The 71,817-nt window shown below is 42.1% G+C and overlaps 4 protein-coding genes across 7 annotated transcripts; all 4 read left to right on the forward strand.

The window, feature by feature from the left end:
* The first annotated feature begins 1,270 nt into the window (after nucleotides 1–1,270).
* On the forward strand, nucleotides 1,271–3,342 carry LOC132521667 (gamma-crystallin B). Of its 3 annotated transcripts, XM_060151327.1 has the most exons (4): nucleotides 1,271–1,279; nucleotides 1,386–1,634; nucleotides 2,571–2,578; nucleotides 3,084–3,342. In XM_060151327.1, the coding sequence occupies exons 1-4, from the start codon at nucleotides 1,271–1,273 to the stop codon at nucleotides 3,340–3,342; spliced, it is 525 nt and encodes a 174-aa protein (XP_060007310.1). The 3 variants fall into 3 exon arrangements, with proteins under 3 accessions (XP_060007310.1, XP_060007308.1, XP_060007309.1); XM_060151325.1 differs by lacking the exon at nucleotides 2,571–2,578 and having other exon boundaries at nucleotides 3,067–3,342; XM_060151326.1 differs by lacking the exon at nucleotides 2,571–2,578 and having other exon boundaries at nucleotides 1,386–1,628; nucleotides 3,067–3,342.
* A 7,720-nt stretch (nucleotides 3,343–11,062) lies between these two features.
* Nucleotides 11,063–12,622, forward strand: LOC132521669 (gamma-crystallin C). Of its 2 annotated transcripts, none has more exons than XM_060151328.1 (3): nucleotides 11,063–11,071; nucleotides 11,178–11,420; nucleotides 12,347–12,622. In XM_060151328.1, the coding sequence occupies exons 1-3, from the start codon at nucleotides 11,063–11,065 to the stop codon at nucleotides 12,620–12,622; spliced, it is 528 nt and encodes a 175-aa protein (XP_060007311.1). The 2 variants fall into 2 exon arrangements, with proteins under 2 accessions (XP_060007311.1, XP_060007312.1); XM_060151329.1 differs by having other exon boundaries at nucleotides 12,350–12,622.
* A 16,396-nt stretch (nucleotides 12,623–29,018) lies between these two features.
* LOC132521670 (gamma-crystallin D) lies at nucleotides 29,019–30,736 on the forward strand. The gene is made up of 3 exons (XM_060151330.1): nucleotides 29,019–29,027; nucleotides 29,108–29,350; nucleotides 30,464–30,736. The coding sequence occupies exons 1-3, from the start codon at nucleotides 29,019–29,021 to the stop codon at nucleotides 30,734–30,736; spliced, it is 525 nt and encodes a 174-aa protein (XP_060007313.1).
* A 7,304-nt stretch (nucleotides 30,737–38,040) lies between these two features.
* Nucleotides 38,041–40,436, forward strand: LOC132521671 (gamma-crystallin F). The gene is made up of 3 exons (XM_060151332.1): nucleotides 38,041–38,049; nucleotides 38,130–38,372; nucleotides 40,164–40,436. Exons 1-3 carry the CDS (start codon nucleotides 38,041–38,043, stop codon nucleotides 40,434–40,436), a joined length of 525 nt encoding a protein of 174 aa, XP_060007315.1.
* Nucleotides 40,437–71,817: the final 31,381 nt, after the last annotated feature.

Consider the following 71,817-nt stretch of genomic DNA (forward strand, 5'->3'; position numbering starts at 1 on the left):
CAAGGATTAAGCTGCAATTGATATAGAAGCAGCAGTTAATCATTTTGGCTGAGAGAGGGCCTGTGTCTGAGGTTCTGTGGGTGGCACATTCGCTTTGTTTTCGCCTATGCTTAGACAAAATTACGAAGTCACCTTATTTTGTCTCATTGCATCATGGTCTCAGGGTAACCTGGCCTCAGTTGGTATTTCGTGAGATTGTTTATGTCTAATAGGGAAATATGGCCTAGCTCTGAGGGCCAGACCAGCTTTCAAATATCAGAGGCTGCAGGCCCCTTCCTTCTTCCTTCCTTCCTTCCTTCCTTCCTTCCTTCCTCCCTCCCTCCCTCTCTCCTTTCTTTCTTTCCTTTCTTTCTTGCCTTCCTTTCTTTCTTTCTTTCTTTCTTTCTCTTTGTCTTTCTTTTCTCTCTCTCTCTCTCTCTTTCTCTCTCTCATTCAACATACTATACCCCATGAGATAAGTATTATGAAATAACTCCTGCTCTGAGAGGTTGTGTGGCTTGCCACGTTCATGTGGCTACTAAGTGGACATTCTGAGTCCACGAGGCTTTACTGCCTTCCCCTGGTAAAGGGAAAGCAATCTATAAAGCCATATACTTCTCAGTCTTGAACCCCGTGGTCATAAAAACCTTTCTTTTGGTTCTTATCACAAGTCGGCTACGATGGGCTGGTTTCCAGTTATATGAAGCGTACTCACCAAAGAGGAAGTTAAAAGCTATGCCTTAAAGCGTTGTCAAAACTAGCAAGAATCAGAATCCAGATTTGTGTCCTGTACTGGATTGACAAGTCCTATGAAGAAAGCAGTTTTAAGATAGAGGGGTCTCCGTGATCCAGGAAAATCAGTGCTTGTGGCATTCTGCTTCACCCACAGCCTCTCTGGAATTCTGGGGCACTTCCATAAAGACATGGATTTTTTCCCCCAAAATACACAGGGCATAAACAAATCATATGTATAGAGACGTGAGTTTCAGGTCAAAAGTTCAGACTGATGTGCTGATAAATTTATAAAACACTAAAAATCCAAATAAAAGCAACTCTAGGGACTCATCCAGAGCCCGAACAGACAGCGTTAGAATATACCAGAGAATGAGGGCAGACTAGACAGGCATTTCCACTGAATGCAGCATGCAAAAGGGATCCATAAAACCCCCTTACGCACCTCCGGGGCCCCTTTTGTGTTGTTCTTGCCAACACAGCAGCCGTCCTGCTATATAGACCCGCTGCGCTGCCGGGGCCCCATCACACTGAACTCACATCATCGTGTCAACCAGCCATGGGGAAGGTAAACGGAACACAAGTGAAATAAAATGGAGCGGGGAAAAATGCCTCTATACAAGATCTATTACGGGGAGCAAATGATTTCATTTTGAATTATACTTCCTTTGCAGATCACCTTCTACGAGGACCGGGGCTTCCAGGGCCGCTGCTACGAGTGCAGCAGCGACTGCCCCAACCTGCAGCCCTACTTCAGCCGCTGCAACTCCATCCGGGTGGACAGCGGCTGCTGGATGCTCTATGAGCGCCCCAACTACCAGGGCCACCAGTACTTCCTGCGGCGCGGCGACTACCCCGACTACCAGCAGTGGATGGGCTTCAACGACTCCGTCCGCTCCTGCCGCCTCATCCCCACAGTGAGTGTGGTTCTGTCTTTGCCTTCGTCTCTTTGGAAATCAAAGCCATTAAAAACTGTCATCTTTCAACCAAATGGTTCCAACTGGAGAGCAGAAAGGGAGAGTGAGCCCAGTGCATGCAGTCCATTCTAGAAGGGTGTCCCAGATAGCAAGCCATTCTTCATGAACTCTGGTGTTTTTTTTAAAATCACATATTCCCAGTTTTTCATGTTTTAAATGGAATCACAAATGAAAAGACTCATTAACAAAAGGCAGAACATAGAAGAGACTGAAGTTATCATCTGTTCGAGGTATAATTTCTTTTTTTTGTATTGAAGTATAGTTGATTTACAATGTTCTGTTAATGTCTGCTGTACAGCAAAGTGATTCAGTCATACATACAGACATTCTTTTTTTAATATTCTTTTCCATTACGGTTTTTCACCCGACAGTGATTATGGTCTCTGGGCTGTACAGTAGGACCTTGTTGTTTAATCCATCCTATATATAACAGTTTGCCTCTGCTAACCCTAAACTCCCACTCCAACATATAATTTCTTAAAGTGGTCATTGCAAGCCATATCAACGCAGAAATCCAATATATCACAACTTATAAATACAATCTGGTTCCGTTTAGTTGATAAAAATACTTTTGCTTGCTTTGGCTTACTTTTCTAATTGATTATCCTCCTAGAGAAGACAGGCATCCTGGCTTCTATTCTGATTTTGTAGGCAGTACCTATTAGCTCACCTAGAGGTAGAAATTAGAGGAAAGGCCACATCCAAAACTACAGTTTGAGATTCAGTCTTTCCTAGAGAGTGATGGCAGAGTTCTTAGAAGAATGTGTAGAAGTGCGGGAGCATGAGATATGGTGTCATCCAAACAGAGCTGCAAGAAGACCATTCCTGCTGCTGAGGGAATGAGGAAGTGAAGGGTAGGAGGCCAGAAAGGAAGCTTAAGAGTCACATAGGTGGAAATTTGAACTGAAAATGAAGTTATGAAAACGGAGGTAGGGAAGATGTGTCATCTTACTTTTTTGCAAGGGCTTAATAATCCATAGTATGCATGAAAACCAAAACATTAGTCCTACAGAAAATAGCTAAACGTTGATTCCTTTATAACAAGGGTAATATATCAAATGAGGCTTCACTTTCCAATGATGCTCACTTTTCTCCTTTGAGAGGGACGTTCTCCAATAAGAAGCACTAAAATGATCAATTTTATTTTAGACAAACCTAAATTCCCAAGGACAGAGACTGGTGCATAGCAGTTGAAGAGCTGCTAAGTTCTGTTCCTAGCTTAGCCCATCCACCGTGAGATTCACGGATGGGCGTTGGGGACCAGGAAGGCTCCTTAACTCTGCGACACGGTTGTGGTGAAAGCAGACTTGGACTAAGGGAACTTTAATTTCTCTCTGTTTGTGTTCACTTACTTTTTCTTCTCTGTCTGCCACCCTAGCACTCCGGCACTTTCAGAATGAGAATCTATGAGAGAGATGACTTCAGAGGACAAATGTCAGAGATCACAGACGATTGTCTCTCTCTTCAGGACCGCTTCCACCTCAATGAGATCCACTCCCTCAATGTGCTGGAGGGCTCCTGGGTCCTTTACGAGCTGCCCAACTACAGGGGAAGGCAGTACCTCCTGAGGCCAGGGGAGTACAGGAGATATCTTGACTGGGGGGCGATGAATGCCAAGGCTGGTTCTCTAAGACGGGTGACAGATTTTTACTGAAGTATTTTCATTCTCCACTTTTCTCCTTTAGAATCTAATAAAAGATTTAGCTTGTGTTTCTGGCACTAACAGAGTCCTGTCTTTCTTTTAATCTATTAGGCCTTCAAAAGCAATAATGGCACTTGACCAGACATGATAACATATGCTTTCAAGATGGGGAACAACCTCTTATAAGGGGAAGTAAGTAGAGGATATTATTGCCAGCATTCTTTTAAAGGCTAGGCCATGTGGGCTCAAAGTTCAGTTCAACTGGGCTCAACCCATTTGTGGTTAATCTTACAAGTTACAATAATAAACAAGTTACATAAATAAACAGTTACAATAATAAACAAGTACTTATTGAAACACCTCAAGTTACCCCTCCAGGTTATCCCCACCATCTTCCCTATATAGTCCAAGTCTTAATTGATAAGGAAAGCAATTCTCATCTAGACTCTTACTTTAGCTCCATAAACAACCAAATAAATGAACCTGTCCTCTCACCTACTGCACTCCTTATCCTTCTAACAGCCTCCATCCCCTTTCTCCCATTTCCAATACCTCATACCGCCATGAGATTTCCCAATAGAATTCACTGTCTCTTTGCTGTATGTGCTTTGTACAAAATTTTCAGGATTTTTACCAAAAACCATATGCACATAGGAAAACTCTGCCTCCTATCATTTTTTCTTTTTCCTGGCCACGCTGTATGCGGGCCTTAGTTCCCCTTCAAGGGATCGAACCCACACCCCCTACAGTGGAAGCCTGGAGTCTTAACGACTGGATGGCCAGGGAAGTCCCTGCCTCCCATCATTTTAATAGCAGTAAAGTACTGTGACCATACATGAAAAATAAGGGACTTTCCTGGTGGCGCAGTGGTTAAGAATCCTCCTGCCAATGCAGGGGATACAGGTTCAATCCCTGGGCTGAGAAGATCACACATGCCACGGAGCAACTAAGCCCGTGCACCATAACTACTGAGCCTGAGCTCTAGTGCCCGCATGCCACAAGTACTGAAGCCCATGTGCCTAGAGCCCATGCTCCGCAACAAGAGAAGCCACCGCAATGAGAAGCCTGGGCACCACAACGAAGAGTAGCCCCTGCTGGCCACAACTAGAGAAAGCCCACGTGCAGCAATGAAGACCAATGCAGCAAAAAGAAAAATAATACTAAAGAAAAATAATACTAAATCAAAAATAGGGCACTAAAATTTTCTGGAGAAGTTTGCTTGTTTGATTCAGTTGTTTTCTTTATTTTAAAAACATAGATTAAGGTCACTAATAAAGAATTACAACATAATAAATTAAAGAAATTAAAAACAGGTGAATGAAAAAATTGGGTCGGAAGAAATACAAGAGTGAATGAGAGGGAGAGATGAAGCCAGGAGTGAAGTTTGAACCCAAACTGGGTGCTATAAAGGCACTTTGGTGGCTGAAGTGAGAACCAGATTTGGATCCAGCAGCCAAGACATAGAAGGAAACATGATCAGTTCCATGACTGACAGAGTCCATAAGACAAATTAATTATTCAAGACTAGTCTAACCATTCCCAGTACTGAAACCTAAAAGAAAATTTTCTTGTGGGTCCTAGTAAAGAAGATACTGAGTAAACAACGTCCTCAATAACATCCTGTGATAATTAAATATGGCTCTTAGGACTGTTTCTTATAAAGTTCCCCAGTGAAGCTGACAGCTTCAGGTCAAAATTCATCTGATGTCCCCCATCCTTTGAGATTCTAATAAATGGCTCAAAGCTCATCTCACAGCAGGTGGGAGACTTATGTACCCACTTCTTCCAACACACATATACCCAATGTTTTTTGGAATTCTGGACAAGTTATTTATGCTTTTCCCAGTTACTCTCCACTCTGAACTCCTGCCTTGTCATTGAGTGGATCCACACTGACCCAAAGTGGAGACATAGTGCCTTTTCCTTGAACTCCTGAACCATTTCTCACATAAAGCATTAATGTGTGCAGCCAGCTTTGTTACAGAGGTTGTGAGGGGAGAGATGCAAGTTTAGATCACAATAGCACAACAATATCAAGTTTAATATTGGATGACCCTGCTCTAGTCTGCAAGCTCCAACCTGCTGCTGGGTGGCCTGTCTTTCCCTTCCTTGCTCCTCTCTTCTCTGTCCTTAGATGTACCCACATGTTTGTTCATTCTCTGTAGAGTCTCCTTCCATCTCACACATCAAGGGCTCCATATCCACCACCCAAGTGGCTTATTACCAGGACAAGCATATAATGTGTTGCTTATCCTGAGTCATTTTTGAGAGTGAGTGTGTTCTATTAAGGATTACACTGGAGCAAGAGGCATGAAGCAGGACCGTTCCAGGCAAACTGGGGCACGTGGTAAGGCTCTTTATAAAGGCTCCTTCCCTGGAAAATAGATTCTTGTATTATTTGATATTAATTGTTCCTAAATCTCAGTTCTTTAACCTTTAAACTCCCAAAACTAGTGTTGGCTTCCTGGAGACATTAGCCAGCATCCTCTGTTTGCCAATAATAATACAGCAAACATGAATGAGAAAGCCAAAAGCTTCTTGGAGTGCCAAGTTTTACATTATTTGCCTAGTAGGCATAAACTCACAGGCATCAGACATGGAAATTATGTGAAACACCTGAACTGAAGGCACATAAAACTAGAGACCCTGGATCTCATTGATCAAGTTTGCAAGTTGCTTCCCTTCCTGGGGCACAGGCAAAGAGAATGCTATCCACCCTCTAATCCCAACTTAAAGAAAAGGTCAACAGTGCGGAGTTGCCAGGGGAATACATTATGCCCAAACTATCTCCTATTCTACCCTTCCTCCTTCTCTCTATCCTCTCTCTAAACACTGGGACCTTGAAGAGATGAGTGTCTGAGGTGAAAGCAGAGAAGGGATACCCTACAGGATCCCACTAAACTTCTCCCCATGAAGATGAACCAACAATTCAATAACCCTGGTATCAGCCTACATACCCTACACACACTAGTATTTCCTATATATCCTAGCTTGTTATAAGTCCAGATTTTAAAGCTTTTTCTTCCCTTTTTTTCCTCTTTTCTCCCTTTGAATCCACAGTGTCTTCTGGACTAACCTTACAAAAGTTCCACCAAGCACAGAAACTGAAGTAGCAGCTATTCCACAAAGGAGTCAAGACCCACTCTATTGAACTACACCCTCAAAGTGTTCTCCTCACTATGGGTCCCCTCTCCAGTTTCCCTTCCCCATTTTCAAGGGGTAGGTCCTGATGTAAGAAGGTGTCTTATTCCATTCCCTCTGGACTTTTGGAGTTCAAATTTTCTTCTTTGTGGGTTTATTAAAGCAAAACTGACAGTCACAACCACCTGTTGCTTAAACAAGAAGGCGTATTGTTTTTGTTTTGTTTTCTTAAAATATTTATTTTATTTTTGTTTATTTATTTTGGGTTGTGCGGGGTCTTAGTTACAGCACGTGGGATGTTTGTTGCAGCATGCAGACTTCTTTGTAGCAGCATGCGAACTCTTAGTTGCAACATGCATGTGGGATCTAGTTCCCCAACGACGGATCAAGCTCTGGCCCCCGACATTGGGAGCGTGGGGTCTTAGCCATTGGACCACCAGGGAAGTCCTGAGATGTATTGTTCTTGTTGACGAAAAATTAATCAGTCAATTTAAGAAAGAATTGGAAAATTTTATTCGAGCCAAATTTGAGGATTATAACCTGGGAAGAGCACCTCAGGAAGCTCTGAGAACTGTTCTGCCTGTTAGAAGTCAAGACACCGTGTATATATAAGTTTTCTGAGACAGAGGGCTGTACATTAAATGACATATTATTGACAGTTTACATAATCCAGATTTAAGCGCCATCGTGGTGGGTCACGTGACCCTTTACAAGCTCTAGAAGGAATGTTGGACTTCTCTGGTGGCACAGTGGTTAAGAATCCACCTGCCAGTGCAGGGGACACAGGTTCGAGCCTTGGTCCAGGAAGATCCCACATGGCACAGAGTAAATAAGCCTGTGTGCTACAACTACTGAGCGTACGCTCTAGAGTCCTCCAGCCACAAATACTGAAGGCCACAAGCCGCAACTACTGAAGCCCGCACGTCTAGAGCCCGTGCTCCACAACAAGAGAGGCCACAGCGATGAGAAGCCCGCACACCGTAATGAAGAGCAGCCCCCGCTCGCCACAACTAGAGAAAGCCTGTGCACAGCAAGGAAGACCCAACACAGCCAAAAATAAATAAATATTTATTTAAAAATGAAAACCAAAAAGTAGGAATGTTATTTTTTAAGGAGTTGCCTTTTTGGTGCTAGGAGAATGTTGCTGTTTATGGTTGAGCAGGCATTCTTGATGATGGGGGAGGTCTGGTTGATGTATAATGCAGATACACAATGCGGGGTGGGGGAGAGGAGAGGCCAAAGGGCAGAAAAGAATTTTTATGTTGATATTTTTCCTGCCTTACCATAAAATATGAATTTTATTTCACATTTTTAACATTCGTTAAAATTCATTCGTTCCAAGAGGAATGCCATAGGAGTTAAGCAGAGGTGGATCAATGACTGCTTCCTGTCTTCACGTCACTTAATGAATGGCCGAGAAAGACAAGACGAGAGACAGAACCAGAGGCTGGTGCTATGATGGTGATCTCCGGGTCCTTACCCAGTCTCCTTGTTTGGGAGAGATTGGTCTACATGGCCGCCAACGAAATGACCTCTTCTCATTTAACCAAGCACGTATATGATACAAATGCTACGTTAATTATTAATACTAGGAAGCAAGCATGTGGGTAGGAAGGTGGACAGTTGATTGGACCTCAGACACTAGCAAAACTCTGGAATTGGACACTGCTGTTGTAACAGTAACTTGGCATCTCAGGAGACATACAATTAGAATTACGAAGGAGCAGAGGGCTTAGGGGACAGCACAGTTCTGTTTTCTCTCTTTTGCTTACTCATCTCGCCTATTATAAATGCCCATTAAATAGATCAAATGCAGGGTGCTTATGTCATCCTACACATTGAAAGTTGCAAATGCTGAACTTTGATGTGAGTGTGTAGGCCTGTTGTGCTGAGCCTTTGAAAGAGGTCCCGTGGACTATTACAACGATGAATTTCAGACGAGGGAATTAACGTTCATATCCCCCAGACATTTATTGAGTAAACTTTACGGGCCAGTTCATTTTTCCAGTTAGTGAGAATACAAATAAAGATGGTGGCAGGGCGGAGGGGCAGGGAGATAAATTAGGAGTTTGGGATTAACATATACACATTACTATACATAAAATAGTAAACAACAAGGACCTCATATATAGCACAGGGGACTATACTCTGAAAAAGAATAGATATAAATATATGTATAACTGAATCGCTACACCTGAAACTAACACTGTAAATCAGCTACACACACACACATACACACACACACACCCGACACACACACACACACACACACACACACACACAAGGAAAAGAATGGAAAAGAAAAGAAGAAGGAATAAATCAGAGTAGTGTTTTTCAAAGTTTGGTCAAGAACAACCTGCTGCTGCCAGTTAAAAATACAGATTCCTAGAGTCCTTTCCAGATCTAATGATGCTGCGTCTCAGAAGAGGCTAGAGCCTGGCAATTAGCATTTTTAATAAGCACAGGTGATTCTTAATGCACCCTGGAGTTTGAAGAACACTAGATGATTTCTAAAGTTCCTTCCAAATCTACATTTTTACCACAAAACAGCTATGTGGTGGAGACATTTTTCAGGCATCTTTGAGAAGATTGAACATTTTTGAGAGAGACAAATGGGCTGAAGTCATCCTTAATAATGTCTCACTATTACTAATATTAAACGTTTATTCAGGGCTTCCCTTGTGGCGCAGTGGTTGAGAGTCCGCCTGCCGATGCGGGGTACACGGGTTCGTGCCCCGGTCCGGGAAGATCCCACATGCCGCGGAGTGGCTGGGCCCGTGAGCCATGGCCGCTGAGCCTGCGCGTCCGGAGCCTGTGCTCCGCAATGGGAGAGGCCACACCAGTGAGAGGCCCGCGTACCGCAAAAAAAAAAAAAAAAAAAAAAAAAAGTTTATTCAATGCTCATTTCTGCCAAGTATGTGCCAAACACATTAAACACATAACCCCATTTATTCAGGTCAATGTCCTGTAGCCAAAAGCCACCAGACACACCTGTTGTGAAACAAAGGGGTTTGTTACTGGTTACAGTGATGGAGAGAACATACACCATGGGGAAGCATGGACTGTCTCCGTAAGAGGGTTAGAAAGAACTATGATAGGACTTGTACTTTAGTTGGGTGACCCGGGGAAGTGCCTAAAAAGGCAGAAGTTGGACTTCCCTAGTGGTACAGGGGTTAGGACTCTGCACTTCCACTGCAGGGGGCACGGGTTCAATCCCTGGTCGGGGAGCTAAGACCCCACATGCTGCGCGGTGCGGCCAAAAAACATAAAATAAACAATAAAATAAAAAGCAGGAGTTCACTAAATTGGATGTTGTCAGACAGCAAGGGTAATTTTATGATTGGATATCTTAATAGTTCTACTCATGGGGAAGGGAGCAAAGAACAAGGATTAAGCTGCAATTGATATAGAAGCAGCAGTTAATCATTTTGGCTGAGAGAGGGCCTGTGTCTGGGGTTCTGTGGGTGGCACCTTTACTTTGTTTTCGCCTATGCTTAGACAAAATTACGAAGTCGCCTTATTTTGTCTCATTTCATCATGGCCTCAGGGTAACCTTGCCTCAGTTGGTATTCTGTGAGATTGTTTATGTCTAATAGGGAAATATGGCCTAGCTCTGAGGGCCAGACCAGCTTTCAAATATCAGAGGCTGCAGGCCCCTTCCTTCTTTCTTTCTTTCTTTCTTTTTTTCTTTCTTTCTTTCTTTCTTTCTCTTTCTTTTCTCTCTCTCTCTCTCTCTCTCTTTCTCTCTCTCATTCAACATACTATATCCCATGAGATAAGTATTATGAAATAACTCCTGCTCTGAGAGGTTGTGTGGCTTGCCACGTTCATGTGGCTACTAAGTGGACATTCTGAGTCCACGAGGCTTTACTGCCTTCCCCTGGTAAAGGGAAAGCAATCTATAAAGCCATATACTTCTCAGTCTTGAACCCCGTGGTCATAAAAACCTTTCTTTTGGTTCTTATCACAAGTCGGCTACGATGGGCTGGTTTCCAGTTATATGAAGCGTACTCACCAAAGAGGAAGTTAAAAGCTATGCCTTAAAGCGTTGTCAAAACTAGCAAGAATCAGAATCCAGATTTGTGTCCTGTACTGGATTGACAAGTCCTATGAAGAAAGCAGTTTTAAGATAGAGGGGTCTCCGTGGTCCAGGAAAATCAGTGCTTGTGGCATTCTGCTTCACCCACAGCCTCCCTGGAATTCTGGGGCACTTCCATAAAGACATGGATTTTTTCCCCCAAAATACACAGGGCATAAACGAATCATATGTATAGAGACGTGAGTTTCAGGTCAAAAGTTCAGACTGATGTGCTGATAAATTTATAAAACACTAAAAATCCAAATAAAAGCAACTCTAGGGACTCATCCAGAGCCCGAACAGACAGCGTTAGAATATACCAGAGAATGAGGGCAGACTAGACAGGCATTTCCACTGAATGCAGCATGCAAAAGGGATCCATAAAACCCCCTTACGCACCTCCGGGGCCCCTTTTGTGTTGTTCTTGCCAACACAGCAGCCGTCCTGCTATATAGACCCGCTGCGCTGCCGGGGCCCCATCACACTGAACTCACATCATCGTGTCAACCAGCCATGGGGAAGGTAAACGGAACACAAGTGAAATAAAATGGAGCGGGGAAAAATGCCTCTATACAAGATCTATTACGGGGAGCAAATGATTTCATTTTGAATTATACTTCCTTTGCAGATCACCTTCTACGAGGACCGGGGCTTCCAGGGCCGCTGCTACGAGTGCAGCAGCGACTGCCCCAACCTGCAGCCCTACTTCAGCCGCTGCAACTCCATCCGGGTGGACAGCGGCTGCTGGATGCTCTATGAGCGCCCCAACTACCAGGGCCACCAGTACTTCCTGCGGCGCGGCGACTACCCTGACTACCAGCAGTGGATGGGCTTCAACGACTCCATCCGCTCCTGCTGTCTCATCCCCCAAGTGAGTTCAGCTTGATTTCAATCATGCCACCTGAGTGTCCTCACTCTGTTAGTGATGGGTGTTAGGGCGAGGGAAGTTTTCCTTTAAATACACCTTAAGGTTAAGTGGGCTTTGGGTATCTGCCAAAGCCCAGGTAGATCCCGGCACAAAAACAGCAGAGAATATAAGGAAGAATTCACTTAGGGAAAGAATTTTATTTTTAATCTTTGCTGCCATTAGGTCAGTCAAAGCTTGTCTGTGACAAATGTAATATCACAATGGGATATAAAACAAACTTGCAAGTGGGAAGGTGTTTAGGCATAAGAAGGCAGTATTTCTAACAAATTAACTTTTACCTATAGTAAAGGAATTGATAATGAACAAATTAGATAGTTTCCACTGCAGACTAGTAAAAATGGAAAAGTCGGTTGTTAATATAGGCTATTCAAAGCTATCTTCCAATTTTGGAAAAGGTAATTTTTCTTAATTTGGAAAATCAGTTGAATTCTCGTTTCAGACTATTTACACAAATTTTCCACCAAAGGATGTGATTTTTTAAAATCCTGTTTTAGTGGTAAATTTATGTGTATATGTATATAACTTTTGGAGATAACAGTCATATTAAAATACAGGCAAAATACTTATCATTTCCCCCCAAAATGTAGGTTTATCACCTAGGAATCAAGAAATTATGGAATTTAGAATTAGGAATCAAGATATTTGAGCTTGCGATGGATTCTAACCCAGACCTTGAACTTCTTAAAAATTCCATCTCTCACACAAGTAGAAAATGAGCATTTGTTAAATGCTAGTAGAACACAGATCCACATGAAGCGTTCACAGCAATTTCAGAGTCTCAGTTTTGACACTGACAACCTCATGCCCCAACCTGCCAAGTTCATCTCTTGTTTGGTTGCTTTTTCTGCTCTTTCTCTTTGTGGACCAAGCAGACAAGCTCCCACAGGCTGCGGCTGTATGAGAGAGAGGATCACAAAGGCCTCATGGTGGAGCTGAGCGAGGACTGCTCCTGTATCCAGGACCGCTTCCACCTGAATGAGGTCCGCTCCCTCCACGTGCTGGAGGGCTGCTGGGTCCTCTATGAGATGCCGAACTACTGCGGCCGGCAGTACCTACTGCGACCCCAAGAGTACAGGCGCTACCACGACTGGGGGGCCATGGATGCTAAGGCCGGCTCTTTGCGGAGGGTGGTGGATTTATACTAAAATAGTTTCACACTACCATTTTCTCATTTGGAACCTAATAAAGTATTTAGTCTGTATTGTTGGCAATCGCTGGCTTCTGTTTTTCTTTCATTGTGTGCCAATTAATTCACCTGTAAATACTCCCTCTTAAAGGTTGAGGAGTGGATAAGAGGAGGTGGGGTCTGTTCTAGAAGAGCATCAAGGTAGAATGAGTTTTGAACAAGGCTCAGAAGTGGGGGTGGAGAAAGGAGAGAGCCTGTCTGAGAAATAAAGGCAGATCAAAGCGAGAGAAATGGGAGAGGGTGACTGGTGAGAAGGGAGGCATTCAGCTGAGGGCCTAAGGAAGAGCATTCCAGGAGTTTCCATCGGACCCAAGAAGTAGCTGTAAGCCACAGAGTCACAGATGAGTGGTGAGGGCAGCTCATTTGGAAAAAGCCTGATTAGACTCTATAAGGAATTATACTTTTGTTTTCTTTCAAGCACGGTAATATATAACTAATGCCAGGGCTGCCATCAGCCATTGCCATACTTTTGGACTCAGCTGAAGACCCTCCTTCTTATTCTAAAACAGCTCCCGACCAGGGTGCACCTCTTGGCCAGTACAGCTGCTGGACCGAACACTGAGTGAATTTTAGAAACTGCACAGCTGTTCACAGTGCTCAGCTAATGCAAATAAATTAATGAGATACACATTAATATTTTAAATAGATTTGCCTGATATAGTGTACCACAAACAATAAAAAGTTCTTTGCTACAAAAAAGCAGGCTCAAATTTAAAGGCACATTGAAGAAAGACATAATTTCTAAAGCCCTCTGATTGAAGTAAAATCTGCTTGCTCACAAGGGAAGCCCTGCATATTAAAAAAAAAAAAGAAAATTCTTTCATCAGTAGAAAATTAGTTTATTTTTAACTTGAAGTGTTCCCTCCAAAGTGATAGTCGCCCATAATCTTACTACTTTACACATCCTATAAAGAAAGAAGTGGAGGGGTCCCTCTGATCCCACACTTCATCGCTAGCCCTTCTGCACATTTGGTGGGTACCCTTCTTGAATTTTCCCTCATTTATATAGATATCTCATGAAACACATATTTTTATTTCTTTACAAAAATGAAATCATGCTGTACATATTAGTCTGCAACTTGCTTTTATCAATAAAATGTAATGTGGTATGGACATCTATCTAGGTCAGTACCTTATTCTGTTAATGGCTGCATTGTGTTCCATTGTTGGAGGTTCCCTAGATTATTTAACCACTTATTCACTGGTGATTGGGCTTTTCCAATTTTGCTTTTCCAAACAAGGCTGCAACGAATATCGTCATACATATACCTTTATCGACACACGCCATAGTTTCTGGAGGATAGAAACCTAGAAGTGAGACTGCCCACTCATAGTGCAAGTTATTTTTTCTTTTAATGGACTGTCCAATTATTAGCCACCAAGGAGCCTACCTTCTTTGAGTTAGGGGCATCACCATTTACTGAGCACCTACCATAGGCTTGCCGTGTACAGCACTGGGGATGAAAAAACAAACAAAACAAACAAACAGAAGGCATTGTCCCTACTGCCACAGAACTATACACAGAAATAATACTAAATACTGACACTAAACAATAAATACATAATCACTTTTTTTGGTCAAGTACTTCCCAAGTGCTAAATAATACATATGTAATCACTTGCTTATCCAGTACTGTTGCTAAGAAGTTTTAAGGCATCCCATGGCGCATTTCTAGGGGGAAAAATGGAGCAATATTTATTTATATATTTCTCGTGAGATGTGTTTTTATTCCTTAACATTTGGGGAGGGAAAGTGTTTTCTTGGCATGACATACACATTTAGAACTTAATTACATACCTTACCTTTCTGTGGCACTTTTTTTTTTCCTGTTTTGGAACAACGCCGCCAATGAAAACAGTTTCCTGTGAATAGGAAAAAAACTGTTTTTGACACAGCAGACAAAATGTTGCATCGCAGGAGTAGCCAGTTCCAGCCTTTGGCCTTTTGGCTGGGGAACGGGAGACCAGGAAGGCACAGGTCACTGTTTCTCTACCATGACCTTCTCCAGCTGACCTCCTTTTTTCTCGCCCCTCCTCCCACCTCACCCCCACCTCCACCCCCTAAATTTCTGCCCCTTTATTCCTTTCTCGAGCCCACTGGTCTTGAGGTACAAGCCTCCATTGGAATCCTCCAACGTCTCTCCTATCCCGCAGGAGAAATTTTAACAATCCAGAACTACAAAATCTGCCTTTGTCTTATGCTAAACACGCTTAAGACGCACATATAGCAATTCTAATAACAATCCAAACATTTTATAAATGTCTTATTTTCTCTCTCTTTTTTTCTCTCACACAAAATCACAGGGAGCTTGCAACCCAAAAAGAAGTGGACTTTTTCTTCTTCAGAATTCCAAAAGAGAAATATTGAGGAACCAGGTTCCAATCACTTTTACAGTCGGTTTTGTGTCTTTACTGGTGAATCATACATCTTTAGTAAAGGATTCTGAGAAGAATAAAGATTCATTATAGTTAATGATAGTGGTAGCAGACAGGGATGAAAATGCTTGAGTAATTCTACTTTATTTAAAATGAAAATGTCATGTGACACAAGAAGAGTATGATAGTTTTCTAGTATAAGCTCCATTTGATGGACATTATCTTGAAGTTGAAAAAAAATTAGCTCAATCACATAAAAAGCTTATATATTGGACAAATTAAGCCTTTTATTTACAACACTTATGAAAAAATGGGGGCTAAATTAAACTTAGTAACACATCCAGGGGGGTGGGATGAATTGGGAGATTGGGATTGACATATATATTTGATACTATGTATAAAATAGATAACCAATGAGAACCTACTGTATAGCTCAGGGAACTCTACTCAATGCTCTGTGGTGACCTAAATGGGAAGGAAATCCAAAAAAAGAGGCACATATGTGTACATATAGCTAATTCACTTTGCTGTATGGTAGAAACTAACACAACCTTGTAAAGCAACTATACTCCAATAAAAATTTATTTTAAAAAAGCCCACATCCAGTGTCCCACAGTAAGAAGCAAGGATGGGACTGTAGCATGTCCTTTACTGCTATGCTTATCCTAATGTGGGGAGTTCTACGCAGGGATAACTTTCTTTCTATCTTTCTTTCTTTCTTCCTTCCTTTCTTTCTTTTTTTGTTAGATCTATTTTACTGAAGAATTGTTGATTTACCATATTAGTTTTAGGTGTACGACATAGTGATTCAGTATTTTTACAGATTATAGTCCTTGAAAACTTATTACAAGATAATGTCTATAATTCCCTGTGTCGTACAATATATCCTTGTTTCTTATCTATTTTATACATAGTAGTTTGTATCTTTTAATCCCATACCCCTAATTTGTCCCTCCTCCCTTGGAGGGATAATTTCTGGAATAACTCTAGGACAAGATTTTGAAGTTTCAATATCTTAAAAAAACAAGACCCCCCCAAAACTTGCTCATTATATTTTCACATTTTTAAAATCGAGGGGTTCTTAATAATTTAGATTTCCCAGACCAATTTTCTTTAAATAGGACTGCCGATTTTTATTTTGCCAAGCAAGGACATTTGAAATTAAAAACAAAACAAAAATTCAAAACTAAGCACTATCCATTATTACATCATTTTATATTTTTAAAAAATACATTTAAAAAAGAATATTTCAATCCTCTCAAATACACAAGTTTCTAATAAAGTGTGGTTCAGAGCAAGAAAGAATGCTTGAGAATATTGCTTTGATTCATAGGCTTTTTTATTTGGCAAAAACTAGTAGAAACTGAGCAGAGTTTGAAGACTCTTGTCTGAGGTTGCAACTCAATACCTTCAAGGGTCAGGGAGATGATGTAAATACAGGCATACCTCACAAACACTGTGGGTTCAGTTCCAGACCATGACAATAATGCAAATATCGCAATAAAATGGGTTACATGAAATTTTGGTTTCCCAGTGCATATAAAAGTTATGTTTAGGGCTTCCCGGGTGGTGCAATGGTTGAGAGTCCGCCTGCCGATGCAGGGGACACGGGTTCGTGCCCCGGTCCGGGAAGATCCCACATGCCGCGGAGCGGCTGGGCCCGTGAGCCATGGCCGCTGAGCCTGCGCGTCCGGAGCCTGTGCTCCGCAACGGGAGAGGCCACAACAGTGAGAGGCCCGCGTACCGAAAAAAAAAAAAAAGTTATGTTTACACTATACTATAATCCATTAAGAGTACAACAGCATTGTGTCTAAAAAAAAAACCAATGTACATATCTTAATTAAAAATACTTTATTGCTGGGCTTCCCTGGTGGCGCAGTGGTTGAGAGTCTGCCTGCCGATGCAGGGGACACGAGTTTGTGCCCCCGTCCGGGAAGATCCCACATGCCGCGGAGCGGCTGGGCCCGTGAGCCATGGCCGCTGAGCCTGCGCGTCCAGAGCCTGTGCTCCGCAACGGGAGAGGCCACAACAGTGAGAGGCCCGCGTACCGCAAAAAAATAAATAAATAAAATGAAAAATACTTTATTGCTAAAAGAGGCTAACCATCATCTGAGCCTTTAGCAAGCCATAATCTTTTTGCCTGTGGAGGGTCTTGCCTCGTGCTGATGGCTGCTGACTGATCAGGGTGATGGTTGCTAAAGGCTGGGCTGGCTGTGGCAGTTTCTTAAAATAAGACAACAATGAAGTTTGTCATATGGATTGACGGCTCCTCCTTTAACAAACAATTTCTCTGTAGCATGCAATGCTCTTTGATAGCATTTTACCTACAGTAGAGCTTCTTTCAAAATTGGAGTCAATCCTCTCAACCCCTACCACTGCTTTATCAAGTTCATGTTACCAAGTTCATGTAATATTCTAAATCCTTTGTTGTCATTTCAACAATCTTCACAGCATTTTCACCAGGAATAGATTCCATCTCAAGAAATCACTTTCTTTGCTCATCCATAGGAAACAACTCCTCATCCATTAAAGTTTTATCATGAGATTGCAGCAATTCAGTCCCATCCTCAGGCCCACTTCTAATTCTAGTTCTTTTGCTATTTCCACCATATCTGTGGTTACTTCCTCCACTTAAGTCTTGAATCCCTCAAAGTCATCCAGGAGGGTTGGAATCAACTTCTTCCAAACTCCTGTTATTGTTGATATTTTGATTTTTTCCCATGGATCATGAATGCTCTTCATGGCATCTAGAATGGTAAATTCTTTCCAGAAGGTTTTTAATTGACTTTGCCCAGATCCATCAGTGGAATCACTATTTATGGTAGCTATAGCCTTATGAAATATATTTCCTAAATAATATGACTTTAAAGTCGAAATTACTCCTTGATCCATGGGCTGCAGAATGGATGTCGTATGAACAGGCATGAGAATAACATTAATTTCATTGTACATCTCTATCAGAGCTCCAGGGTGACCAGGTGCACTGTTATTGACAGTAATATTTTGAAAAGAATCTTTTCATGGAGCAGTAGGTCTCAACTGTGAGCTTAAAGTATTCAGTAAACCATGTTGTAAAAAGATGTTCTGTCACCCAGGCTTTGTTGTTCCATTTATAGAACACAGGCAAAGTAAATTTAGCATAATTATAAAAGACTAGGATTTTCAAAACGGCAAAGGAGAACTGGCTTCAATTTAAAGTCACCAGCTGCATTAGCTCCTATAAAGAAACTCATCCTGTCCTTTGAAGCTTTGAAGCCAGACATTGACTTCTCTTCTCTAGCTATAAAAGTGCTAGATGGCATCTTCTTCCAATATAAGGTTGTTTCATCTACACTGAAAATCTGTTGGTTAGTGTAGCCACCTTCATTAATTATCTGAGCTAGATCTTCTGGATAACTTGCTGCAATTTTTACAACAGCACTTGCTGCTTCACCTTGTACTTTTATGTTATGGAGACAGCTTCTTTCCTTAAGCCTCATGAACCACCTCTGCTAACTTCAAACTCTTCTTCTGCAGTTTCCTCACCTCTCTCAATCTTCATAGCATTGAAGAGAGTTAGGTTTTCCTTGCTCTGGTTTAGGCTTTGGCTTAAGAGAATGTAGTGGTTGGTCTGATCTTCTATCCAGACCACTCAAACTTTATCCATATAGGCAATAAGGCTGTTTCAGTTTCTTCATTAGTGTGTTCACTGGAGTAGCACTTTTAATTTCCTTCAGTAATTTTCCCGCTACATTCACAACTTGGCTAACTGTTTGGGGCAAGAGGCCTAGCTTTCAGCCTGTCTTACCTTTCAACCAGCGTATGCCTTCCTCACTAAGCATAATCATTTCTAGCTTTTGATTAAAAGTGAGATACACGTGACTCTTCCTTTCACTTGAGGACTTAGAGACTATTGTAGGGTTATTAACTGACCTAATTTCAATACTACTGTGTCTCAGGGAATAAGGAGGCCCAAGGCGGGGAGAGAGATGGGGAACAGTCTGTCGGTGGAGCAGTCAGGACACACAACATTTATGGATTAAGTTCTCTGTCTTATATAGGTGCAGTTCATGGTGCCCCCAATTACAATAATAACATCAAAGATCACTGATCACAGTTCACCATAACAAATATAATAATGATGAAAAAGTTTGAAATATTGTGAGAATTACCAAAATGTGATACAGGGACTTTAAATGAACAAATGCCGTTGGACAAATGACCCTGCTAGACTTGCTCAATGCAGGGCTGCCACAAATGTTCAATTTGTAAAAAACACAGTATCTGCATAACTCATCAAAGCAAAGCACAAAAAAATGAGGTATGCCTGTAAGCGAAACACCTTCTTTAAGACAAGGAGTAAGGCTTCCGGGAAGATGGCGGAAGAGTAAGACGCGGAGATCACCTTCCTCCCCACAGATACACCAGAAATACATCTACACGTGGAACAACTCCTACAGAACACCTACTGAACGCTGGCAGAAGACCTCAGACCTCCCAAAAGGCAAGAAACCCCCCACGTACCTGGGTAGGGCAAAAGAAAAAACAGAGACAAAAGAATAGGGACGGGACCTGCACCAGTGGGAGGGAGCCGTGAAGGAGGAAATGTTTCCACACAATAGGAAGCCCCTTCTCGGGCGGAGACTGCGGGTGGCGGAGGCGGAAAGCTTAAGAGCCGCGGGGGAGAGCACAGCAACAGGGGTGCGGGGGGCAAAGCAGAGAGATTCCCGCACAGAGGATCAGGGCCGACCGGCACTCACCAGCGCGAGAGGCTTGTCTGCTCCCCCGCCGGGGCGGGCAAGGCTGCGAGCTGAGGCTCGGGCTTTGGTCGGAGCGCAGGGAGAGGACTGGGGTTGGCGGCGTGAACACAGCCTGAAGGGGCTAGTGCGCCACAGCTGGCCGGGAGGGAGTCCGGGGAAAAGTCTGGACCTGCCGAAGAGGCAAGAGACTTTTTCTTCCCTCTTTGTTTCCTGGTGCGCGAGGGGAGGGGATTAAGAGCGCTGCTTAAAGGAGCTCCAGAGACGGGCGCAAGCCGCGGCTAAAAACGCGGGCCCCAGAGACGGGCATGAGACGCTAAGGCTGCTGCTGCCGCCACCAAGAAGGCTGTGTGTGAGCACAAGTCACTATCCACACCCCGCTTCCGGGGAGCCTGTGCAGCCCGCCACTGCCAGGGTCCCATGCTCCACGGACAACTCCCCGGGGAGAACGCACGGCGCGCCTCAGGCTGGTGCAACGTCACGCCGGCCTCTGCCACCTCAGGCTCCGCCCCGCACTCCGTGCCCCTCCCTCCCCCCAGCCTGAGTGCGCCAGAGCCCCCAAGTGAGCGGCTCCTTTAACTCCGTCCGGTCTGAGCGAAGAACAGACGCCCTCAGGCGACCTACACGCAGAGGTGGGGCCAAATCCAAAGCTGAGCCCCTGGGAGCTGTGAGAACAAAGAAGAGAAAGGGAAATTTCTCCCAGCAGCCTCAGGAGCAGCGGATTAAATCTCCACAATCAACTTGATGTACCCTGCATCTGTGGGATACATGAATAGACAATGAATCATCCCAAATTGAGGTGGACTTTGAGAGCAAGATTTATGATTTTTTCCCCTTTTCCTCTTTTTGTGAGTGTGTAAGAGTATGCTTCTGTATGAGATTATGTCTGTATAGCTTTGCTTCCACCATTTGTCCTAGGGTTCTATCCATCCGTTTTATTTTTTTTTCTTTCTTAATAATTATTTGTTTATTTTAATAACTTTATTATATTTTATCTTACTTTATTTTATTTTACTTTATCCTTTTTCTATTTATCCTTCCTTCCCTCCTTCCTTCCTTCCTCCCTCCCTCCCTCCCTTCTTTCTTTCTTTCTTTCTACTTCTACTAATTCTGTCTACTTTTTCTCCCTTTTATTCTGAGCCGTGTGGATGAAAAGCTCTTGGTGCTGCAGCCAGGAGTCAGTGCTGTGCCTCTGAGGTGGGAGAGCCAACTTCAGGACACTGGTCCACAAGGGACCTCCCAGCTCCAGATAATATCAAACGGCAAAAATCTCCCAGAGATCTCCATCTCAACACCAACACCCAGCTTCACTCAAGCTACAGTGCTGGACATCCTATGCCAAACAACTAGCAAGACAGGAACACAACCCCACCCATTAGCAGAGAGGCTGCCTAAAATCATAATAAGTCCACAGACACCCCAAAACACACCACCAGACGTGGACCTGCCCACCAGAAACACAAGATCCAGCCTCACCCACCAGAACACAGGCACTAGCCCCTCCACCAGGAAGCCTACACAACCCACTGAACTAACCTTAGCCACTGGGGACAGACACCAAAAACAACGGGAACTACGAACCTGCAGCCTGCAAAAAGGAGATCCCAAACACAGTAAGATAAGCAAAATAGGAAGACAGAAAAACACACAGCAGATGAAGGAGCAAGATAAAAACCCACCAGACCAAAAAAAAAAAAAAAAAACCCACCAGACCTAACAAATGAAGAGGAAATAGGCAGTCTACCTGAAAAAGAATTCAGAATAATGATAGTAAAGATGATCCAAAATCTTGGAAAAAGAATAAGACAAAATGCAAGAAACATTTAACAAGGAGCTAGAAGAACTAAAGATGAAACAAGCAACGATGAACAACACAATAAATGAAATTAAAAATACTCTAGATGGGATCAATAGCAGACTAACTGAGGCAGAAGAACGGATAAGTGACCTGGAAGATAAAATAGTGGAAATAACTACTGCAGAGCATAATAAAGAAAAAAGAATGAAAAGAACTGAGGACAGTCTCAGAGACCTCTGGGACAATATTACACGCACCAACATTCGAATTATAGGGATTCCAGAAGAAGAAGAGAAAAAGAAAGGGACTGAGAAAATATTTGAAGAGATTATAGTTGAAAACTTCCCTAATGTGGGAAAGGAAACAGTTAATCAAGTCCAGAAAGCACAGAGAGTCCCATACAGGATAAATGCAAGGAGAAATACGCCAAGACACATATTAATCAAACTGTCAAAAATTAAATACAAAGAAAACATATTAAAAGCAGCAAGGGAAAAACAACAAATAAAACACAAGGGAATCCCCATAAGGTTAACAGCTGATCTTTCAGCAGAAACTCTGCAAGCCAGAAGGGACTGGCAGGACATACTTAAAGTGATGAAGGAGAAAAACCTGCAACCAAGATTACTCTACCCAGCAAGGATCTCATTCAGATTCGATGGAGAAATTAAAACCTTTACAGACAAGCAAAAGCTGAGAGAGTTCAGCACCACCAAACCAGCTTTACAACAACTGCTAAAGGAACTTCTCTAGGCAAGAAACACTAGAGAAGGAAAAGACCTACAATAACAAACCCAAAACAATGAAGAAAATGGGAATAGGAACATACATATCGATAATTACCTTAAATGTAAATGGACTAAATGCTCCCACCAAAAGACACAGATTGGCTGAATGGATACAAAAACAAGACCCATATATTTGCTGTCTAAAAGAGACCCACTTCAGACCTAGAGACACATACAGACTGAAAGTAAGGGGATGGAAAAAGATATTTCATAGAAATGGAAACCAAAAGAAAGCTGGAGTAGCAATTCTCATATCAGACAAAATAGACTTTAAAATAAAGACTATTAGAAGAGACAAAGAAGGACACTACATAATGATCAAGGGATCGATCCAAGAAGAAGATATAACAATTGTAAATATTTTTGCACCCAACATAGGAGCACCTCAATACATAAGGCAAATACTAACAGCCATAAAAGGGGAAATCGACAGTAACACATTCATAGTAGGGGACTTTAACACCCCACTTTCACCAATGGACAGATCATCCAAAATGAAAATAAATAAGGAAACACAAGCTCTAAATGATACCTTAAACAAGATGGACTTAATTGATATTTATAGGACACTCCATCCAAAAACAACAGAATACACATTTTTCTCAAGTGCTCATGGAACATTCTCCAGGATAGATCATATCTTGGGTGACAAATCAAGCCTTGGTAAATTTAAGAAAATTGAAATTGTATCAAGTATCTTTTCCGACCACAATGCTATGAGACTAGATATCAATTACAGGAAAAGATCTGTAAAAAATACAAACCCATGGAGGCTAAACAATATAATACTTAATAACGAAGTAATCACTGAAGAACTCAAAGAGGAAATTAAAAAATACCTAGAAACAAATGACAATGGAGACACAACTACCCAAAATCTATGGGATGCAGCAAAAGCAGTTCTAAGAGGGAAGTTTATAGCAATACAATCCTACCTTAAGAAACAGGAAATATCTCGAATAAAAAACAAAACCTTGCACCTAAAGCAATTAGAGAAAGAAGAACAAAAAAACCCCTAAGTTAGCAGAAGGAAAGAAATCATAAAAATCAGATCAGAAATAAATGAAAAAGAAATGAAGGAAACAATAGCAAAGATCAATAAAAGTTGGTTCTTTGAGAAGATAAACAAAATTGATAAACCATTAGCCAGCCTTATCAAGAAAAAAAGGGAGAAGACTCAAATCAATAGAATTAGAAATGAAAAAGGAGAAGTAACAACTGACACTGCAGAAATACAAAAGATCATGAGAGATTACTACAAGCAACTCTATGCCAATAAAATGGACAACCTGGAAGAAATGGACAAATTCTTAGAAATGCACAAGCTGCCAAGACTGAATCAGGAAGAAATAGAAAATATGAACAGACCAATCATAAGCACTGAAATTGAAACTGTGATTAAAAATCTTCCAACAAACAAAAGCCCAGGCCCAGATGGCTTCACAGGCGAATTCTATCAAATATTTAGAGAAGAGCTAACACCTATCCTTCTCAAACTCTTCCAAAATATAGCAGAGGGAGGAACACTCCCAAACTCATTCTACGAGGCCAACATTACCCTGATACCAACACCAGACAAGGATGTCACAAAGAAAGAAAACTACAGGCCAATATCACTGATGAACATAGATGCAAAAATCCTCAACAAAATACTAGCAAACAGAATCCAACAGCACGTTAAACAGATCATACACCATGATCAAGTGGAGTTTATTCCAGGAATGCAAGGATTCTTCAATATACACAAATCAATGAATGTGATACACCATATTAACAATTGAAGGAGAAAAACCATATGATCATCTCAATAGATGCAGAGAAATCTTTCGACAAAATTCAACACCCATTTATGATAAAAACCCTCCAGAAACTAGGCATAGAGGGAACTTTCCTCAACATAATAAAGGCCATATATGACAAACCCACAGCCAACATCGTCCTCAATGGTGAAAAACTGAAAACATTTCCACTAAGATCAGGAACAAGATGAGGTTGCCCACTCTCACCACTCTTATTCAACATAGTTTTGGAAGTTTTAGCCACAGCAATCAGAGAAGAAAAGGAAATAAAAGGAATCCAAATCGGAAAAGAAGAAGTAAAGCTGTCACTTTGCAGATGACATGATACTATACATAGAGAATCCTAAAGATGCTACCAGAAAACTACTAGAGCTAATCAATGAATTTGGTAAAGTAGCAGGATTCAAAATTAATGCACGGAAATTCCTGGCATTCCTATACACTAATGATGAAAAATCTGAAAGTGAAATCAAGAAAACACTCCATTTACCACTGCAACAAAAAGAATAAAATATCTAGGAATAAACCTACCTAAGGAGACAAAAGACCTGTATGCAGAAAATTATAAGACACTGATGAAAGAAATTAAAGATGATACAAATAGATGGAGAGATATACCATGTTCTTGGATTGGAAGAATCAACATTGTGAAAATGACTCTACTACCCAAAGCAATCTACAGATTCAATGCAATCCCTATGAAACTACCACTGGTATTTTTCACAGAACTAGAACAAACAATTTCACAATTTGTATGGAAACACAAAAGACCCCGAATAGCCAAAGCAATCTTGAGAACGAAAAACGGAGCTGGAGGAATCAGGCTCCCTGACTTCAGACTATACTACAAAGCTACAGTAATCAAGACAGTATGGTACTGGCACAAAAACAGAAAGATAGATCAATGGAACAGGATATAAAGCCCAGAGATAAACCCACGCACATATGGTCACCTTATCTTTGATAAAGGAGGCAGGAATGCACAGTGGAGAAAGGACAGCCTCTTCAATAAGTGGTGCTGGGAAAACTGGACAGGTACATGTAAAAATATGAGATTAGATCACTCCCTAACACCATACACAAAAATAAGCTCAAAATGGATTAAAGACCTAAATGTAAGGCCAGAAACTATCAAACTCTTAGAGGAAAACATAGGCAGAACACTCTATGACATAAATCACAGCAAGATCCTTTTTGACCCACCTCCTAGAGAAATGGAAATAAAAACAAAAATAAACAAATGGGACCTAATGAAACTTCAAAGCTTTCGTACAGCAAAGGAAACCATAAATAAGACCAAAAGACAACCCTCAGAATGGGAGAAAATATTTGCAAATGAAGCAACTGACAAAGGATTAATCTCCAAAATTTATAAGCAGCTCATGCAGCTCAATAACAAAAAAACAAACAACCCAATCCAAAAATGGGCAGAAGACCTAAATAGACATTTCTCCAAAGAAGATATACAGACTGCCAACAAACACATGAAAGAATGCTCAACATCATTAATCATTAGAGAAATGGAAATCAAAACTACAATGAGATATCATCTCACACCAGTCAGATGGCCATCATCAAAAAATCTACAAACAGTAAATGCTGGAGAGGGTGTGGAGAAAAGGGAACCCTCTTGCACTGTTGGTGGGAATGTAAATTGATACAGCCAATCTGGAGAACAGTATGGAGGTTCCTTAAAAAACTACAAATAGAACTACCATATGACCCAGCAATCCCACTACTGGGCATATACCCTGAGAAAACCATAATTCAAAAAGAGTCATGTACCAAAATGTTCATTGCAGCTCTATTTATAATAGCCCGGAGATGGAAACAACCTAAGTGTTCATCATCGGATGAATGGATAAAGAAGATGTGGCACATATATACAATGGAATATTACTCAGCCATAAAAAGAAACGAAATTGAGCTATCTGTAATGAGGTGGATAGACCTAGAGTCTGTCATACAGAGTGAAGTAAGTCAGAAAGAGCAAGACAAATAGCGTATGCTAACACATATATATGGAAGTTAAGAAAAAAAAATGTCATGAAGAACCTAGGGGTAAGACAGACCTACTAGAGACTTGAGGATATGGGGAGGGGGAAGGGTAAGCTGTGACAAAGCGAGAGAGAGGCATGGACATATATACACTACCAAACGTAAGGTAGATAGCTAGTGGGAAGCAGCCGCATAGCACAGGGAGATCAGCTTGGTTCTTTGTGACCGCCTGGAGGGGTGGGATAGGGAGGGTGGGAGGGAGGGAGACGCAAGAGGGAAGAGATATGGGAACATATGTATATGTATAGCTGATTCACTTTGTTATAAAGCAGAAACTAACACACCATTGTAAAGCAATTATACTCCAATAAAGATGGAAAAAACAAGATGACAAGGAGTAATGGGTAGTATGGTGAACTGTGGAAAGAATGAACCAACCTAAAGCATTACCAAAAACATCTAAACACTGTGTCAGCCAAGCGAAATACATCTCCAAGTCCACAGCCCTCAAGGCTGTTCTTATTTCCACATTGGTGTGAAAACTGGGAAGATCCACCAACAATGGACATCACAGTAGTTTCCAGTGAATCCTCCCCCACCATGAAACGCCTTGGTACCATGTAAGCCCTCGAAACCCAACCATAGAGCCTGGGTAAGTGAAGAGAGGAAATCCCAACAATGAGTAAAGTTAAATTTTCTCTCCATCCCAGTGGAATGAGACTTAGATTCATAAAATATTCTGAGTTACAGAAAATAAGGAAAGTGGTATTTCTTATACACTTCATTTTGTAGACTATTTACACTAGCTACACAAATCATTAACCCTGCATGCAGCAAAATCTGAACCTGAACTAGTCTCTTTTTTCTTCACTTTTGTTTGAAACCATGTGAATATTTATAGAGTGACAAAGGGTTACTTCCTGGACCAGAGCTCAGGACAACAGGGTGTTTCTTCTCTCTTGTTCTCCCTGCAAAGACAGTTGCCATCATTCATTCCAGGCAACTGGTGTAGAGCGCTGCTTCTGTGCCACAGGTGCAAGGAGTGTCAGGTCTCAACCTATGTTCACTTAGCACACTAAGTACAATTTGGGACTTAGGTTTTATACACAACTGTCACTCCCAGAATTTTCTGTAGAGCACTGAAATTAAGCCACATTTTGGCCCACAGCATTCACATTTCAATTCTATGAGAAGAGTAGGGGGTTTTCCCGATTTCTTTCCCCAGGCTGAAATAAAGCCTTCCGTCTTCCCAGTTAATGAAAAAGCCAAGCCCAAAGTGCCCTTGTTTTGGTCCTCCAGTTGGATCCTAAATTTCGGCTGTAGCTGCATGTCAGCTGAAGTGGTGGTCCCCACTGACACCCCCATGCTGCTCCTCTAGACGCTCTCTGGGACTCTGCATTAGGGTTCTCATGTTCTACTGCTTTCACCCATGAACACACTCCCCACAGAAACAGCTCTGAGCAAAATGATGGGGTTTTTTTAAATTTATTATTATTTTTCATTCTTATTTTTTTCATTTTTAATTAAAATGATTTTTATTCTTTAGATTCTGGCTGCATATATTCCACTAGGCTAACATAAGTAACTCTGCAAATACATGCCTTTACATACTGGATAACAAGAACTGAAACACCATATTATACATAGTTGGTGTCTAATTGATAAATATCAACTTACAAAGATTTATGACCCAAAGGAAAGACAAAGTATTTCAATGAGTCAACATAGGACTGTGACTAATTCTTTGAACATCAAAGAGGCTAAAGGCATAGGTCATCTTCCCCTCCAGCGCTCTTTCCAGTCCATCAGACTATCCTCTTCCAGGCTGATAAATATTTTCTAAAGCCTTCCTAGAGTCCAACCTTCTAGATGTTTATTCCTCCCTCTCGCTACACCATTCCAGCTATAGCTCCTCTTTGTGTTCGTGCAATTAATTTCCTCTAAGTCAAAAGCTTTGTGTACTCTTGTTCCCCATAGAACAAACGTGTATCTAGATCCTACCAGAAATGGGTTTCTTAGGAATTTGGTTTTCTTTTATAAATAACCTAAGAGGTAATCTGATTTTGTATTTTAAAAGCATTACTTTTTCTTATTTCCTTAAGCTTTTAGAAATTTCCCTTTTCGTTCTTCTTTCTGAGATTAATCATCTTAAAACTATTCTCCCTTTTGAATTACAAGTAACCAAGATAAAACCTCCAATCTTCAGTCTACTTCCACGTATGACTGCAACAAAATCAGACCAAATAATGAAGATCTGCATTTGCTGTTTTTGTTTTTTTTACCACACTGAAAGTTTGAAATTTTGTGAACCTTCTTGGTAAAACATTCCAATTTCTTGCACCCTTTAATGAGGAAGCTCTCTTAAAAGACTAATTTGAAATTTTCAGTATTCAGTGCAGGTCATTTCCTTCTTATTAACCTTCGTATTCAATATTATGGCACATACTTCGTACAGGTCAGTTTATATTTGCCGTATTAAGACTCTGACATTTTTGCTCCACCGCTTTTTGTTTTGTTTTGTTTTTCCCCAACCCATACAAATAAAAGAGTGGACTATATATGAAATGGCTGAAGTTCTACTTCTATTATTAAATAGACAATGTCCCAAATTACTTTTTTTTTTTTCTCCAAACTGTCTCAATAGCATCAGCTAGTGATAGAAACTCCAGAGAGAATGGGACCAAAACCCACAATGAGCCCCATGGATTCTGACAGCAAAGAGAAAAAAGAGTACACGAAAATCCCCTCCTCACCCGGGGGCCCCTTTTGTGTCGTTCCTGCCAACGCAGCAGCCCTCCTGCTATATAGACCCGCGCGCCCGCCCCACCGCACTGAACTCGCATCCCCGCATCCAGCAGCCATGGGGAAGGTGAGCCCCGCGCCGGCGGGAGGGGCCCGCAGCCGGGCTGGAGCCCAGGCCTCTGAGCCCTGTCCTTCCCTTCCCTGCAGATCACCTTCTACGAGGACCGGGGCTTCCAGGGCCACCACTACGAGTGCAGCAGCGACCACGCCAACCTGCAGCCTTACTTGGGCCGCTGCAACTCAGTGCGTGTGGACAGCGGCAGCTGGATGATCTATGAGCAGCCCAACTACCTGGGCTGCCAGTACTTCCTGCGGCGCGGCGACTACCCCGACTACCAGCAGTGGATGGGCCTCAACGACTCCGTCCGCTCCTGCCGCCTCATCCCCCACGTGAGTCCAGTTCCATATCATTCTGGTTCACTTTGGACCCAGAATGGATAGTTTCAAGCAAAGGTTAAACATTTGGAGTAGTGATCATTTAGAATAATTGAGAGTTTGGGGAAAAGGCAAGCTGTGGTATATTAGTTCAATATAATTTGCCTTGAACAGAAGTAAATTGTTGCCCAGGTACCAGTTAATCAACAAATATTTATTGAGTAAGAATGTATCCGCTGCCCCGGGCATGTATAAAATAGAGGTCCTGACCTGGAATCATTTACAATGGAGTTGTAGAAAAAACACTAATATCCAACAGAAAAATAATTAGGTGCTAGTGAGTTTCTGAGCTGACAGGAGTTGAAAAGGAAAATTTTACAAGGGTTCATTCTTGTAAGACTCTTTCCCCTTTTTGCCTCCCAATTGCATGTTTTGGTTTTCCCCACCTGTACAAATAAAAGTACTTTTTCTCAGTAGAGAGCAATGCAGAGATTTTATACACAGGCTACAAATAATTCATATGTGTCTTAAAACACTAAGTTTTTTAAAAATTAGTCCTTGGGCTTACTCATTTTTCTTTCCCATTTTTCCTCATTCTATTCATAAATTACTAAATGAAAATCAAGTATGTAACTGAGAGATTTCAGATGTTTCACTTTGCTTTCCACAGAAACAAAAGCATCTAAGCCCTTGGTGATTTTTCCAAGATTTATTTTAAACTCAATGTAGAGTAATTCATTTCATAAACTGACTTTACTGTTCAAAGACACATGCTTGAAAATTTAAAATAATTCTTCAAAATGGCAAAAATAGTCATAAGCTGTTAAGGATTTGGGTTTCTCTATGGTACAGTGTCCTGAGCGTGATTAACAGTTCATCCTGGGAAATATTTGGATATATTAAAGAGTGAGATTTCCTTCTTAATTTTTAGTCACACTTTATGATCTTGGAAAGGTACTGAATCTCCACTTTTGGAAAATGAAGAGTATACAAAGATTCAGAAATAATTCATTTTTACCATATATTTGAAAATGGCTTGAGCTGGTCCTCACCAAACTGAATGGTATGAATGTGTTGGAATCATTTCATGGTTTGCTTTTCTCCTCTTTCCACCTCCGGATGGGCCAGGCTGGCTCTCACAGGATCAGACTTTATGAGAGGGAAGATTACAGAGGCCAGATGATAGAGATCACTGAGGACTGCTCCTCTCTTCAGGACCGCTTCCACTTCAATGAGATTTACTCTCTCAATGTGCTGGAGGGCTCCTGGGTCCTCTATGAGTTGCCCAGCTACCGGGGAAGGCAGTATCTGCTGAGGCCGGGGGACCACAGGCGCTACCATGACTGGGGGGCTGTGAATGCTAAAGTGGGCTCCTTGAGGAGAGTCATAGATTTCTACTGAAATACGTGCATCATTTCTCAATCTGGAAAGTAATAAAATATTTTCTGTTTTCCTGGCAATGGTTTGCTTGTGTTTTTCCTTTTGTCCTACATTTATTATTTTATTTATACACTCACACACACGCACATACACACGAGATGCACGTGGAAATCAAGGTGTATGATCTACGGGTAACAAAGAAAATTCTCACAATAGAACTATGCTTTCAAATGAAGCAGAGCTTTACAGTTTACAAAACACTTCATAATACATTATCTTACTTGATTCTCTGGCCTTTAAACACGTTGCTTCTTCAAACCAGATAGTGAGATATCTCTTCAGTTTTTCTTTGAGGAGTGAGGATCTGAAAGCTGAGGTTCAGAGATAGTGTGACCCACTTCTTAAATCAGGGATTCTGAAGCTGGCTACAATGGGCTTCAGAAGATTTTTTAATTCCCTAAATTGTATGCAAAATTGAGTTCACAAATCTCTGGAAGGCGGACTCTTTTTTTTTTTTCTCCTTTCATTATTTTGCCTTTTTTTTTTTTTTCTTTCCCGTTTGATTTTGATGCTGAACTGGTCTCATGACACTCTCTGGACATTGAAACATTCAGTGGAGGAATGCTGATGGGGAGAGAGGAGATGGTTCTGGAAAAATGTTTGCCTTCCTAATGAAAGGGAGCAGCTGCCCTGGTGCCACAATTCCCTCTTATTTCAGACATTTACACTCAAGAGCTGACAAGTACGAGGGAAATGTCACAGTTTCAGAAATGCTGGCCTTGATGTGGTCAAGCCCCTGAATCAATGTTTATTAGTCAGGGCTCTCCAGAGAAACAGAACCCATAGGATCTATATAGATATAGATGAGGAGATTTATTATAGGAATTGGCTCATGTGATTATAGAAATTGAGAAGTCCCATTATCTGCAAGCTAGAGAATCAGGAAAGCTGGTGGAATAATTCAGTCTGAGTCCAGAGGCCTGAGAGCCAGGAATGCTGATGTCTGAGGGCAGAAGGAAGAGGGAGTTCATCCTTCCTTCTCCTTTTTGCTCTATTCAGGCCCTCAGCAGATTGGATGGTCTTCTCTACTCAGTATACTGACCCAAATCCTAATCTCTCCCGGAAATACCCTCACAGACACACCTAGAAATAATGTTTTACCAGCTATCTGGGCATCCCTTAGCCCAGTCAAGCTGACATAAAATTAACCATCACACAATGCCAGCAACCCTTTACCTTGAGACTTCTTGTAATGGGAGTAAAATAAACCCACATTTGATTACGGCACCACCATTGGGTGTTCTTTTATTTGTAGTTCAATACACATTTCTAGCTGACACAGAGCACATGTGACTTTTTCCGAGGTGACTGTTTAGAACTTTATTCAGAGTCTCAAAGAAATTCCTAATGGAAAATCCCCCCCGCCAAGAAGAAGGGAGAGAGGGAGGGAGGAAAGCAAGTCACTACAGCACAACGAAGTAATGTGGTGTTTAACATATTTCAGACCTGGAGGTCATCTAACGTAGATCACTCATTCATTTTATGTAAGGTAAACTAAGGTTCAATTCTAATTTCAAACAGTTAATAATAGAAGTGGCATCAGAATTCAGAACTCACAGCTCAGAAAATCAGTGCTTTTCCATTGTGGAATCAGGAAGATGCTTGTCAAAATAACGACAGCACCAGCTTACAGATTCTTACCATGAGGTAAGCAACCAACCAACAAGGAACTGAATTAAATATATAGGATAATCCAAACCTGCATTCTCTGTCCATATAAATGCACACATGATACACACACAGTAATATATATTTATATAACTGTATACATACACTCTCCATATGTGTGTGTATCTGTGTGTGTTAGTATATTGCCTGTGTACGGTTATAGGGAAGTATAGCACTATATTCACTTACATTAGTTCTTCTACTGCTTGTTTTCTTACTTGCACCCTCATTGCTAGAATCTTAGAAAGGAGTGGCGACTACGTTTGTACTCAAAGACTGATCTGATCAAGTCATTTCCCTGATTAAAAACCTTTGATATTGCTCCACTGACCACAGGGAAAAATTCTACCTTTTTCAAGAAACTGGCCCCAACCTACCTACTTCCTCTCTTATTACCTGACCCCAGTTGTCCTTTACTCCATCTCATCCAAGTCATCCAATCACGTTAAGTCACCCAATCACATCCAATCTCTGAGTTTTCTCACATCTTTTCCTCACCCGGATTACTTTTCCCCACCTTCTACCCAGTAAGCTACTCATCTCCAAAGCTTGATCAGAATTCACCCCAATCCCTTGGCCAAAAATGGATCTGAATCAGTTAGCATACATTAGACCGAAAGTAGCCAAAACACCATAGCAATAGATAAACAATGTGGAAATCTATTAGCTCACATGATAGGAAGTCCTAGGGTAGCACGGAATTTAGGAATGGTTAGTTCAGCAGCTCAACAATATCTTCAGGGCCCCAAGTTTTGTCCATCTCCCACCATAGCATCAACCTGAAGCTGGTGTCCCTGGAAACCATAGCTGCTAGCTGCAAGCAGGGCAATACACAAGGAAGGTTGGGTGAAGGAAATCAACCAACAAGCTTTGCCTACAGCACAACTGTGCCCAGAGCACTAATTCCCAAGATTAAAGAGGACCTTGAAATATTATCAGTTCTTGAATGTAAGCTTTGGTGGTGTAAGATAGTCAGAATGGAATGAATAAAGGGAGAAAGAGGAAGAAAGCCCAAGAAGGGAAATGTAAAAAAAATTTTAAGACATTAATTATATTAATTATTCCCTTCTTATAAAGTAAGAGGACTATAAGTAAGTTAAAATAAACTCTGTTTTAAATGCTTTTTAATTCCCTTTCAACCACTAGGAGTTATCCGATTTTAATGTTTTCTTACAACCACAGTAGATTTTGTGTGTGTGTGTGCTGCACTGTGCGGCTTGTGAGATCTTACTTTCCCAACCAGGGATTGAACCTGGGCTCTTGGCAGTGAGAGCGTGGAGTCCTAACCCACAGTAGCATTATTGAAATCAAGAAATTAATATTGAAAAAATTCATATTGATTCCCTTCTTTTCTTGTTGCTCATGGAAGATGCTTTAAATTGTAGTAAAATATACATAACATAAAATTTACCATTATAACCATTTTAAGTGTACAATTCAGTGGCATAAAGCACATTCACATCATTGTGCAACCACCAGCACTATTCATCTTCAGAAATTTTTCATCATCCCAAACTGAAACTCTGTACTCATTAAACAATAACTGCCCATTCCCAGCTTCCCCCAACCCCTAGTAACCACCCTTCTACTTTCTTTCTTTATAAATCTGACTATTCTAGGTATCTCAAATGCATTGAATCATATAATATTTGTCCTGTGTCTGGCTCATTTCACTTAGCATAGTGTTTTCAAGGTTTGTTCACATTGTGGCATTTATCAAAATTTCATTCCTTTTTAATGCTGATTAATATTCCATTCTATGCATATACCACATTTTGTGTACCCATCCGTTCTTAAATGGGCATTTGAATTGTTTCTTCCTTTTGGGTGTAATAAAGAATGCTGCTATGATCATTGGGGTACAAAGAGCTGTTCAAGTCCCTGCTACCAATTCTTTCGGGTATATGCCTAGAAGTGGAATTGCTAAATCATATGGTAATTTGATGTTTAATCTTTAAGGAACTACCATACAGTCTTCCACAGTGGCTGTACCAATTTACATGCTCATCAGCAATGCACAAGCTTTCCAATTTCTCCACATCCTCTCTAAGACTTGTTGTTTTCTGTTTTGATTTTGCTTTTTATACTAGCCATCCTAATGGATGTGGAGTAGTATCTGATTGTAGTTTTGATTGCATATCCCTAATGATTAGTGATGTTGAGCATCTTTCCATGTGCTTATTGGCCATTGTATTATTTTCTTTGGAGAAGTGTCTATTCAAGCCTTGTTTTTCAATTGGGTTTTTTTTTTGGAGGTGGGTGTTTTATTGTTGTTGAGTTACAGCAGTTCTTTATACATTTTGAATATCAATCCTTTATCATATATGATTTGCAAATACTTTCTCACATCCTATTGGTGTCCTCTTCACTCTGTTGATAGTCTCCTTTGATGCACAAAAGTTTTTATTTTGATGAACTCCAATTTATCTATTGCCTATGCTTTGGTGTTATATCCAAGAAATCACTGCCAATTCTAATCTCATGAAGATTTTCCTCTATGTTTTCTTCTAAGAGTTTTATAGTTTTAGTTCTTTAACCCATTTTGAGTCAGTTTTTGTATGTGGTGTAAGGTAAGGGTCCAACATCATTCTTCTGCATGTGGATATCCAGTTTTCCCAGTACCATTGTTGAAAAGACTGTCTTTTCTCCATTGAATGGTCTTGACAACCTTCTCAAAAATCATTTGACCATATGTGTAAGGGTTTGTGTCTGTGTTCTCTATTCTATTCCATTTTTCTGTATGTCTATTTTTATGCCAGTACCACACTGTTTTGATTACTGTAAATTTTGTAGTAAGTTTTGAAATGAGAAAGTGTGAGTTCTCCAGCTTTGTTCTTCTTTTTCAAGATTGTTTTGGGGGAGTCCACTGGTAGTCTAGTGGTTAGGCTTCAGCGCTTTCACTGTGGTGGTCCGGGTTCAATCCCTGGTCCAGGAAATGAGATCCTGCAAACCTCTCGGTGAGGCCAAAATTAAATAAATAAATAAAAATTAAAAATGGCTTCACACACACAAAAATAGATTGTTTGAGGTATTTGGGATCCTTTGAGATTCTATATAAATTTTAGTGTGGGTTTTTCTACTGCCTCAGAAAATAACATTAGAATTTTATGGGGATTGCATTATATCTGTAGACCACTTTGGGAAGTATTCATATCTGAACAATATTAAATCTTCCAATCCATGAACACAAGATGTTTTTCCGTTTATTTATATCTTCTTTGCTTTTTTTTGTTGTTTTTTTTTTTGTTTTTTGTTTTTTGGCGGTACGTGGGCCTCTCACTGTTGTGGCCTCTCCCGTTGCGGAGCACAGGCTACGGACGCACAGGCTCAGCGGCCACGGCTCACGGGCCCAGCCGCTCCGCGGCATGTGGGATCTTCCCAGACCGGGGCACGAACCCGTGTCCCCCGCATCGGCAGGCAGACTCTCAACCACTGCGTCACTAGGGAAGCCCCTATATCTTCTTTTCTTCAGCAATGTTTTGTAGTTTTCAGTGTATAATATACTCATGTTTAAATTTTAACATATGGTGAGCATTTTCCATATCATTAAATAAATTCTTTGAGAACATGATTTTTGGTAGCTGTGTAGCATCTCATCAAAGAGATGTTCTGTAACTTACCTAATTAATGCCTTATGTGGACATTTTATTTGTATCTAATTTTTTATATTATAAACAGTGGTCTGATAAAATGCCACTGTGCATAATATTTTCATGTACCTTTAGCTATTTCCTTTGGACAAATTCTTAGAAATGAAAGTATTAGATCAAAGAAATGAAAATTAAGAAGGTTTTTTTTGCAGGGGAGGAATGAGGTGTCTTTTTTATTGTGACAAAAAACACATAACAGGGCTTCCCTGATGGCGCAGTGGCTGAGAGTCCGCCTGCCGATGCGGGGGACGCGGGTTTGTGCCCCGGTCCGGGAAGATCCCGCATGCCGCGGAGCAGCTGGGCCCGTGGGCCGTGGCCGCTGGGCCTGCGCATCCGGGGCCTGTGCTCCGCAGCGGGAGAGGCCGCAGCAGTGAGAGGCCCACGTACCACAAAACAAAACAAAACAAACAAAAAAACCCACATAACATTAAATTTACCATCTTAACCATTTTTTTAACCACAGTACAGTAGTGTTAACTACATGGATGTCCTTGTGCAAAGATCTCTAGAACTTTTTCATCTTGCAGAACTGAAAGGAGGTTTTAAAATATTCATCCACAGTGATCTTTAAAATACGGTACTATGGTTTGAATTTTTTCCTCCTTTCTACTTCTCTGTAGTTTCCAATTTTCTATAAAATTAGAATTTTTAAAAGAAAAAATGTGAATCAGGCTTATTAAATTTATGTGTTTCAAATAAAATTGTTCAGGGCAAACAATTTATTAGCATTAGACTTAAATAGCAAGAATCCACACTAAGGAATGAGACAGGTGTATCACGGTTACATCTGTTTGAGGACCAGCTCCTTCTAAAGCAGTGGTTTGCAGCCAGGGTTGATTTCACTCCCCCAGGGGACATTTGGCAATGTCTGGAAATATTTTTTGGTTGTCACAACCTTGAGAGTAATGCAAATAGTATGAGGTTGTGAAATCCTGTTCTAAAGAGTGGAGCCCCAGAAGCTGCTGGGGGGATGGGGGGTGGGTGGTAAGGAAGGAAGACTCTAGCGCCTGGAACCAGAGCATTAACTAGGGAGCAACCAGGCTTGTTCAGGGCTGGGGAAGGTACAGAAAGCAGAATCTTCCCAAGATTGTAGGATTTTAAATCTGTTACATTTGCATGTTAACTTGAATTTTCAGCAGCTAGAACTAATTAACTTTAGCACCTGGTTTGCAAAATTATTGGTTAAATAAAAAGTTACAGTGTGAGTAATAACCACCCGTGAGTCCCCTCATGAACTCCAAAGTTGCGGGCTTCCTGCTGGTGGGCCGGAGGCAGCAGCTGAGTCTGGAGGCGGCCCTGGTCCAGTCTCCAGGGAGCAGAGCCGAGCCAGGTGCTTAAAGAGGGCTTCCTCGGGGTCCAACCCCCATCACCTTTCCTCCGGTGTGTTGTCTGCTGCACCCGCTCATCAGCGGGGAGGCTGGTAGGAGGTTCTCTTAGAGGAGAATCCCATCCTCCTTCAGACGTCCTGCGGAGAAGGCAGGTGCATCCACGTCCCACATCCTCACACCAAGGAAACGCTCTCTCATCTAAACGCCTCCCGCTGGAGCCCATCCTGACCTCTGACCCGGTCACTACCCGGTGTTGTTCCTCAAAAAGAGATCATTTCGAAATTCAAAAAGGTTAAAAAATGTTTCATTACAAGCATTAACCCCGTTAGGCGCTTTTGCTCGCTTCCAATCTCCTGAATAGGCTTCATTTAAAGGCCCCAGAGGCACCAAGTGACAGTTTTACGCGGGTCATCAGTTCGAAAGCTCTGGAGAGTCTAAGAGAAAACATACAATAAGTCCCCCGCCCACCCCCGCCGTCATTATATAGAAGAGAGAGAGGAAATCCTCCTCACGCGGGGGCCCCTTTTGTGTCGTTCCTGCCAACGCAGCAGCCCTCCTGCTATATAGACCCGCGCGCCCGCCCCACCGCACTGAACTCGCATCCCCGCATCCAGCAGCCATGGGGAAGGTGAGCCCCGCGCCGGCGGGAGGGGCCCGCAGCCGGGCTGGAGCCCAGGCCTCTGAGCCCTGTCCTTCCCTTCCCTGCAGATCACCTTCTACGAGGACCGGGGCTTCCAGGGCCGCCACTACGAGTGCAGCAGCGACCACGCCAACCTGCAGCCCTGCTTCGGCCGCTGCAACTCCATCCGGGTGGACAGCGGCTGCTGGATGCTCTACGAGCAGCCCGACTACCAGGGCCGCCAGTACTTCCTGCGGCGCGGCGACTACCCTGACTACCAGCAGTGGATGGGCCTCAACGACTCCGTCCGCTCCTGCCGCCTCATCCCCCACGTGAGTCCGGTTCCCCTGGGCCTGCCGTGCCCTCGGGTCATACCAGTGCTCCAGACACAGTGGTCAGGCTGCAGGACGGTGGCCTTCTTTTGCTGGCTCTAACCGGGTTCTCTTTCCCTTTATTAATGTCTTTAAGGTTTCTTTCCACCGAAAAATTGAGTGATGCAATGCTCTTAATTGAAATTGTATTCTCCTTTGCTAAAATTAAGCTCACCTCTACTGGGCAAAAGTGGTGCACGGCATTAGTTTAGAGCATCTGTGCCACCGCTGAGGAATAAGCAATAGGTGAACTCCTCACACCCAGGTGCCCTTAGGCTAGTTACTGGGCTACTTCTCTACTTCCTCATCTGTAAAGCGGGGTTAATAAGGGCAGTTGGTTCATCGAGCTGTGATGAGGTCAAAAGGAGATTGCCCAGCACCTGGCAAACTACCCCCTCCTCCAAATATTAACCATTATGAATATCAAGGGTCCCTCAAGTTCTGTTTTTTGATTAGGCAAAACAAATAACCAACAATGTGATTCTAGTAGCACCTGCAAAGCCCACTGCTACCCAAGTAAAGCCTGAGCAGCCTGGAATTCTACAGTTAGGGAGGCTTTTATTTGCCTATGACAGAGTCCTATGGAAAATGTACCACTCTGGGGAAATTTGAAATCCCCTCAGAGGGTTGAAAGCCTTGATAGGACCCAGACTGGCATTAGGAGCCTGGAAATCTGGGCTTTTACTTTCCAGCCCTGACCCTTTGATTACAGCCTGAAAGCTCTAGTCATTAGTTTCACTTAAAAGAAGAAAAGACTAAGAATGGTTGCTCCACGTGTGTCAGGCTGTTGTGAAGATCAAATTAGACAACACACACGTGAGTCTTTTGCAAACCATGGAAGATACCTTATTAGCAGTTTTTTATACCTCAGAATGAATTGCTTATGAGAACATTTCCTAACGAGGATTTAATGGTGGAAGAAGGAAGAAGGAATTGAGTGGGTACCTGCTGCGAAGGAACAAGCAGATAAAAGAACAAGTGCTCAGGAAGAGACAGACAGGATTTGCCCAGGACTGACAGCCTGTCCTTACATTTTTCTAAAGGTTTTATAATCTATTGATCTAGACAGGCCTCCTTCATGATCTTGAGCTTCTATTTTTATTAATTACCTAAAAGTGTTTTGCCAGACCATATATTAGAGGTGAGAACTGAAACCTAATCGTTACGATGGCTCTTGCTTCTCAGGATTTTAGAATAGCAGGACTCAAAGCAGAAAGGAAGGGATTAAGGAGTTGCCTGGGCTGGACTGCCACCTCCTGTGCTTCACTTTGGGGAAAGCAATTCGACTTCCTCTCTTCCCAGCCTCTTCTAATGCTATCGAGATTGAAAATAATGCCTTTTGCCAGGGATATATTTGTCTTTTTATTTTAATATCTAATTATTTTTATATCCTCCAAGGAGAGCTCCAGACCACTGTTTAAGTCTATAAAGGAGAGAGCAAAAATTATATATAAAAATTGTCACTTAAGAATGGTACTAAGTAGGTACTAAATATGATTCGTGTAGGTTGTGGCCCTAGAAAACTATGGAGCACCATGAATGTCTTGATCTGTGTGAATGGCCCCCTCTTCAGTTTTGCAGTGTGCAATCTACCCAACTATACCCAATGGCCCTGGTGTTGGTTGTCTTTTTAATTTGTCATCTTTGATATAGAAAAGATTTAAAAAATGCCCATTCCCCCAGCAGTGTGAGTGATTGGTTGCTAAAGGCTAGGTTTTCTGACCCTTCCCATCTGCTGATTGCTGAACCCAGACCAGCTCCCACCGGCTGAGGATGTACGAGCGAGAGGACTACCGAGGCCAGGTGGCGGAGCTCACGGAAGACTGCTCCTCGCTCCGCGACCGCTTCCACTTCAATGAGATCCGCTCCCTTCACGTGCTGGAGGGCTGGTGGGTCCTCTATGAGATGCCCAACTACCGCGGGCGGCAGTACCTAGTGAGGCCGGGGGACTACAGGCACTACCACGACTGGGGGGCCCTGGATGCCAGAGTGGGCTCCCTGAGGAGGGCCGTGGATTTCTACTGAAATACTTTTACTCTACTGTTTTCTCCATCTGGAAGCTAATAAAATATTTCCTGTGTGTCTCCTGCAGTTATGTAGCTTTCTTTTCCTTTCAGATTCCTTGGAAAGAAAGGCTCAGCAAAACTAAGCTGGGGATAACGTGGATTTTCTTACATGTATCAGCGGAAAGGGTGGTGTGGGGAAGCAGTTAAGAGGACAGGCTCTGGAGCCAGAATGCCTGGGTCCACATCCACTTACTAGCTATAGGCAATGGAGCAAGTTAGCACTTTTAACATTTTTGTGTCTCAGTTTTCTAATTTGTAAAAAAGGGGGTAATAATACTTTTCTCTTCATAGAAGTTAAATGTGACTTAATTAAGTTAATAGCCATAATTCTCTTACAACGATGCCAGGCACAAAGCGATATATAATAAGAACTTACAACGTAAGTGTTCCTTAGTTATTACTGAGTATCTGGACCTTGTACAGATACATTACAAAGTATCAGTAATGGGTTGAGGATCACCTGCGACACCAGTTAAAAGACAGAATCCTAAACCCCACCCCACAGGTGATTCATATGCAAATGAAATTTAAGAACTGCAGTTCTAAATCTAGTTTCCTGTACTACAGAATTACATCTGAAAAGATTGAACACCTCCATTTTTAGACACTGGGCTCTGTACCAGGAAACAACAATGAGCAGAAGTGGGTCCTTGTCCCCAGGAGCTTACAGTGTAGTGAGGGAGCAGAATATCCAACAGGATTTTTAAAATAATCATGCCAGCAGCATGGTTGTTGCATGTATGTCTACACGACTGTGGGAGCATTGAGGAAGAAGCCCAAGATACTTGTCAGAGTATCTGAGACGCTCCTACTGCAACTTCATCCATCCCTAGGAAGGACTTTGAATTCCCACCACCACACTGAGAACTATCAAAGACGCGGCTTATTATCAAGTATCAAAGCTCCAAAATTCTTCTGGTAAAATTCCTAACAGAATGCTAGGAGAAAGAGATTGAAATAGATGATCATACCGACATGACAAGCAATATAACAAAGGGATTAGAACTCTAAAATATGACTGCACTTAGACTGCATTAGTTTGAATCTCAACTATGTCTTGTACGAGCCAGGCAAGAGTCTCAGATCGGGTTCCCCCAGACACAGATCATGAACCAAGGGTTCAGGAAAAGTGACTTATGGGGAAGTGCTCCCACAAGGAAAGGTGAGGGAGTTGAAGAAGCAAGATGGGGAAGAAAATGCCAACTTAGCCGGATCCCTTGGAGAGCCCCAGAGCACGGATCATACCTCCGAGTTTCTCCCGCCTGGAGGCAAAGGATCTGGGGGCTGGTTATCTGACAACAGTCCCCTTTGCCATTGATCACAGGGCAAGGGAGACACAAAACTCCCAGAGCCTTTGGACTCTCCTCACTGGCTGGTGAGGGGCAATCGTCAGAAGGTGGCAGGGCAAGCGTTAGCAGCAAAGCCTGCCGAAGCTGGGCACTCAGAGATGGAAAGAAGGCCTGAAAGGATCTGCGCAGAGTGTACCTCGTCAGTATAATAGGGATAGTAAAAGTCCCTCCCTTGCATGGTGTGAGGTTAAAATGATATAAAGCCTGTAAACACTAAGTACAGTGCCTGGAACATGGTAGGTGCTCACCAACTGTCTACAATTATTATTATCATCATCATCATTATTATTAAGTTCTATGGATTTGGGAGAAATGGATATAAATGTTGTGGAAACACCATGAACTCATCTTGTCCCACAGGGAAGAAAGCATGGCACATACGACGGAAACAATGAGTAATTTGAGTTGACCAAAGTATGAAGAGCCCAGAGAAGTAAGAGAGAAGGTGGTCTGATAGTTAAGGCCAGATCTGGGAGGGAAACAGCATTAGTCATCAGACCTTGGCTGAGACAGAAGTGATATTGTCAGTAGGCTCAGAACCAGCATCTAGAACCTGAGCTCTAAAGTCAAAAGCATTTTAAAAAATAAAAGGAGAGCAATGGAACAAGCAAAATTATTTCAAATCCACATAAGCAAAAACCAGTAAAGGAGAAGCATTAGTACAGAACACTAACACTGCTTCTTCCTCCACAAGCAACGTGACCCCATTCTCCTCCAAGAGGCCGAAGCTAGCTGCCTACTCAGACCTGTGAACTGGAAGATGTGATTGTGTAGGGGCTTCCCTGGTGGCACAGGGAGCACGTGTTTGAGCCCTGGTCAGAGAAGATCCCACATGCCGCAGAGCAACTAAGCCCATGCGCCACAACTACTGAGGCTGCGCTCTAGAGCCCATGAGGCAAAACTACTGAGCCCGTGTGCTACAACTACTGAAGCCCACACGCCCAGAGCCCATGCTCCGCAACAAGAGAAGCCACCGCAGTGAGAAGCCCGCACCGCACAACGAAGGGTAGCCTCCACTTGCCGCAACTAGAGAAAGTCCACACACAAGCAACGAAGACCCAACGCAGCCAAAAATAAATAAAATAATTTTTTTTTAAAAAAGAGAAGGTGGTTGTGTAATAATCAACTCAAGCTATTTAAAACCTTACATTTTCACTGCCACTCCTTCTCACATTACCTTTCATCAAAACTATTCCAACTTCTTAACTTAGTCACTTTCTCCTCGGCCCTTCCAGCTCTCGTTAAAAAACAACTTTTTTTCTCTAAGAACAAAACTAGAATATTGAATACATTGTTTGGGCATATGCGTTGCTTCTGTTAGGATTAATTGCTAAGGTTATTTGAAAAAACTTGAAAATAAAAAGAAAGAGGAAGGGGAGAGGAAGAAAACAGAGAGATACTAGCGGTGAGAGAATGGTGTCTCAGGACAGGGTGTGGCATTTATGGAGGTGAAAAGTGGTGAGATTCTGAATATCTTCTGAAGGCGGAGCCAACAAAAACTCTTGCTGGATTCAATGTGGAGGTGAGAGAGAGGTTTGGTCTGAGCAACTGGAAGGAAGGAGTTGCAGTCAACCCAAACAGGGAGAACTGCTGAGGAGCAGGTTTGTGGAGGAAAACCAGGAGGTCCCATTTTGGACAAGATGAGTTTGAGGTGTCCGCGAACATCTAAGTGGAATTGTTAACCAGGCAACTGGTTATGCTAACCTGGAGTTCAGGAGAGAGGCTGGGCTGGAGATCTACTTTTGTAAGTCATTGGTGGGTAGATGGTATTGAAAGTTATAAGCCTGAACAGGATGCCCAAGGGAGTGTGTGTAGGTGGAGAAGCCTGGGGTGCACTCCAGCTTTAAGAGCACAAGACAAAGAAGAATGTATGGGTCAGGGAAAGCTAAATGCTGTAACAAAGAGCACCAACAGTTCAGTGACTTACACAATAAAAGTTTTATCTTTCATTTAAAAAAATAATAAAATAAAATGTTAAACAATAAACAGAGGTTTTTTGGTTTTGTTTTTAACATAATGACTCTTTAGCTAGTTCTTCAGACCAGATACATCCAGAAACATTGAAGTCAGCAGGAAAAATGCCAATATAATTAGAGAAGTGGAATCTAATTGTTTTATATCACTTTTAATTTTTTGCCCATTATATTAAAAAGCACTACATACAGATTCTTCAAGGAAATTTGGAAAATTGTAATGAATAATTAAAAATACCAGGATGCCCTGTATACATCTATAAATCTCCTTCAGTTTGAACATAAATGTGATTATGAATAAAGCTGTTATAAACAAACAAACAAAAAATACCAGGGTGCCTATGCACCCACATTTAGAATTACTAAGAGAGAGAGATTAAGGACTTCGAAGCTGTGGTAGGCAGAGCGACAGAGGCCTGGTGCACAACTGCCTAGATTTACTTCCTCTTAGATGAGAGCACCACCCAGTGCTCACCAGAAGGAAGGCAGTTATGGTTTAAAAGTTTGTCCCAACATCACAATTACTAAGAGATTATTTTGCACCTTTTAAATATACTGTTATGCCGTGTAGGCAAGATAAACTTATAACTTAGCCGAAGAGCTTATTAAGTAAGTGTAAAGTGTACTCAAATAGCAGTGTGTGAGAGCTTTGTGACACAGCATAGGTATTTCCTAAGAGAAGGTGAAGAAAGGCATGTTGGTTGGTCTGTGTTCACCGGAGTGGCTGTGGCCCTTCGGAGAAGGGAATCCAGCATTTGTTTGTGCCTTTTCACAGAGCCTATGTCTTCTCCTCCATCTCCCAACATCTGACAGATCCATTTCTAATTTATGAAACTTTGAGTTCATGGGTAAGATAGATCCCATACCCTTGTTCAAATACTTCCTTCACTTTCACCTTCAAGCTCAACACCTATTTACTTGTGATTTCTCAACCAACTCTTTTTTACATCCTTTACATTTTTTCTTACCATTGTATATGAGTAGTTCTTTTACCAGAATATTGATTCATCTCTTTTAGAAAACAGGGACAGCTATGCCACATGTCACTGGCTGACTTCCTCTGTGTCTCTATCCCTCTCTCAGTGTCTACAGACATATATGGTTGTTCATAACCCACTGGTCTTAAAATGTCTCAGATCAATCTAGGTGTATTCAGAGATGATGAACAGTGTGTAGGGCAGCTCCTCTGCCCATCCTTGCATTTGAAAGCCACGACCTTGGCTCTTTAGAATAACACCCAAGCTTGCATCTTGAGGCTGCTTTGAGCAGTATCCTCCAAACGACGTTTGTCTTTCTGCCTGAATCATCCCACTGCCAGCTTATGCTGGTCTCAAAGGTGGGAATTGGGAACTGTTGATAGAGTGCATAAATATAGCTCCTGTTCTCATAGCCTTTGGGCTTTGTTAAGAGTTCCAGAAAACTTTCACCACACGTACCACATGAAAGGGGACCGCTGCAAATCAGCCCAGATCCCAGAGACCCACCAGGGTCTACCACACTCCCACTTGGAAACTTCCCTGTTCCCACTGACTCAGACTTTGTGGCCACCTGCCTCACCCTCTCAGGGTCCTGGCTTGGAAAATAAGATAAACCCTGTTGTACCTCATCATCTTTTCTTTCCTTGAAATCAGACTAGTCCATTCTAAACTAAGTCTCACCAGATTCTTCACCATGGTTTCCAGGTCCTACAGCTCACTTTTTGCACCTCTTTTGTTCTTGAAAACTCTTCCTCTTTAATACTTACTTAATCTGGCTTTATTTTTTTTTTAAAGAACTTCCCTTTTATTTATTTTTATTTTTTTGGTCGCACCACATGACATGTGGGATATTAGTTCCCCAACCGGGGATCGAACCCGTACCCCCTGCACTGGAAGGGCAGAGTCTTAACCACTGGACCGCCAGGCAAGTCCCTTAATCAGGCTTTATTTAAAATGTTTCTTTTCCCCCTTCATCCTCCATTATAATCCTCCATTCAAGGATTCACAGTACTCAATTTTGCCTTTAAGAAGCATCAGCAGTAGAAAAAAAAAGCGGCAGCAGCGACAGATTTCAACTCAACAAATTTAAATTAACTAATAGTCATTACAACTTTTAAAATGCTTCAGGTTTCACAGTTAACAGTTTACCATAACCCTCTAGCTGGTTTTCTGTTAGAAGCATTGCTCCTAAATTCTCAAGAGCTAATTTTGGGAATCAGACTTAGATACTAACATTACCATCCACTAGTTGTGAGACATCAGGCAAGCACTTAACCTCTCAACTGTAATGGGGCTAATCATAGAAGCCAGATCATGGGGCATTTGTAAGATGTAAATAATAACATAATGCTATAAAATGCCTGACATATAGTAACTCATTAAATGTTAACTATTGTTGTTACATTTTATTTATCTTTTTATTGTCCTAAGTATTGTATTTTGTACTTGTTGTGGACTTTTAAAAATTATCAAGAAGCCCAAAGCTTGGCTAAAAATAATGTAATTATAAGAGTGTGTAAGGGAGCTATAGTACCTAGAATACAGGAAATAATAGATCTACTGTTCTCCAAACTAGTCAAATAAATTTCTCATTTCTAGGCAATACATTGTAAAGGTATCATTACTAACGTCACATTTTCTAAAGAGGATACCAGAATTGTGAAGAGTCTAAAAACCATCTCCTAAGAGTAAAGAAACTGGGACTACTGAAACTGTAGAGAAAAAGTGTTTTCAGATATTTAAAAGGATCCCATATGAAAAAGAGCCCAGACTAATTTTCTGAGTCCAGTACAGAAGCAACACCAATGGGTATAATTTATGGGGAGACTGCTATCAGTCTCACAAAAAAGACTTTAAAGTAGGTAGAAATAGTGGCAATGTAATAGGCACAGGGTAGTGACCATCCTGTTCCTTGAGGGGCTCAGGCATCCACCGAATAATAGAGTGTTTCTGTGCAGGTGGGAATTGAACTTAACTCTGAGCATCCCTTCTTACTCATGGGAGTTTATTTATCCAATTCTAGGGAGGTGGAGTAGATGCCTTCAGTTGCAAGTGACAGATCGTCAACTCAAAAGAGTTTAAACTGGGCTTCCCTGGTGGCGCAGTGGTTGAGAGTCCGCCTGCCGATGCAGGGAACACGGGTTCGTGCCCCGGTCCGGGAAGATCCCACATGCCGCAGAGCAGCTAGGCCCGTGAGCCGTGGCCGCTGAGCCTGCGCGTCCGGAGCCTGTGCTCCGCAACGGGAGAGGCCACAACAGTGAGAGGACTGCGTACTGCAAAAAAAAAAAAAAAGAGTTTAAACTGAAACAGGATTAGAACTAGGAAGTCACAGCTGTTTCATGCCGAAATGTATTCAAGGGTTCAAGCAATGATATCCTTTCCTTCGTGTGGGCTTCATCCTTAAACAGGCTTTCCCATGAGATAGTCCACAGGAATCCAGGATTACCAGATCGCTAGTGTTCAAAATCCCCATCTCTCTCCCTGAACATTTAGGTCAGGTCTCTTAAAAGTATTCCTGTTAGTCCTGCAGGGGTGAGTTGCCAGCCCTGAACCATGCGTGCTTCCTAGAGGGTGGCATATTCTAATTAGCCAGCCTTGGTCACATGACCACCATGTGTTGGGGAGACAGGACCTTGGGATTACTAGCTCTACCTGTGGGGAGCAGTTCTCAAAGAGAAGAGATGTAGGGCTGACAAAAATAACAGATATCTGCTACAACGGGAGGCTTGAATACGTAGATGTGAACATTTATGCCTCCAAAGTCCCCGGATGATCCCAAGAAATCCTCTTCTTCTGTAAGGTATTATCCATTACTCGCAGAGGTAAAGTATGGACAAAACCTTATTTTCCCTTTTGTAAACGTTTTTCTTTATAGGTTCATATTTTTCTTCTCTAAGAGGTTTATAAGAATAGATGACTATAATTACCAAAGTAATCTAGAAATTCTTTCTAGGAATAACTAGTGGAAAGTAGGAGTCAGTTGGGTTCAGTTTGGTGCAAATGAACCACAGATGGAAATACGAGTTTACATAGGCTTAATTTGACCTTTCTTTACAAGTTCAGATTAGTGGAGAAAACCATTTGTAAGAATTAGTTCTTTGAATTGTGACTGTCGTGAATTTGGTTTGGGGCTACCCATTGGTTATTGATTCTTTCCTTCCCAGGAACAACTATTGCTTTCCTGTTTGTCTCATTTTGTGTCCTGGGAACTTTGGTGACTTTTGGAAAGTCCATAATGATGGGGACTGATAGCCAGGGGGACCAACCTGTAATTAGAAGTTTGAAACATCCAGCCCCACTGCCACCAGCCACCTGTGGGGAAGGGAGAGGTAGTCAGTAATATCACTAACCATGTCTATGTAATGAAGCCTACTTAACACCCAAAAGGATGAGGTTTGGAGAGCTTCCAGGTTGGTGAACATGTGGAGCTGCTGGGAGGGTTATGCACCAGGCAAGGGCATGGATGCTGTGAGCCCCTTTCCCCACACCTTGTCCTATGCAGCTCTTCCATCTGGCTGTTCTGCCCAAGATTTTTAAGTGACAACAAATGACATATATATAACTTTAGACTCTTTAGAATACTAAATCTGTCCTAACAAATTTTCAGAAACAAAAGAGTAGCCACTTCCTGTGAAAGAAACGAGTTTAATAGCCATGATCTTATCACCAGCTATTTTTAGCAAAAGTCTTTTCTTTAAACCACTACTTATACTCTTTAAACAAATTAAGACTAAAACCTCTTAAAAGTCCTTTTATTAAAAAAATCCTTTCCTAATAAACCTGTAATCTAGTAAATAAACTGTTTCTCTGAGTTCTCTGAGCCAGTCTAGCAAATTAACGAAATTCAAGGAGGAGGTTGTGGGAACCTCCAATTTATAGCCAGTAGGTCAGAAGCACAGTTGATAACCTGGATGCGACTGGCATCTGAAGAGGATACAGGCAGTCTTGTAAGACTGAGCCCTTAACCCACGGGATCTGATGCTATCTCTGGGTAGATAGTGTCAAAATTGAGTTATATTGTATGAAACCCAGTTGGTGCTGCAGAATTGCTTGATGCGGAGGATGGGGGGGGAACCTCCACACATTTGGGGACCAGAGTACAGAGCATTTGGAGTATTGTGTGTGGTGCAGGGAAAACAATAGCATGTTTTTTCTTTATATCTAAGCACCCTTCTCCAATAAAGGGAACCAGGGCTCCTAGGACAAGTGGTTAATTCCAAGACAGGAGCAGGGAAAATAAATGTGAGTATGGAACATTTTGTGGTACCAGAAAATAAGAAAATACTAAAAAAATCAAAGGGAGAGACACAGGTGCCAACCCAATGGTGATCCTAATGACAGAAGCTGGAACCATTTAAACCGTTATGTCTCAGCTTGTCCTGGGCTAGTGAGGATTCATTGTAATTGCTGCCCTACAGGGAGCTTTTTAACATGGTGACATGGTGGGAAGCAGCCTCTTCTCTACCCACTTCCTCATTGGACCTATCAGTTTTAATATCTCCATTAGCTCAGAAGCAAACAAAAAAATTCCCCATGAGGTATAATACACATTATTATAATTTTAGAGATAAGACTTAATTGGCACTGTTCAGACGAGTCTCTGCTGATGCTTTATGACAGGAAAATATTGAAATTCTCTAAACATCTGGAATATACATCCAGACATGGAAAGCTGACTTGGTGGCACTGTGTAATATAACTCCCACATCAGTGACCAGGGAGCAAGCAGCTGCTGAAAGGACAACAGCGTTGGAAGGCTGTCCTGCTACTTTGACAACGTTTCTCTCTGCCATGTAGCCAATAATAATTGACAACATTTACAGCGTTTCCAGTGTGGCAGGCACAGTGCCAATCACTTCACATCCATTTGCTTGTTCCAATCTTTTCACAACAGCCATATGAGTTAGGTACTGGCAGTATCTGCATTTAACAAGGATACCAGTTCATAACAGTTAAATGATTCATCCAGCGCCACATACAAATGGAAGGAGCAGAGCCAGGATTTGAAGCCAGATTTCTCTGACTCCGGAATCCTCGCGGTTCACCGTTAGGTTATACAGCTCTGCCTCCAGCAGGATAAGGACACGCTTTGACAAAGGAAGACTTGGGTGGGGGGGGTGGTTGGAAGGGTCAGAAACATGTACAGTTGATCCTCAGTATCTGCAGGGGATGGGTTGCAGGAGTCCCTGGGGATAGCAAGATGCCCAAGTCCCTCCTATAAAAAGGCTGGCACGGTCGGCCGACCTCATCCGCGGGTTTGGCATCTGAAGATTCAACCAGCTGCTGGTTGAAATTGGATGCCCTGGATGCAGAACCTGTGGATGTAGATGGCCAACTGTATGTTTATGGAAAGACATCGATGTAGAAGTGGACTCAAGCAGTTCAAAACTGTGTCGGTCAAGGGGCAACTGTATACTATTGCCTGGACGTGCCATTTGTAGCAATAATTTACTTAAAGGTTGTAATCTCATCCTAAATGAGGAGAAAAGAGGCAGAGGGAGAGGCGGGAAAAGGGTCCCACCTAGAGGGCTGGAAACAGGAAAAAGGGATCTTTGAAACTCAAAAGCAACACTCATGAAACCAGACTGGCTATAGTAGCTTCCGTCATTTTAAACAAGGTCGCCAGCAAGACCGTAAAGGAGGGTGTGAGTGGGGTGCTCCCTGCTGCCAACAGGTCCCACAGTGAAAGGGAGTTTGCAGGCCTCATAGTGAAACGGAGCAGGACCCTGTGGTCTAGCCCCCCGTGTCCTCAGCCTGCCTTTTGTCTGTGGAAAAACTTCAGCCAATGAATAAGTTTAATCAGAGAAATGAGAAAGTACAGAAACAAAGGAAAACAGTCCAACAAGACTGAATAATCATAGTTCAGTCAGCAAACACAGTCAAGGACCTTCAGCTCCTCCTCAAGGGCTATAGAGAATATTCTGAGCCATATCCTGTGAGCTTGTGAGCTCTTATAGATACTAAAACCCCACCAGGTGGAAGAAGTTAACTACGTGATGACCAGACTGTAGTCATGACATAAACTGCCACAATTCTGAGAATTAACCTCAAGAAAATGGGAACAAACCAACCCTGGAACTGGAGATTAACTGTACTTAAAACAATCAAGATGATGCTGGTCAGACCACTGCATTTCCAACTTCGACATGACGGTCAGAGCTGACTGTGCTGTTTCTCCATGTAGCCTCCTCCCTCCGTCTATAAAGGCTCTTGCCCCCTGCTTGTCTGCGGGGACGCGGTGGGGAGTCGGCCTTTGGACAAGAGTCCGCCCTCCCCCGCGGTTGCCGGCATCCAAAACAAAGCAAACTTTCCTTTCCACCAATCTTGCCTCTTTATTGGCTTTTGAGCAGCGAGCTGCCAGACCCCCACTTCCAGTTACAATAGTGGTTTGTCCTCCATGACAATCCTGCCTTCATTTGGGGAGGAAGGGGTTTGATAAACCACCACAGATCTAGGGCACGATACCATAAGTCACTGGCAGGCTCTTCTCAAAAAAGACTATTTGTACAAGTTAAACAAGGAAGAGAATGAAAGCATGGAAAGTGCTGCAACATGCCGGTAAGTGGCTCTCCATCAGGAAACATGAAGGATGCTCTCCAGGAGGGAGATCAAGATGGCAGAATAGAAGAACATGGAACTTACCTCCTCCCACAAAAGGATCAAAAATACATCTACGGGCTTCCCTGGTGGCGCAGTGGTTGAGAGTCCGCCTGCTGATGCCGGGGACGCGGGTTCGTGCTCCGGTCCGGGAGGATCCCACACGCCTCGGAGCGGCTGGGCCCGTGAGCCATGGCCGCTGAGCCTGCGCATCCGGAGCCTGTGCTCCGCAACGGGAGGGGCCGCAACAGTGAGAGGCCCACGTACCACAAAAAAAAAAAAAAAAAAAAAAAAAATCTACGTGTGGAATAATTCTCACAGAGCACCTAAGGGTGCTTCCCAGTGTTCCTATTAGGGAGCAGAGGAAACCTGTCTCCCTGGGCTGCTGATCAGAAAAGGAAAACCAATGCAGGATGGCGCTTCGGTCAAGCATCCTATTAGTAACAAGGGACTTGAGTCACTTTACCGCTTTAGAAGCAACAGGACTAGCTCATATCTGTGAAAGTGGCCATAGAGCCCTTCTGCAATACGGAGATTTAGAGATGGGGGTGGTTTCCCTGTGAAACTTTAAAAAAAAAAAAAAAAGAAAAAGAAAAGGTATCTTATCAGCCCAGGACTGAAAACCCGTACAGTTAGCATATGATTATTATTCATTCCCTTGAGTTGAAAATAAGAAGGGCTTTTTTTTTTGCTTTTTAATAGAAGGGCAAGTGTACCTAGATAGGTGCAGGAAGGACTAGGAAATCCAAGATCAATCTTTAGCAGACAGAAAACAAAAGGAAAAAGATCGACTTGGAAGTAGAGGCTGAGAAGACGCAGGGGCAGAGCTGACACCACTCTGGAGGGCCGGCTGAGCTCAGGCTAGAGCAGGTAGCCTGGAGCTGGCCGCAGTCACGAGGACAGGAGCAGGGAAGGGTGCCCTACTCCAAGGGAAGGTTTACTGCATATGCCACCAGGTTCCAGAGGGAAGAACAAATGCTAGTGGGTTCTCATCTGTGTTCCCGGAAACCAGACAAGAACGTGGAGGCAGAACTTTCGGAGCAGTGCCTGATGCTGCGTCAATAAAAGGGATGATGGGAGCCAAGAAGATGGACGCTGAGAATTCGGCTAGGTGCCAGGAACCCACAGCCCCGAGGATGCTGCTTCGATCCGGGTTTCTGTCCCGGTAGGAAACTCAGACAAGAAGTGAGGCCAGTCAAGCCCTACTTCCCACTAGAGGGACAGACAGACTGGTGGGCAGAAGTAGCCTGAGGTCGGGTGGAAAGCTGGGATTTTGTTCAACACTATTGCTTCTGAAACTACTGGCCATAACACATGTTGGCTCCTGAGTAGTCAAGCTTCCTAACGTCTTAGCTTGCCGACCTCCTCATTGGCTTAATGATTAGAAGGGCAGAGCCTGCAGGTCACAGGTATTGCTGGCAGCTGGGGAAATTAACTAAGAGGGATACTGAGAAGGCTAAGGTCAATATGGGGTCAGACACAGGTTGAGACCTGCCGTGCCAGCCACAGAGTTAATGGATAGTTCAAAACAGGTTAATTGAGCGCTTTTTATGTCCCGGGTCCCAGTGCTGCTGAGTTAAGCAGAGAAATTTTGGAGATGGTAAGACAGCCACTGCCATCAAGGAGATGGCGGGAAGGAGCTAAGATTGCTGGAGTCCCCACTCTGTGCCAATCACTGTATCAGGTTCTGGGAATACAGAGGACCAAGACGGGGCCTTTCCCCTTCAGGAGCTCAGAGTCTCGTAGGAAAACCAGACCCACAATTAATTTGATGCAGTAAAATGTGGTTAACTGGGTAGGAGCTGAGGATGTGAAGGGCTACAGAGGCACAGAAGAAGAAATATGTGAGTTCTTCCTGGGTAAGTAAGGAGAATTCCCGAGGAGGATTCTCTGTCTCCTGAGGAGATAACATTGGAGATGGGTTTTAAATTATAAGTAAGAATTGAACCATTGAGAAAGAGCAGACGGACATGATAGCAGCAGAACAGCACGAGAAAGGCGTGAACACACAGAGGCGTGACAGGGCACGGTGCGTTGGGTGGACAGTGAGAAACCCAGCATGGCCAGAGGACAGAATATAAGGAGTGGGTGGAGACAAAGGCCAGAGAAGACACTAAAACGGTGGAGTGGGATTGCTGGGTCATCTGGTAGTTCTATTTGTAGTTTTTTAAGGAACCTCCATACTGTTCTCCATAGTGGCTGTACCAACTCACATTCCCACCAGCAGTGCAGGAGTGTTCCCTTTTCTCCACAGCCTCTCCAGCATTTATTGTTTCTAGATTTTTTGATGATGGCCATTCTGACTGGTGTGAGATGATACCTCATTGTAGTTTTGATTTGCATTTCCCTAATGATTAATGATGTTGAGCATTCTTTCATGTGTTTGTTGGCAATCTGTATATCTTCTTTGGAGAAATGTCTATTTAGGTCTTCTGCCCATTTTTGGATTGGGTTGTTTGTTTTTTTGTTATTGAGCTGCATGAGCTGCTTGTAAATTTTGGAAATTAATCCTTTGTCAGTTGCTTCATTCGCAACTATTTTCTCCCATTCTGAGGGTTGTCTTTTGGTCTTCTGGAGGGGTGTGATAGGGAGGGTGGGAGGGAGGGAGATGCAAGAGGGAAGAGATATGGGAATATATGTATATGTATAACTGATTCACTTTGTTATAAAGCAGACACTAACACACCATTGTAAAGCAATTATACCCCAATAAAGATGTTAAAAAAAAAAAACAAAACGGTGGGGTGGAGCAGGGTATGAAGTGCTTTCAGGTAATTGGAGACCCTGGAAGGCATTCAGCAGGCTTCATGCAATTGGACCTGCATTTCCTTAAAGACAAAGGACAGGCAATTGGGAGGAGGGATGGAAGCAGGAAAGCCGGGGAGCCGCAAGAGCATTTACAGAGAACTGGGCCAGCTCGGAGTGGAACTGCCCCATCAACAGGGGGCAGCTGGACATAATCCCTGCCTCCCTCCTTGGGAAAAGGAGGGGCCGGGTGGCCAGAACTTCCAAGTTTTCATGAAAATCTAAAACTGTACATTCTGAGGTTAACAATGCACCCACCACACCAATCTGTAATACTGATTTAAAATTTTATAAATCATGACAATCAGGCAAGCAAAACACCCTCAGTTAAATTTATGCACATTTAGGAACAAAGAAAGGATTGGAAAAGCAGGTAGTATAGTTTGGTAATTAAGCCCTGCAGTCAGACAGCCCTGGGTTTGAATTCAGGTTTTCCCAATAAGCAACCAGGAGGCCAGGGCTAAGTTATTGAATATTTAGCCACTCTGTGCCTCATTACACAAGATGGTTGATGGGGTTGTTGTGAGGCATAAATTAAATAATGCATGTTGAGCCTTTAGCACAGGACTGGGCATATAATAAATGCTCAACATATGTAAGCTTCTATTGCTGTTCTATCTATTGTATTATCATTATTGTATATTGTGTTATTGCGTGGTTAATGCGTTACTCGCATTTTCATAAGTTGAGTTTCTTTAAAATTCAAAGCACCACAAATAACCACTATAATCTTTAAAAAGGTTAACTTGGGGGCTTCCCTGGTGGCGCAGTGGTTGAGAGTCCGCCTGCCGATGCAGGGAACACGGGTTTGTGCCCCGGTCCGGGAGGATCCCACATGCCGCGGAGCAGCTGGGCCCGTGAGCCATGGCCGCTGGGCCTGCGCGTCAGGAGCCTGTGCTCCGCAAAGGGAGAGGCCACAACAGTGAGAGGCCCGCGTACCGCGAAAAATATAAATAAATAAAAAAATAAATAAAATAAAAAGATTAACTTGGGAATTCCCTGGCAATCCAGTGGTTAGGACTCAGAGCTTTCACTGTCGGGGCCCATGTTCGATCCCTGGTTGGGGAACTAAGATCCTGCATGCCGTGCAGTGCTGCCAAATTTAAAAAATTTTTTATTGTTAATTTAAAAAATTATTTTTAATTAAAAATTTTTTCCGTTAATTAAAAAAATTATTTTTAATTAAAAATTTTTAATTAAAAGTTATTTTTAAATTAAAAAAATTAACTCATATTTCTCTAGTTTTGATACCCATAGTAGTAAGAAAAGAAAAACATTAACTGGCATTATTTATCCTCAAACCAGAAAATATGGACCTGAAATTCATCGAACATTTTCCTCAAGAATAGAAGGCTCATTTTTTAATGAGCTGCATTTCTCTCCCTTCCTTTAAAGTCTTGCAAATAAGTTTTTAACTTAGCAGACGTTTTCAAGCCTACATTTTCAACAATGGAGATTTGTAGACATTTAAAAAACCTAACCTAAACTTAAAATTAGAGATAAAGCTGACCGTTTAAAGAAGCCTGTATGAACAAATATCTCACTTGCTAAAGATAAGTGTTTAATGATTTACACTTAATCTCCCAAATATCCTGGATCCAACTTTGCTCAGAGAGCCTTCAGTAGAAGATTAGCAGCAGGGCTTCCCTGGTGGCATAGCAGTTAAGAATCCGCCTCCCAACGCAGGAGACACGGGTTCGAGTCCTGGTCCGGGAAGACCCCACATACCACGGAGCAACTAAGCCCGTGCGCCACAGCTACTGAGCCTGCACTCTAGAGCCTGCGAGCCACAACTACTGAGCCCACGTGCCACAAATACTGAAGTCTGCACGCCTAGAGTCTGTGCTCCACAGCAAGAGAAGCCACCGCAATGAGAAGCCCGCGCACCACAACGAAGACCCAACGCAGCCAAAAATAAGTAAATTATTTATTTATTTATTTATTTTAAAAAAAGAAGGATTCTGAAATCAAGATGTCGCTTTTTAGATCGATGGTTCTCCATGTGGAATCCAGGGATCTCTGGTGGGTCGGCAAAGATTCTTCTAATCGTTCTGTGGGCTCTCTGGGATGCCCCCTGGTTCTTGAAAGTTTCAGCTAAGGATTCCCTCTTCCAAAGTCTGCAGAAGCTCAAGGACCCACAGCTTCCAACAGTAGCCAAGAAGAAGAACCATTCTCTCTATCAGATTTTTCATTTCCCCTCCCATCCAAGAAAATACCAAAAAAGATACCCCACATCCAAAGACAAAGTAGAAGCTGCTAATGTTGGAGGGTCTCCTGCAGAGGCGGGAGGCGGCTGTGGCTCACCGTGGGGACAAGGACACCGGCAGCAGAAGTTCCGGGAAGTACTCCTTGGTGTGAGTCCTCCCAGAGTCCGCCACCAGCCCCACCAAAGAGCCAGGTAGGCTCTAAATACATAAATTCTTTAAAAAAAAAAAAAAAAGATTAGCAGCAGCTGTTATGTCTGACTGATACTTGGGTTATATTTCTGTCTTCTTGCAAAATAGGAAAGGAAAGATCAGCCTACATGGGGTCAGAATGCAGATAACTCTGAACTAAGATCACTTATATTGCACTGGGCAGGACTCTTCCAATTGCAAGTGACTGCAAACTCACCCACACAAGCTTTAACAGAAAGGATGTGTGGGTGCACGTGATCGACAAGCCCTGGGCATGACTGCATGCAGGGGTTCAAGTGAGATCATCAAAAGTCATTCTTTGTAGCCTTCTGTCTTCCTCAGCTCTGTTTTCCTCTGTGTTGGCTTTGCTCTCAACAGGCTCTTTCCACGTGGTGGACCTGCACAGCTCCAGGCACACTCAGAATCCCGAAGGGGAGTTCTTACAAAGTCTTTGCTTTGCGTCTCACTGGCCAGGTTTGATTTAATTTCCCTCTTCCTGACCTGGTCACTGTGGCCTGTAGAATAGAATATAAGTGGCTGAAATGAAGCCCGAGCGTATCCCTGGAGTTAGGGATAGAATGAGCAAGACCACAAGGTTTGAGAATGAGGAAGTGCTCACCTAAGGAAAGAGGGATACTGGAAAGTGGAATGGATTCCAAGCAGGAAAAAAACACAGATGCCTGCCCCCCAGGGGCCCGTGCCACCCACTACAAAATTCAGAGAAAACTGGTAACTTAATTTGTGGCACAGCGTGTAGCAAACAGCCCTGCTAACAAATGCGCAAACTAGCTACCAGCTCCATCATTACTAGGAAGACAAGCTGAGAGTGGAGTCTATTGCTGGCACCTTTGCTTTCTCAGGTCAGCATTGTCCACTTTGACTTTATGAAGCAAAATGTGATTTTTTTTCTTCCTTGGAACTTAGAATGCTTTTTTTTTTTTTTGAACTTGCTATTGGGAGGATTTAGGATTAGGTACAAACTATCCTGTTGATAAAAGTGAGTAGACCCTGGAATGGAATTATTGGGTAAAGTTAAGATTGTTGTACCATGAATTGTCTAAAAAATAGGGGCAATGAACTTGCTGATCTCCTAAGGGCAAGTCTTAGAGTGAGCTGCCAAATAATCGCATTCCTTTGACTGGCCAGGTCTCCCCATAACCATAACACCTAATATGGTCCTTTAGTCTATTACGTCATTTTGAAAACCAGACTTTGGACTTCTGTAAATTTCTTAAACCAAAGCTTTGTAAAGCTCCTACTTGTAACAGTAGGATTGTGCAGCAAGAAAAGGTTTAGATTTGGGGTCAAGATCTTTGAATTCAAACTTCCAGTGTCCTTTTTTTTTTTTTGGTCTCATATGTGCTTTATTTTAATTTTTATTGAGATATAATTGACATAGACCATTATGTTAGTTTCAGGTGCACAACGTAATTATTTGATATTTGTATATATTGTGAAATGATCACCACAAATCTAGTCCATCACCACACACAGTTACAACGTTGTTTTTTTTTATTGTGGTGAGAACTCTTAAGGTCTACTCTCTTAGCACCTTTCAAATACACAATATGGTGTTATTATCTGTAGTCACCGTGCTGTCCATTACCTCCCCATCCAATGTGCTTCTTGTTAGTTGCATGGCTTTATGCTCTGTGAACCTGTTTCCTTTTCTCTCAAATACCTATAAGAATTCCTGCCCTATCTACCTCACCAGACTTTTGTGAGAAGCAAATATGAGCATGTTCAGGAAGCCAATATTTAAACTATCAAGTGTTCTACTTTATTGTAAGGTAGACACATGGAGTTATTCTATAATAACACTGCTGCTTACAGAGCCACTCAACTTCAAACACATTCCTAGACTCTCCCCCAAGTGGCAGCTATTCGTATTTGAATATTTTCATAAATGTGGATAGAAGTTCGTTCATTGAAGGCTTAGGCTGCCTTCCTTTGAGAGAAACGAAATCTTATTTTTTCCTTTCATAGTTATGGCTTATTTCGTGGATTTTTATTCCTTTGTAATTAATCTATTTTTCCTTCAGATTATGGAAGTATTTCTTGAGAAAATATTTGCTTCATCTTCAGATTATGGAAGTATTTCCTGAGACAATATTTGTTTCATCTGTATGTCATTTCTGGCTTCCATTTTTTCCATCCTGGATCCCTTTTCACTTCTTTATGTCCAACACTAAGGTTCACAGTTCCCACTTCAATCCTCCATCCACCATCAAGCAGGAAATGGGACACACACACACACACACACACACACACACACACACACACACATGAGAAGAAGCATACAGGTCAAAAAACAGGAAGAAAGGAAAAAAATTCAGGGGACTCAGAGAAGGGTGTGGACATTAGTCCAAGCATTTGAACTAGGAGAAAAATTGCCTTAAAAGTTGGAATAAAATGGATTGAGGGGAGGAACAGAGGGTTCTGAGTCATTGCTTTAAAAACCTGGATCTCATTTTTATCGCTTGTTTCTTTGGCTGCCCAAGTGTTTGGGGGGACTGTGCTCAGCTTAAGAGACATGGCTGTGTCACTTAGGGTCATTTAAGCAGTCTTTTGGAATTTTTTCGGAAGTGTCATTTTTGATCTTTGGAGTGTATTTTCAAAAAGTAACATGGATGAAACTCACAAATGTAATATGGTGCAAAAGAAGCCAGATACAAAATGTCCATAGTGTATGATTCCATTTTTATAAACTAGGAAAACAGGCAAAATGATTCGATGATGTTACCCTATACATTGGGTAGGGTAGCGATGAGAAGAGGCACAGGTGTGTCTCTGGGTTTCTGGTAATGTTCTGTTTCTTGATCCGGGGACTGGTTACATGGGTATGATCAGTTTGTGAAAAATCATTGAACTGTATACTTACAATTTGTGCACTGTTTGGTATATATGTTATACTTTAATTTTTAAAAACATTTAAATAACATCAGGTGCTTTAGGTAAATGTCCAGCACAGAAACCTTGAACTTCTATTTTCTCGTAATGACTGCAGCCGGCTGGAGTGAAGACGTATGAAAGGCTCTTGACATTCAAGCCCTGCTCAGTTATTTGTTCAATTTACACGTTTATTGAAGAATGGGGTCAGGCACTAAGGTCTAGTTAGAGGGGGGAGGAGATGGATGTCAATCAAATAATCACACAAATCAATTTATAAGAGACGGTGAGGAGGGAGGGGTAACGCTGGCAAAGGCCTCTCTGAGACCGGAGGGGTGAGTAGCTGTTGGTAGATGAGGATATTAGAAAAGATTGATTGTCAGGTGGCGTTTAAATGTTAGGCTTAACTGGGCCACTAGAGGGCGACCACAGACAGGCATCTGTGGCAATTCCAGAACCGAGGCTGAAAAGTTCTCATAGCTTTTGCTCAACTTTAACTCCTACAGTGTTAGGGGAACACAAAATATCTAACAGAAGCTAACAATCAAGTGTCAATTTACATATGTAAATGTTGCTGTGTAGTCTTGCCTAACAGTATAAGCAGATTCCTACCAAATGTCTAATGGCCTTAAAAAGAAAAAAGATAAAAAGTCGAAAAGCAATGGTTAAAAGAATCCTTCTCAGCTTTTACATATCCTGAAAGAGCTGCCCACAAGTCACAGATATGCTATTACTATTGCTTATTCATTAGTACCTTCCACACCCAAGTCCCTCACATCTGCTGTACCTCAGGCCCCTACAGAAAGTACTCCACTGAGGATCTGCTACATGATATTGCCTGTTTCTCACTGAGGCAGCTAATAAGCAAAAAGAAGTTTACCTGTTGCCTTGCAACACACAAAGGCAGAATAAGCAATAATTTGTCATATCCTATTAAATGATCAGTGATGAAATCAGAACCAAGACATTTCCAGTGTATTAATGAGTAAGATTTCTTTAGCACCCAAGCATTCCAGTAAGCATTTAAGGCATGGCACTCCTTGCCTTTAAAACTAATTTCCAGGGCAATTAAAATCTTTTTAATTTTTTTTTAAATGAAAGCAAATCTCTCCTGGCAACAGGTGAAGGCCTGTATGGTCCAGCCATTGTCTGTCTCTGGGACTCCTCTCCTCCTTTCCTTACTGTTCTCCAGTCTCACTCCACTCGTTTCCATGAAGTCACCAAACATTGTGCATTTCCCATAACTTCATTTTTTCATTTGCTGTTTCCCTTGCTTGAGATGTCCTGCTCCATCCTCTAACAAGAGGCTTTTTATCCTTCAAGTTCCAGATGAATTGGCACTTCCTAGGAGAAGACTTCCTGAACCTTGCACTCCTGGCTGCCCTTCCCCACAGAACCCCAATCTTTAGCTGGGCCCTTTGATGCCCAATATACTGGTCCATATTTCCTAGCCAGTGCTGGCAGCTGGATGTGTCTTGTTAATGGGTTGTAAGTGGAAATGTTGAGTGAGACTTCCTAGAAGCAAGGGGAAGCAAAGAAGCCCTTCTTATTTTCTCCTCTCCTACTGTCTGGAATGCAGATGTAATAACTGCAGCTTCTGGAAACATCTTGGATGTTGAGATGGCAGTGAGGATGGGAAGCAGGGCAGATAGGGGCCTGGAAAGCGAATGGTGCTGTGGGGTGGGAAAGGGGCGTGCAGTACCAGCCTCTAGGTATCTTTTTTTTTTTAAGATGTTCTTTCTTCCTTCCTCCCTCCCTCCCTCCCTCCCTCCCTCCCTCCCTCCCTTCCTTCCTTTCTTTCTTTCTTTCCTGGGTCCCCCCTGCTGCGCGCAGGCCCTCTCCAGTTGCAGTGAGAGGGGGGCCTCTCGTGGGCTCTAGGCACGCAGGCCTGAGCAGTTGTGGCACTTCTGGCTCAGCAATCGTGGTTCACGGGATCCAGAGCGCAGGCCCAGCAGTTGTGGCACATGGGCCTAACCTCTCCGCAGCATGTGGGACCCTCCTGGACCAGGGCCCGAACCTGTGTCCCCCGCATTGGCAGGCGGACTCTCAACCACTGCACCACCAGGGAAGTCCCCTAGGTATCTTTTATATGAGAGAGAAATAAACTTATTTGCACCACTGCTCCTTGTAGCTTTACGATTACATAGCGCCACACCTCAATACTAACATACCACACCCACCCCCAGACACACCACCCTATTGTCTTCAGTGCCCTTTTACTACCTGAAATAGCTCATTCGTTTGTGTTTACATGAGAGCAGGGACCTGGTCAGTCTTGTTCACTCCAGCACCTGGAGCAGTGTAGTGTTTCCATTCTTTTCCAGAAATTCTTGGAGCATTGATATTTTTCTGAATTCTGAGAAAAATCCATTGAGAAATGAGGGGAAAATATTATAATTCTTCCTACAAGAAATAAAGTTTAATAATGTGCATGGAGATGTTACTGGTTTGAAGGAATCCACCAATATCAAAAACTAGTGATGCCGTGGCAGTAATGGAAAAATCTGGAAAGTTTCCAGCAATTGTGCTACTTCACTTGGCTGTAACAAAAGTGTTTTAGTTAAAGCCTTGAAAGGTGAAAGCATCAAAAACAACTAGCAGAGGAAGCATACACAATGCAGATTCTGAAATGAGAAAGATGAAAGCAATTAGCACAGATCCAGATGATGTAGCTGGAGCTAATCAGTATGATCTGCAAGCTGATGTCCTTCTGACAGTTTTTAGAATAAGAAAAATTATAATACTGTTTACATTTTCTCCAGTGAGAAATTCTCTTTTGCAACAAGAGTGGGAAAAAAAAAACAACAACAACTTACAGGTCATTTTGGACTGCAAAACACTCTGGAACACACACACACAAAAATAATAATCAAGAGATTTTTAAAAGCCCTAAATCAGAAAAATGATTTTAGGCCCACTGAAGTTAGAATACTTATTTGCAAAGAGAAATATTATGAAATTGTGAGAGAGATATTAAATTGCTTGAAACTGGCTTGATTAGCAGTTGAAGCATTAAGTAACCATGGTGCAACTCTTCTAAGCAAAAACAGAATTCTGCTTAAAAAAAATTAGAATCAAATTGCTTAATTCAGAAAAAGAGATCTAATACCCCTCATTAAACATTTAAGCAATGTTAGTAGTTTATATTAAGTGGACAGATTTTTGCTTTGGCAAACAAGAACAAAATCGCTCAATTAGCAAAATCATTACTGGAAAGACTTTTGTGAAGGAGAATATGCCTTATCAGAAGAAATGCAAAGAAGAGTATATATTTTTGTGGACTAACCATCATGAAGTCTGAAACTGGTGTAAAATCTGAATTAGCAAGAATAATATGAACTTCAGGGGCAAAAATCAAAATCAGAGAAAGAATATTTTAATCATTTAAAAAAGGGAATGAATTTATAATAAACAAACAACATGTACCTTAACAACCAACCTGAAGACGCTTCTAGACATACTCTCAGCAATTCAACTGTCAACACAAAATGAAAGAACATTCAATATCTGGAATATTTGTCATAAAACAAAGACCAAGACAATCAGGGCAATTCATGCTTTATGTGTTTTTAAAATTTCATTTTAAGAATGATAATTTTTAACAGAAACAGTCTCACAGACATAGAAAACAAACTTATGGTTACCAAAGGGGATGGGGGATACATACTACTATATACAAAATAGATAAACAACAAGGTCCTACTGTATAGCACAGGGAAGTATACTCAATATCTTTCATAAACCATAATGGAAAAGAATATGAAAAAGAATATATATACATGTATAACTGAATCACTTTGCTGTACACCACAAACTAACACAACATTGTAAATCAACTATACTTCAATTTAAAAGAAGGATGGGACTTCCCTGGTGGTCCAGTGGTTAAGAATCCTTCTGCCAATGCAGGGGACACGGGTTCAAGCCCTGGTCCGGGAAGATCCCACATGCCGCGGAGCAACTAAGCCCATGCGCCACAGCTACTGAGCCTGTGCTCTAGAGCCTGCAAGCCACAACTACCAAGCCTGTGCGCCTAGAGCCCGTGCTCTGCAACAAAAGGAGCCACCGCAATGAGAAGCCTATGCACCGCAAGGAAGAGTAGCCCCCACTCGCCAGAACTAGAGAAAGTACATGGGCAGCAACGAAGACCCAACACAGCCAAAAATAAATAAATAAATATAATTTTTTAAAAAATTAAAAGAAGAATGATAATTCTTAAAATTTAAATGTTTGTGGTATTATTTTTCAAATTCGAAAATCACTTTATTTGGCATTTGTTTTGTGGTGATATTCCCTTCTTTTAATGTTTTCTATTATCAAATGTCTATATCAGGTAGAGATCATTTTTACATGTCACTAAAATTGTTGACTTAAAACAAATAGACTGCAGTTATACCTCCAACAAAAATAGGTTTATTTGAAGTCAGCAAAGAATTGTAATTTGGGGTCTGCAACCACGGTGCACATACCGGTCCCCAGCAAAAGTGGAGTGGAGAACTGTTTTAAAGAGGGAAAAGGAAGCTGGTGGGAAGGGGGGGAGGGGTGATAGTAAACAAAGAGTTCATTGGAGGAATTGAGAGTTTGAAGTCTAGTGGCTTTTCATTGGCTGAGTTGTGACAGTCTCTCACTGGCTGAGCTCTTGCCAGGAAAAAGAGAGGAGTCTTTCTTCCTCTTGTTGGGCTCAGCTACCATCTATGGCATGACAGCTCTCCCTTCTGGTCTCCTGACTCTATTTTTGTTTTGTTTTGTTTTTGTTTGTTTGTTTGTTTTGTGGTATGTGGGCCTCTCACTGTTGTGGCCTCTCCCGTTGCGGAGCACAGGCTCCGGACACGCAGGCTCAGCAGCCATGGCTCACGGGCCCAGCCACTCCGCGGCATGTGGGATCCTCCCGGACCGGGGCACGAACCTGCGTCCCCTGCATCGGCAGGCGGACCCTCAACCACTACGCCACCAGGGAAGCCCCCTGGCTCTATTTTAATTGAGGTTTCTGTTTATTAATTTTTTTTACAAAATGTAGTATAATCTTGCATCAATATATATGTCCATAATAATAAACCATGCATTTATTATTACCTTTTTCTTTTTTGCAGAAAACTTCAGAAACTTTTAGTATAACCCTTTCACAGAAAAATGGTTCACTGTTTACTATAGAGTCATTCATTATTTAAAAACATGTGAAGAAGGTATTATGAAAAAATACAGAATAATTTATGATTTTGATTCCCAAGAATTCCTGGGAATTCCAATTTCTTCTTCCAGAATCCTGAAGATTAGTATGTATCAGGAATTTGCAAACCCTAGTACAGTACCTGGCACAGAGTAGACACTCAGCATATATTTCAAATGAATTAATGTTATTTTGTTCAATAGTCCCAGCAGTCCTGTGAGGTAAAATGTTGTCCATTTACACTCAAGAAATCCAGGGTCTTCTTTGAGGCTGGTATGGGCCTTCTTTGAGGCCTTTAAAATTCCTGAAAGCTCCATGGTTTACTGAGATGACCTATGAGACATGCTTTTAAGATGCTTAGAAGTACTCCCAGGCCTGCCCTGAATTTCTCTGACAAAGCATCTTATAGGCACACTCTGGATTTGATCTTAGCCCTGAAGGCATTTCTTGTTTAAGAATCTTTTAATGGGAGTGACTGGGGATGAAAGACAGTTTTATTTCAGAACCCAGTGAATCTTAGTTTCTTTGTGTTTCCTTCCAATTCTGCCAAAAACGTGAATGATTTCTTCATTAGATCATCTCTCCCATCTTGTATTTTATCATAGGCCACCAGGAAAAGCCAGTTGGCACTTTCTACATTCCACTTGGACATCTCCCCCACCGACCCCATGAGTTAATTAAGCAGCCTTTGTATTTTTCACCTTCCTACAGGTGACAGTGTTGCCACACTTTGTGCCACTACATTTAAAGGGTCCTCTGTTTTCCAGCCTCCATCGTCCTTCACCCCCTCACCAGAGTCTCCTCATGCCCTTTTCTTCTTCTTCCTGACACCCTGTCCCAAAGCCAGTGTCATATGGTTTAGGTATTTGTTAGGACAGCATCCACTTCCAAGGAGGGAATTCTTTTTTTCTTCTTCTTCTTTTTTTTTTTTTGGCTGTGCCACATGGCTTGTGGGATCTTAGTTCCCCAACCAGGGATCAAACCTGGGCCCCAGGCAGTGGAAGCACAGAGTCCTAACCACCAGACCACCAGGAAATTCCCCCAAGGACCAAATTCTGTTCAAGTTATCTATTGCTGCACAGTAAACTTAGTGGCTTGAAACAACAACTTATTATTACTATATTTGAACAGGGCACAGTAAGGGACAGCCCATTTCTACTCCAGAATGCCTGGGACCTCACCTGCAGTGAGTTGAATATCTGGGAGGCTAGAGCAACTGGAAGCTGGTCAGGTATCTCTTTTTCTCTCTGGATCCCTCTTTCCTTCTGCAGGGGGTTTCTTCATGTGGCTAGCTTAGGCTTCCTTATTTGATGGCAGCCTCTGGACAGTTAGTCTTCTTACATGGCAGCTCAGGGCTCCAGTCAATGTCCCAAGAGACAGGAATGGAAGTTGTCAGTCTCTGAAGGGCACACCTGGAAACTGCCATTTCCACAATACTCTTCTGATCAAAGCAGTCAGAACTCACCTGAAATCAAGGGGAGCAGACATAGGTTCCATTTCTCAATGAGAATAGTGTCAAAAATCTCTAGTTATCTTCCATCTACCACACTTTTATTCCTAGGGTGATAATAATATAGTAAAAACTTCATGATAACAGAAATTCAAGTGTAACTTAACTCCTGCCTAGTCCATGTTCTTAAAGGGGAGTAGCCTCAGGTTCTTACATTCTACAGAGGGTCATCCTGGGAGCATTTGAGACCCTTAGTTCTGAATGTGGTACACACTGTGCTTGAAATAATTGGTGTTCTGAACATTCCCCATTCATCTCTCCATATAATATCTTCACCTTTCTTCTCCTGCTCTGTGCCCCAGGAGACTTCTGGTTGGGTCAAGGCACTAGGTGATAGCAGCAAGAGATCCATGGCTGGGGTGGGGGTAGTGAATGAAGTCACAGTATTTACTCCTCGAGCTCCCTCCCCGCTGAGTCATTGTGGTTTGACTCTGTGGCTCCCCAGGCAGCCTCCTCCATTCAGCTGACCTAGGGTAGTAATGGCTCCCTAGCTCTTGCTAGCTCCAGGGTGCTGCACCATAAGGTTTTAGTTTCCCTTCACCCTGACTCTTTATTAAATTCTCCTCAGTTATTCTATTTGGGTCTTCTGTTTGCTGATGGAGATTGGTATAGATGGTCTATTTCTTATAAAATGAATAGACTAAAACTTCCCCCTCTTTTCTTACCAGAATTGTCTATCAATGTATTTTTCCCATTTTCCTATCAGGTTTTTGGTCCTTGTCCCTCACCTTTTAGAGTCCCTTATGTATTAAGAACATTAGCTCATTATCTGTAATATATCTTACAAATATTTTCTCCCAATTTGTTAGCTGTTTAAGCCATGCAAAAACAATTTTTTTAATGTTTTATATATTCAGATATATTTAAATGTATTCTTTCATTGCTTTTAGATTTTGAGTCTTTTCCTGCACCAAGGTTAAAGAATTCACTCCTATTGTCTTCTAGTACTTGTATGATTTAGTGTTCTACGTTTAGATCCCTGACCATTTTGAAATGATTCTTGACTCTGGTGTGAGGTATGGGTTTAATTTTATCTTTCTCCAACTAGTCCCAGCACCATTTATTAAAAAGTCTGATCACTTCAGAATAGGTGTTTTTGTTTTGAATGGGTACACACACACATATACACACGCACACACACACACCAGAATCTAAAAAGTGATCAGACTTGGGAGATATGCAGTTCTCTAAAAATTTATGCCAGATGTGGAAAGGACTTCATTCAGATCAGCAAGTATTTACATATTACCTACTATTTGCAATAAAATATAGGGAGATGAGCAAGCCACGGTCTCTACCATTAGGAACAAAACCACCTGAAGGGGGCGATAAACACATATAAAAGACAGCAGTGAGCCTTACATAGCATTTAATACAGTGTATCTGTTGGGTTAGCACCTCTCTGAGCCACAGAAATCTACAGCCCAAATACCCATGTTAAGTGCTTACATATATCCATGGTGATCAATGGTAGAAACGCATTTTGTTTGCTCGTGTATACACTGCATGCTGATTCCATATTCTCCAGGTATCCTGATCACCTCTAACATTGATCTTCATCCCCATAGTGGTCTCTTTCACAGGAGAAGAATTAAGATGAGACCATTTATTCATTCTAAAGATACTTACTGAGTGCCTTCTATATGTGAGGAACTGCTCTTGGAGCTGAGATCATAGTAGAGAGCAAGAAAGACCACATCCCTCTTGTGATGATTTCATCCTAGAGGCAGAGGCAAAAAACAAACACTTAAGATATAATGTCAAGTAGTGATAGGAGCTATGAGGAAGAGTAAGGCAAGTCAAGGAGATGCAGAGCAAAGTACCATCTTAGATAGGATAGTGAGGGAAAGCCCTCCTTGGGAGGAGAAAGCAACTGGGCAGAGTCTTGAATGACATGAATGGGGAAATCACGTGAAGGTCCTTGGAGATGAGCCTTCTGGGCACATGGGAGCAACTGCAGAGCTAGGGACATCATGGGGGCCAACACAGCCAGAGGAGAGAGCAAGGGAGAGACTAGGAGAAAAAGTATGAGGTGGGCAGTGCTTAGATCAGGTAGGAGCTCTAGGCAAAAAGGAGTTTGGATTTTGTTCCGTGAGACGGGATGCTTTTGGCAGAGGCATGACATGCATGATCTGATTTATGTGCTGAATTTGCCTGCTATGGGGAGACCAGATCACAGTGAGAGTTGAAACGGGGGACTGGTTAGGAGTCATGGTGTTGTTCCTGTGACAGATGACAGGAGCATGAACTAGGGGACAGCTGTGAAGAGGAAAAGAAGTGGAGTAGAGGAATGTGGGGAATTTTTTTGGAAGTGGAGCCAACAGGACTTGCTGAAGGACTGAATTTAGGGGTGAAGGAAGGACAGGAGCTGAGGATGACTCTGTGATTTTGGACTTAACCCAGTGAATAGAAGTACCATAGATGGAAAAGGGCAAAAATCTAGAGATCTATATTAGACACATTGTTTCAAGATACGTGATTACTCCCCATTAGTTTTTAACATCCCAGCATAAACTGCATGTTCCTTTTCTATTCTTCTGTAGTCTCCAGTTAGAGTTGTTCCCAGAAAGATGTTAAAGCCAGGTGTAAAAGAAGGGAGGGTAAATGACCATTTGATCATTTCTCAAGGTCTCAAGCATTATCCTTCTATAAAGAGAATTAAATCACTCTTACTGTTAACTTAATAAAAGCTGTTTGGATCTAGTTGATTTCAATTGCAATCAAGCAGGGAAAAATTAATGGAAGTTAATCTCAGTTGTTTGCAATGTTATACGTGGCCAAGAGCAGAGATGAACTTATAGCTTGCAACTGGCTCAGGCCCATGGGTGTTAGTTAACTGGGAAGCAGATGCTTTAAATGATAACCAAGCCCTGATGTGATCTCTAATTTGGAGTCTCTTAGTCATGGAACACTTTCTCAGCATCTGCCATAGGTAGGATGCTGTGCTGGAGACAGTCGCCATGTCAGATACCGTGGCCCATCTGTTGTTATTCTTGGACATCTCTTTGTTCCCAGAGAGTTTCCCATGATTTCCAAGATACAATTAATCATTGCATTTTGTCTGTGGAACTGTGATGAGTCTCCAAGATCAAACACATCTGTTAATGAAACCATAAATGGGTTAAGGTATGTGAAGTACTTTGAGGGGTTAAACAGCTCATAGGAGTACTATTTAATGTTATCTTTACCTTAAAAGTAGCTCTTCAACAAAACAATAAGCCAAACGTGGGTAAAAAAAAAAAAAAAAACCGTGAAGAGGATATTCTTTATGAAGAGCTTGGGTTTGCTGTCGATTCTTTCCTTGCTAAGTGAGAATCCTTGATATTTTGTGAATTCTGAAGAAGCGCAGTCATTGCAGGCCCCAGCACTGAGTCTTAGTAGGTAAAGCAGAGCAGAATATCTGTATCTATTGTGAACCATAAATTATTTTGGTTTTTGTGGGAAAAGAACAGTGGCATGGGCCAAACATGAATGATTTACATCTTAAGCAACAAATGTGCAAATTTTTTCCCTCAAATTAAAAAACTTTTTTTCTTATAAGAAATGTATTTTAATACGGAAAATTATAAAAAAGAAAACAATCATAACCACTACTCAGAGATTGCCACTGTTATATTTTATTTATATGCTACAACTATATATGTGTGTATATATATGTGCGTGTGTGTATATATATTTGGAATATTGGCTTCTATGAGTATATTCTTTTTTTAAAATAAATTTATGTATTTATTTATTTTTGGCTGCATTGAGTCTTCATTGCTGTGCACGGGCTTTCTCTAGTTGTCGCAAGCAGGGGCTACTCTTCACTGTAGTGCGTAGGCTTCTCACTGCAGTGGCTTCTCTTGTTGCAGAGCACGGGCTCTAGGTGCGTGGGCTTCAGTAGTTGTGGCACATGGGCTCAGTAGTTGTGGCTCATGGCTCTAGAGTGCAGGCTCAGTAGTTGTGGTGCATGGGCTTAGTTTCTCCACGGCATGTGGGATCTTCCTGGACCAGGGCTCGAACCCGTGTCCCCCACGTTGGCAGGAGGATTCTTACCTACTGCGTCACCAGGGAAGTCCCTATGAGTATATTCTTTAAGAGAATATGATTTGAGGGGCTTCCCTTGTGGTCCAGTGGTTAAGAATCCACACTTCCATTGCAGGGAGCACGAGTTTGATCCCTGGTCAGGGAACTAAGATCCCGCAAGCCCGTGCTGTGCGGCCAAAAATAAATAAATTAAAATTAAAGAAAAGAGAATATAGGGGCTTCCCTGGTGGCACAGTGGTTGGGAATCTGCCTGCCAATGAAGGGGACATGGGTTCGAGCCCTGGTCCGGGAAGATCCCACATGCCCCAGAGCAACTGGGCCAGTGCACCACAGCCTGCACTCTAGAGCCCGTGCTCTGCAACAAGAGATACCACCGCAACGAGAGGTCCGCGCACTGCAACAAAGAGTGGACCCCGCTCACCGCAACTAGAGAAAGCCCGTGTGTAGCAACGAAGACCCAGTGCAGTGAAAAATAAATAAATAAAATAAATAAATTTATTTTAAAAAAAGAGAATATGATTTGAAAGCTGAAAGATCAACTTCTAAAGAACTTAAAGTTATAGTGAAAATTTGCCTAGCATAGACATAATAATAGTTATTTGCACTTTATAGAACATAGAACATTTTCTGTGCATTATCTCTTTTATTACTACTAATAATAATGATTGTTATTAATAACATTAATAATAATTATTACTATTGTCGAAATACTGGTAACAGAGGAGAGAATACCTTGCTGGGAGACAGTCCCAAGTTATGATTAGAAAAAGACAATGAACTTTGTTAAGCCTCAGTTTCCTCAAGCGTGCAGTAAAAATCTTGGACTAGATGAAGGCTGAGGCCTCTTCTAATTTTGAAATTCTGTCTAAGTCTGGTTTTGGACTATGGGCACTTACTAAGATGTATTTCCTGAGATGCCAAATTTTACTTTCCAATATTTTATCTAAAATATACCTGTTTTCAAGCAAAGAAAAATGGATCACATTTTGAAGAATATTTGAATGCTTTGAAGATGGGGCCTATTTACAGAGACCAATTTGTTTCTCAGTATTATTTTAGCATGCAACTCTATTCCAGTACCGAAGCTTCCTAAGTATCCGAGGCTTCGAAAAGTGGGGGTGGAAGAAGCTTATTACCATGGAGATAGATGGGAGCAAATGGTCACATCATCAAAAGCAAACTAGAAATGTACAAAGCTTTTGTGATGCTGATCCTTTTTTTTTTTTAAGTAAGAAGAAGAAGGAAAAAAGGCACAAATAAAAGGACAGATCTCTCTCATTAAATCCAACACTAATTTAGTAATCAGTGAAATAAAGGTTCCCTTGAAAGCCCGCTGCCAGAAAATACAGTACAACAAAGAAGCACAAAAGGTTGCTGGCTGCCAGGTGTAATTTCCAGGTACTCCAAGTGCATTTGGACTCCCTGTTCTCTTAGCTTTTCTTTACAGATTGGCTGTCTTCATGGTAGATGTGAACTATCTATTTAGTCACCCCAGTATGTTATCCAAATATTTAGGAGGAAAAAAATTGCAGGAAAATAACCTTTAATTTCATGATACTCCAAAAGAAACTGTTCAAAATTAAGAGGTATGAGAAGCTAAGAAAGAGCTAATTTATTTTTCTGTTTATTACACATCACTTTGGATAAC

The sequence above is a fragment of the Lagenorhynchus albirostris genome, chromosome 6 (genome assembly GCF_949774975.1).
Source record: "Lagenorhynchus albirostris chromosome 6, mLagAlb1.1, whole genome shotgun sequence".
Lineage (NCBI taxonomy): Eukaryota > Metazoa > Chordata > Mammalia > Artiodactyla > Delphinidae > Lagenorhynchus > Lagenorhynchus albirostris.

Bases quoted from the DNA above. Each gene is read 5' to 3' on its own strand.
- LOC132521667 (XM_060151325.1), top strand. The intron at 1,635-3,066 runs GTGGTTCTGTCT...CTGCCACCCTAG, and splicing joins GCCTCATCCCCACAGTGAGT to CACTCCGGCACTTTCAGAAT.
- LOC132521669 (XM_060151328.1), top strand. The intron at 11,421-12,346 runs GTGAGTTCAGCT...TTGTGGACCAAG, and splicing joins CCTGCTGTCTCATCCCCCAA to CAGACAAGCTCCCACAGGCT.
- LOC132521670 (XM_060151330.1), top strand. The intron at 29,351-30,463 runs GTGAGTCCAGTT...CGGATGGGCCAG, and splicing joins CCTGCCGCCTCATCCCCCAC to GCTGGCTCTCACAGGATCAG.
- LOC132521671 (XM_060151332.1), top strand. The intron at 38,373-40,163 runs GTGAGTCCGGTT...TGCTGAACCCAG, and splicing joins CCTGCCGCCTCATCCCCCAC to ACCAGCTCCCACCGGCTGAG.